General features: G+C 44.2%; 2 protein-coding genes across 2 annotated transcripts in view; both read right to left on the bottom strand.

Moving 5' to 3' along the window:
• The window catches only part of DMRT3 (doublesex and mab-3 related transcription factor 3), an 8,699-nt gene extending 1,552 nt beyond the window's left edge, over positions 1-7,147 (bottom strand). Inside the window, exons 1-2 of the mRNA XM_064735581.1 lie at positions 6,709-7,147; positions 1-120 (exon numbers count right to left, since the gene is read on the bottom strand). The exon at positions 1-120 is cut by the window's left edge and continues 1,552 nt beyond it. Of these exons, the coding sequence (XP_064591651.1) occupies positions 1-120; positions 6,709-7,147 (559 nt within the window). The remainder of the gene's footprint in view (positions 121-6,708) is intronic.
• Positions 7,148-11,648: 4,501 nt separating this feature from the next.
• Positions 11,649-70,432, bottom strand: DMRT1 (doublesex and mab-3 related transcription factor 1). Its single transcript, XM_064735583.1, has 5 exons — positions 70,052-70,432; positions 66,916-67,099; positions 46,766-47,049; positions 37,287-37,449; positions 11,649-12,444 (listed from the first exon to the last, which is right to left on the bottom strand). Exons 1-5 carry the CDS (start codon positions 70,334-70,336, stop codon positions 12,302-12,304), a joined length of 1,059 nt encoding a protein of 352 aa, XP_064591653.1. The 5' UTR covers positions 70,337-70,432; the 3' UTR covers positions 11,649-12,301.
• Positions 70,433-72,089: the final 1,657 nt, after the last annotated feature.

Raw genomic sequence — 72,089 nt, 5'->3', positions numbered from 1 at the left:
GGTTGAAACAACTTTTGGATTTGGTCATGTCTGGGGAACTCCTTTGGTCTGTGTCTTTGTCACTGTAGGTCTCAGCATTGTCTGCTCCACTTGCATCACCCAGCCGCTCCTCATTCACATCTGCAAAGAGAAGTCAGAAAAGTTAACAGAAAACTGAGGCCAAAAGCTTTTACAGAGATTTGAGGATGCTGTCTTCTTAAACTTAACAGACCAGTACTCTAAGGGGGGAAAAGTGCTTTTTTTCTCAGAAATCCTGCAAAAATTAAGGTATCTTTGCAACATGTCATGAGAATAAATCTGGAAAAGGATAATGTGATCGGATCTAGACATACTCTGTCTTATTCTCCCATGTGCAAGCAAAGAATGTGATCATTTTTCTGCTGCATCAAAAGTGCTACATCTATCCTTTCTCACTCGTTACAAGGCAGTAACACACCACCCAACTGCAAGATTTCTCAGAGGAACTTCAGCACTTTCACATCATAATCCTCACTAGCACCATCTCATTGTCTGTGAGCTGAAGAGGGCACTTAGGGAATTAAAATTCCTCTGCAGCTCCAACAGCATTGATGGAACCACTCCATTATGACTACAGCCTGAAGGTTTAAGAAGTCTTCAAATAAATAAATAAATGTACTCCGGTTCTGAAGAAACTGGTCTCTCCCACAGAAATCAGCTCCTCCCACAGCAAGAATCGCAACTTTTCCTTTAAACTGTTAAGGATGTCTGATGCCTTGTCCCATCAAAGCAGATATTCTAGAAAAGTCTGGTTTGGAGAAGACATCTGGAAGTCATTTGGTCCAACATCTTCTTCAAACTGGGAGCAGCCTTAGACAAAGAGCAGGTTGCTCATGTGGCTGCTTAGCTGAGTTTTAAACAATTCCAAGGAGGAGGAATTATTCCCCACAACCTCTCTTAGCAATTGTTCCAGGTACCTTGCTTTCTGTGTACTGAACTAAGAAGGATGAGAGCTGAGTATGGAGCTGAAAACAAGCCCATTGACCATGCTGTCTAGAGATGGACACTCAAAACTCTTTGGTAATGCCTGACCCGAGTATGGAACCCTTTGAAATAAGACTGCTTGTCAGCAAGCAGAAGGGAAGGATGCTTGCTTACGCAAAAGAGGATTAATGTATTTGCTTGCGATTGTACATTGTTATTTCCCAAGAACACAGTTCTGCTGGCTTTCCTCATTGAGCACAGTGCTTACATTCTTGGGAAGCATCAATACATGGGGAGAGGATTGTTGTCTAAGCTGTGGCTGACAGTCTACTTTAGCCACACAGGGTAGTGCTTTTGAATGCACAAATGAGAAGGACTATGCACAAAAAACAATACAGCTACTTTTCCAAGCCCCTGACAAATACCCCAACTAGATAAAGTTACTGTAAGAAGTAAGCAAAGTTTCCTAAAATGTTCTGATGATCCCACCTGCCCAACTGAGATGGAACCTGTTAGAGGTGTGCAAGCACCTGAGCCTCACTGCTCACCATCTCCAGCGTTCCTCTCACTGTAGGAACAGGCACGGCATCTTCTCATCAGTTAGTGGGCTAAGTTTAACATTTAACAGATCAGCATGAAAAAAAGACTATTAATGGAATTTATGCAATAGAGAGAAAGAAGTCAGGGTCTGAGCCAGCCTAAGCTGAGCAAGAAGCCACTATGCTCACCACAGTGGGAGTTATAAATAAAGAAGAGATCCTGGCAGAGCACAGCCTGACAGTGTCTGAGCATGGCAAAGGAAGATTCTCCTCATGAGGATGGCTGTGCCTGGCAGAAACAATGGGCCATCCTAAGAGATTTGGGATGCTGCTAATTTGGGCTGTGGAAGGTAAGTGTGTAGCTGAGGAGTACAGATGCTCTTACAAAAACCTCACTCCTTTCAGCAGGATAACCCATTTTGGGAACTGTTTTTTACACTGGTTATGCTGCCTGTTGAGTGCAAACAGGAAAGCAGTAACTCTGCACGTTCTATATTAGTGAGGAGGCCACGTACATTTCATCTTTCTCATACGTTCAGAACATCAATCAGCATTAGCAGCCAAAGCAGAATTTCTTGCCGATAGCAAACTGGCGTGTGCATCCTTTTGAGGAGGCGCTAAGATACTGGCATAGCTCACCCTTTATTGAGAAGACTCAAGCTACCTTTCCCTTCTAATCCCTTCACTATGCATTTATTACAAATCTTGGTGAATATTTACATGTCCAAGGCTTAGTGGGCAGTCTGAGGACATTAAAATACCTTGTCCCTATCTTGACAGAGTTAGAGAGGCTGTTTAAGGAAGATGATAGCCTTAATTTTCACATAAATAAATTGTACTGTGGTGATTATATTACCATATTACCAAACGGACTGAAAGCAAGGAGAAAGCATTTCAGAATTACCTCATGCTCACGTTTACAGTGTATCTTTACAGGATGAGAGCAAGTAATGCTGTGGAGAAAATATATGTTAATTTAAAAAACGAACCAACCAACAAACAAACACCCTCAGATTAGGTGAGGTATCTCAGATATATTCCCTGATGCTTACAAAATGTTATTTTCAGGATATTTCAGATTCATTTTCTGTATCCTTAAAAATATCCTTGTGAGGCTTGCCTAAAAAAATTTTCATCAGATTCTGAAAACTCATCCCACTGAATTTTGCCTCTTTACCATCAGCAGACCGCACAGATGCTGGCTCTGCGCTTTAGCACAGGGGCAGTCTCCTCATACAGCACGGGTCACAGCGGCGCGTCTCACTGGGCTGCCACACTCCCGGGGACAGACGCGGAAAACGAGATTTCGTTGATTTTAAAGTCGCACGGCAGCGGGCGGCTCACCTGGCCGGCCCTGGGGCTGCCCTCGCTGGGGGCTGCGCTTTAACTGCTTTGAACACCCCCTTCCCGCCACGCTGAAGGCTCGGGCACGATCAGCGTGCTCCGGGGACTGTCCCCAACCCTTCGTGGGAACCGCCGCCACCGGGATTTTCATTCGTTTAAAACTGGCCCAAAAATAGTCATCGTCAAATAAACAAAAATTTGTGAAGATGCAAAATAGTCATTGACAAATAAACAAAAAATTGTGAAGATACATTGTAAATGTCCCCATGTGGACACTGAATTTTAGGAATATTATATGCATGCATTAATTACAAATGCTTGTATTTTCAGGTATAAAAATAATTTTGTATTTGTAACACACAACCTACTGCTTCTCTACCAAAGCTTTTTTCCTTTTCATAATTCATAAGTTTTACATGAGGATATTCTCGGTTTCAAGAAAGAAATCTCGTCCTCAGATATTTTTTACGTTTTTGGGCCTTTGGTTGTTATATTTTTGTCCTGTGTGAGCTCTGAGGATTTTTGCTGTATTTCTGGTGGTGGCGGTGTTTGTTTGGTTTGCTTATTTTGGGGTTTGGGGGCGGCGGTGTTTGTTTTGTCTTTCTGTTGGTTTTTGGTTTTGGGAGGGCTGTTTCTTTGTGTGGCTCTGGGGTTGGATTTTTATGTTTTGTTTTTTTATGGGGGGGTTATTTTGTCGTGTGTGTGTGTCTGTGTGTGTCTGTGTGTGTGTGTGTGTCTGTGTTGAGGCTTTTTTTCCCCCAACACCTTCTATCTCAAATTGCCTGCATTTAAGTATCCAGCATTGTGATTCCTGGGAAAACTAAGGAAACTATTTTCCTACTGATATAAAAGATGGGGAGTATTCATCAAATAATACGCATGCAGGGAGAGATACCAGCCCAGATCAGAGATGCAGGGCAAATTCAGATACACATGAAACAGAACAGTGAGAGAACCGTACATGCATTTCCAGTAAAATACAATACGAATTCAGCACAATATTTACCACAATTCTTCTTGGCTATCTATACATTAATAATCATGGGACAAATGTTGTAAAGTGGCCAAATACAAGTAAAATAGATGAGAGGAAAAGCTGTTTAAGTTAATTACTTGTCTGGAAAACTTGTTCTAATATTTTGGAACCAAATTTCAATTTTGCTTCTTCGATATCCCACTGCTGAGTTCCTGTTAAAACAGCTTGTTCTTTGATTTTTAGGGCAGCTCTTTTCTGAACAGATTTTCTTGTATCTTGAAAGTACTTGCTCTTTTCCTTAGATGTATTATTAGGACAGGCTGATACAGAACTAGTATAACTGCACATAAAGCTAAGGCTATGCTTTTGGTGGGGGCTTTTTTGTTTTCTTTGGGTTTGATTTTTTTACTTTTGCTGTCTGTTTGGAAAGCGGGGTGTTTGTTAGCCAGATTTTGTTGTTAGGGCTTTGTTTAGGTTTTGGGTTTAATTACTTTCACTTCAGACTTTCTTCCCTATATTCGAAGATCTAAATACTCTGTAGGAGACTAATCACTGTTCTCAAATTAACACAGAGACAGATGCACTGCATTAAGAAGCTGGCACTGAAAATATCAGACAACGAATACGGCATTATATTTACAAATCTTGGTAACTACTACTAAGACAAATATAACACGCACTCCTGTGGGCAGGGAAAGTTCATGAGCACGATATCAGAAGGAGGAATCATTCCAGGTTAGCAGAGGCAGATGCAACAAGGGTAGTTTTAGAACTTCGCAACTGTCCCACTGAAATGGCCGATTGTAGCAGGAACAGAAGCAGACAGATCTGATTTTACCATACATCGGGAAATATCCCTTTGGCAGTGAAAAACTTTTCACGAGAATAACGGGGAGGAAGGGGTTGTGTGTGTGCTTTAGAAACTGGGTGGACAGGAGGTTTATCCTCTGTTTTTACGGCGATTTTAATACAGTTAATGGAAGAGAGGAAAGAGAAAAGCCTGCCGCTCAGAGCACGCAGGATAATTGGAAATAAGCAAGTCATGTGGTTAAACAGTGTCTGGTGAAGGTGGCAGCAGGAACCCCTAAGGAGACCATCTTCCACTTTGCTCTCATGCATTCTCATGTTCCTAAAAAGTGGGGGGAAAAAGCCGTCTGTGACAGTCAGGGGCGGGGGACACGCGGGTGAGGTCTGAGTGACCAGAAAGGCTCCCCGGTGGTGCCGGCGTGCCCCGGTCCCCCCAGCCCGGCCTCACCGCGGGCGGGGACGGGGGCAGGCACAACGCCGACGGCCTTGATTTATGGAGGTCTCCGTTATGTTCTGTAGTTTGTTTGTTTGTTTTTTCGCTCCGTAAAGCTATTATCAGAAAGTGCTGACTGGCTGGCAAGGAAGGATTTCTCATCAATACACTTTGATTGTATTTTGCAAAGAAAATGCCTGTTGCTTGGTAACATTTCACTTGAGCCTGACCTTCCCCAAAAGTTATTGCTATCAGATTCGATTTACACTCTCCTCCCGTGATTACTGTAATCTTTTAAACCGGGAAGTTCATACATCAGGGTGAAGGAAAGTTGAGCGTGCAAGTTAATATCGCTCCTATCCGGCAGATTTATATCGTGCTGGCGGATGGGAACTTTCATTTTCTCGAAGAAGCAAGGCGGTTTTTTCCCCTTCTCTCGCCACCACCTCGGGCTTATCCCCCGCTACCTCCGGGCAGGGAGGGGGCCCCGGCCAGGCGCCGCCGCCTGTGCGGAGAGCGTCTAGGACCAGTGGGGAATTTGGGGAGAGACCCCCATGCCCGGCCCTGGGCCGAGATGTGCGGGAGGGGGCTGCCGGAGGGTAGGCAGGTGGTACCAAGGGCCGGAAAATGGGAAGCGGGTCCCAAACCACCGGCATCCTCGCCAGAGCGTCGGACTCAGCCGTGTCGCCGGCTGGGGCCCGGTGTGTGTCCGCTGCGGTGCTGGAGGAGCAGAGCCCCACGCTGGCGCCCTGGCGGACGCCTCCGTGCCCGGACCGGCCCCACAGCGCACACGGGCCCCAGCACCGGGCTCGCCACTCTCGTCCCGGGGCACCGCGTAAAATTCTGTCACAACTCGTCAGCGGAGCGCCCTGGGCTGGCAGCGGCCTGCCTGGCGAACATCCCTATCGTGAAAAACTGTCAGCTCCCGCTCAGACAATGGACGGAACGCGACTGCGGCTCCGGAGCGCTAGTTTTGCCTCCGGCAAGGTGCATTACGGACAGGTCGCGCTCACAAGGTGCCCACTGCCGGCGGCAGTTTCGGCACCCCCGACCTCTCTCTCACAAGCTGCCCCGGACGCGATCCGCAGGGACAGGCCTGCGCAGTGGGGCTGGGTTGCCCCGCTCATCCCCTGCCAACACTCCCCTTTCCCCGGTCGTCATAGCTCCGCAGAAGCCTCCCTGCTCCTGGCGCCGCTTTTGGTCCGAGGCTCTCTGTGCAGGTCTTGTCCCGGACGAGGTCCCGCAGCCCGATGCCCGGGTGCGGGGAGCCGGACCGCGACTCCGGGAGAGAGACCAGGAGAAGCAGGAAGACACGCTGCTGTGATCCACGCGGGATGTGGCCCCTTCCCGGCCGACCTGAGGAACGGGCCCAGAAGCGGCACGTCGGGGAGCCGCTTGGCGGCCGCGACCTTTGCGGGTCCCCTCTACTCGTCTCGGTGGACGCGATTCTGGCTGGCGAGCGGGCCGGTCGCTTTGCGGCTCCATGCTTTTTAAGAGTGATAAAGTGTACCCGACGGAATTCCTCTCCATTCCCTTCCCACGGAGCCCGTCGGGTGAAAGGGAAAGCTTTTTCACTCGTTCCGGCCCCATCCCCCAGAACCGAGCGCCGGGATCCCAGCCCTCCCTTTCCCTCCTGCCCCGGTAGCGCGGTGCCGGCCCGGCCTCACCTGCCTTGGGGAGCGGCCCCGGGAGCGCGGGGGGCGGCTCGGCGGCCCAGCGAAGGGCGGCGGCGGCGGCCAGCTCGGCGGGGGTCCGCGGCGGCGCGGCGCAGGGCGACGGCCCCGGCGGCGGCGTGGGGGGCTCGGTGCTGCCCGGCGGCCCGGGGAGGGAGCGCAGGGAGTCCGGGAGGAGGCTCTCCAGGCTTTCGTTGGCCTGCTGCCGGCGGAGCGCCACCTGCGCGGCCATCACCCGCTGCCTCTCGATGATGAGGATGCACTTCTCGCAGGTGCAGTCCTTGAAGCGGCAATAGCGCTTGTGGCCCTTCAGCCAGGACAGCACGCCGTGGTTGCGGCACCGGGCGCACTTCGGCGTCCGCTGCAGCGGAGCCCGCGGCGGTTGCGACACCGGGCCGCCCATGTAGAGGTACGGGGAGCCATAGCCGTTCATGCCCGCGGGAGGAGCCCGGCCGGCTCCGGGGTGGAGAAGGCCTCAGCGAGGGCGGGCGGAGGCCGGGGCGATGGAGGCGGGCGGCTCTGCCCGCGGGCTCTGCGGGGGGCGCGGCTCAGGCCCAGGCCGGCGGGGAGAGGCACCGCCCGCCGCGGTGGCACGGGCGGGCAGAGTGCGGCCGCCGGCCGGAGCGACACTGCCACTGCCGCTGCCCGCGCCGCCCCGCTGAGCCCAGAGCCCCTCCGACCGCCCCCGCCCCCCGCCCGCCCCCCGGCGCCGACAGGGGAATGGAGGGAAAGAAAGATAGAGGGAGAGAGGGAGGGAGCAAGGGAGGGAAGGAAGGGGCGGCGGGGGTGTCTCTGCCCCGCCGTCGGGGCGGCGGCGATGCCCGTGCCGCGCAGAAGGTGTTCGTCTCTGAGCGGACCGGATCCCCGGCTGCTGCCACCCACGCCCTGCCCCCTCACGGCTCACGCCCCGAAGGCACCCGGGGCTGAGAGATAAGCGGGGTCTAGGAGGCTTCTCCGGGCTCCGCGCCGGCCCCGCCTCGAAAGCCCGCTGGGCTCGGCGGCACGGTGTTTGGCTGCTGCCGCCTGTGGCCCGGCGGCGCGAGGTAGTGGCGGAGGTCGAGATCAAAGTTTTGCCAAAGTTTTGCCGAAGTTTTGCAGCCGTAAAAAGATGCTCGGAGCAGGAGCTGTCCGGGACCAGGAGCTGCCCACAACAACTGGGCGGAATCGGGGTCGCGCCGCGGAGCTGGAGAGCCGCCGCAGGCACCTGCCCCGGTGGGCTCCGCTGCCTCTCCTGCATCCCGCGGCAAGACAGCTACCCAAACCAAGCGGGGGCTATAGAAAGGAATGTGAAATTCACGGCAAGTCAGGTTGCTTGAAACCTAAACGATAATGTCTGATGCGGCAGACTTGCAGTGTCCTGTATTTCCGTACGTGGAGGGGTTTCTCGCTGAAACACGGATATTTCCCGTGTGGCAGCGAGGACATTGAATCAAAATGTAATATATTGGTGGAAAAAACCCAAAAAAGTTATATGCGTTTTGGCTGGGAGGAAACAAATTATAAGCGTTCATCTGCCCGCGGCGTAGCGTCCGCGGGCGGGCAGGGGCTGCTGCTTGGACCCGGACGGACCCCTTTCGTTGCCTCAAGATCTCCCTTGCTCTTCCCAGGCATCTTTCCACCATAACCGCTACACGAAATAAAGGTTTTAGCGAGGCTACGTAATAACGAAATCAGATTTAAAACTCGGGAAGTATTTCCCCGGAGAGATTAAAAGGCGCAGTGTATGCTACGAAAGTATTTGCGTGGTATTTCATTACTAGGCTCTTTCCTCGTTACTTTTCTACTTCTAGAGGAAGAGTGATTGCGCGTGATCTTTCTCCCCCGGGCTGTGCGCGAGGTGTGAGGAGGATGAGCACTCCACCTGTAAATCGCACCAGGGTGGTGAATCGGATCAGATAAGGAGAACAGTGCATTTTCTGTCAGTGCTAGTAGAACATAATTTTTTTGCTGCCGGAGTGCATGCACTGAACCCTGCAGCTCGCAACTGGCCTCCCCCGTGGGGCCTCTTGCACACTCGGGAGTCCCCATCGAGGGGAGAAAAAGAAAGAAGCGAACCACCCATTCAACTATCACAAAATTACGTAAGATGATGCTCACCCACGCTTGGAAATCCGTTTCCTCTAAATGAAGAAACGGGATGCAGCTGCCTGCGGCGGTGGGGATCATGGTGAAAGCCCTGCTTCCCCTCTAGCTGGAGAGGGTCCTGCGGGGCGCTTAAGCCGGCAGGGCGCTACCAGATCCCGAGCCCCGGTGCCCAGCGCGGCGGTAGGCTGGCGGAGGACCGGGGCCCCTCTCTCGCTTGGCTGCACATTGGGAGTTTAGGCTGAAATACCCAGTTTGATATAATACTGTAATCCTTTTCTCATATTTGATAGGAATGGTTTCCATGTCCTAGTATTTGACAACATCTATCCGTAGGGCCAGATTCGTATTTGTGTTAGCAAAACGTCCCCTGCCTGAAAGTCCATTGTAACCCAACACCTGACAAGCCCGGTTCCCATTTCTGCTCGCCGAAAAGGTTTATTCAAGCACATAATGGGATCCCAGCAGAAAGCTTTTCAGACGAAGTGGCGATGGTAAACTGCGCCACATGAACTCGGTTTCCAGGGCTATTAAGCTTTTAATTGCAAAATAGCAGAGGAAATTTCAAGGTGACAATGAGGTGTTAGCAGTTAGAGCCCGGAATAATAGACCGAAAGAGAATGAATGTGCGAAACATACGCTGCAAATAACATTTAGCAGAAAAGACTGGCTCAGCCGAAGGGCCGAAGAACCCCTGCCGACCGGGCAGGACGGGAGACGGGCTGGAAACCGGCCCGAATCCGCTGGCATTTCGTGACTTTTCGATGTAGGGCCATCCCGAAGACTCGGCGCTGCTGCCCAGCTGCTGGAACCCGCCGTGAGCCGCATCCCTGCCGGGCGGGCCGGGCCGGCCGCGGGGCCTGCTGCTCCGGGATAAAAAGCTAAAAAAATAAGCTTTTGGGGAGGGGGCGTTCGCGGGATGCTGGCGGCCCCTTGAGCGAGTGTGAACGGCAGGGTTAGTTCGCCTCGCCCGAACTGCTTTAAGGCATTACCGGCGTTACAGGGAGAAGACAGGAATAAATTAGGCATGACTTCCCGCTCGGAGAGCGGCTCTGGGTGTCTCTGACCGTCTGTGCGGGCACACGGTAAGGAGGCAGAGGAGCAAAATGCCAGCTCTGCTGGGCTGCGTGATGGGACGCCACGCTAGAGCGGGGCGAAACTTTCATGGAAGACTTCGAGGGAAATGTGAATTCCGCACAGGCTCAAGCGAACTAGCAATCAAAGCTGCCTGGCGAGGGGCGAGGAACGCGCTTTTTGAGAGGAGTAGCATTAATAAAGGTCACTGCTTACCAACTAGCTAGAGATACTTGGGAAGAGGGCAACTTGCGGTGGAAAAGCAAAATAAAAACAACAAAAGAACAAACAAAACACCACCCCCAACCACAAAACCCCTAAACAAAAAACATAAACAAAACAGTAGCTACAAAGAAACCAACCACAGAAACAGACAAACCAAACAAAATCCAACCAAAGCCCAAACAGCCCCAAACTCCTAAAAGCCCGTGAAAAGTCTCCGTGCTCCATGCAACAGCCCCGTCAGTTCTGCTTGGGGGAGTCCCAGAGACCTCAAGGCAGAACGTCGCGGGCCGTGCAAACAGAGAGCACCCACGGACAGGCCAGGGAGAAGCGCCAGCGGCGTGCAGCCCCTCCCGGCACGGCCACGGCCTGCTCCCAGCGAGAGCACTGCCCAGGCTTTCCCGGGAGATCACCCCGCATCTTCCCACTCGCGGACGGGTGGGGCTGAGCTCCTTCATCGGTGATCTTTTCTACCTAAGTTCCCTCCGTGCTAATGTGAATTACTCTCCAAAACTTGGAGCTCCAGGCAGGATTGCCCGTCTTGTGAAGGAAGCTGCTTGTTCCCCCCGTAACTTACTCTCAACACCCTTGTCACCAACCAGGTCCCACACTGGTCTATACAAAGAACACAGTGTTTTTTTTCCCACTGGAGATTTCCCCCCTGTTTGCGACAGTGGGGCATATCCCGCTACGTTTGTCCCCAGAGCTGCTCCCTGCTCAGCCGGGCAACCAGAAACAGGCCCGGGCCACCAGCGGGTCCGCCGAGAGGGGCATGCAGGCGCAGCGCCGCCCGGGGCTGGCCATCCTGCCCGCCGCAGCCCTCGCTCCCGGAGGGCGCCGAGCACGGCACCGCCCCGGTCCCCGCCGAGAACGGGACGGCGGCATCGCCCGGGGCTGGCGGTCCCCGCCGCGGCGCTGCACCCCTCGGCATGCCGTGCGCCCGAGGAAGGGAGCCGTGAAACGTTCTCCAGGAACGAGGAAGCTGTATTTCAGCAAGGCCTGGGGACTGACAGGGCAGGGGGGAAGCGAGCACCCGCCTCCGTCCGGGTGCCGCCTGCCGTGCCCTCCGGCAGCCGCGCCGCCGACACGGCGGTGGCAGCGGCAGAAGGGCACGGAGCCGCGGGAGCGGGCTGACAAGTGTGATAAAATGATCTTCCTTAACTAAACTCGTAAAGCACTGGGCAATAAAACTCAATCTTCTGTAAAATCCAATTAAGTCATTATCTGACTGATTGTATCTTTAATTGAAAACAGAAGTGACAGTAAATTTCTGTGATATATCAGGATCAATCGATACCGCTATACGATTCAGCCTCAAGAAGTGATTTATAATGTCAAACCTATATAGGTAACTCCACATTATTCTCTCTAAAACCACTGGTGGATGAAATTAAGAGTAAGTGCATTTAATAAAAAACAAGATGGTCAGGTTATTGATTACAACAGATGGGGGTGAAATCAAATAGATGTTTTCAAAGCAGAGAGCGAAGAAAATACAAGTAATTTCTTTTTTTTTTTCTGTTTTAATACAGCTCACCAAATATACACACAAGAAAATTCAGTCATCAATAACATTTTTATTTCAGGTACAGCTGCAACTACAGAGAACAATGAATTTTTCTAGACTAGTATAATTTCAGATTGGCTTTGGTAACACGAGGAAAGAACACCATAGCCCATTTTTAACAAAATAACAAACGCCAAAACTCATGGCAACTCTTAAGGGACTTACTTACTTGCAGTTTAGACTGCAATCTAAGGCAAGGCACTCAACTGTAATATGCAAAGTATGTTAATTTGGCGACATGAGAAGAAAACTCCCAGACCAAGCAGCAGCGTTAGCCTGTAAGGAACCGTCAGGAAGACATAAACAGGATGATGTTTCCCGCAGATGAGTTATGGGCCCCTGCACGGGGAGGGGCCGGCACAGGGCTCCCGGTTATCTCGGCTCCCGCTGCCCGGAGCCCCTGCCCGCATTTCGGCGGCGCTCTCTCCGCCCCTGGCTCGGGCAGCACGATGCGCTGGCTCCGCGGCAGCACGATGCGCCAGCCGGCCCCGGCGGCCCCTGGGGAAGCTGGCGTCCCACCCCGCACCTGGGAAGAAGAAACCGAACACCCCCCGCCCGTCCCCGCAACCCCCAAAGAGAACAAGCAAACCGAGAACGCTGCTGCTGTACCGCCCTGCCCGGGCGAGGGCCGCCGCGCCGCCGCTACTCGCCGCCCTCCTGCACCGGGCTCATCGCGAAGTTGCCGGGCTGCGCGGGGGGCTCGCACTCCAGGTCCCCCTTGGTGCTCTCGCTGCTGCTCGACAGGCACCCCAGGCCGGAGTCCTGGCTGTTGGGCGGCGAAAACACTGCGAGTGAGGGGAAGAGAGAAAAAAAAACCACAGTGCCTGAGACATCCCCTGGCCCCGAGCAGAGGAGACTCACACAGATCTCCCCTCTCCGGGAAGAGGGGCGAGCTGTTCCCTCGTGCATGCTTAGGTGCTGGTCTCCCTCCCCCCGGCAAGGGGAACAGCGGGAGAAACGATGGGAGGAAAACAACTTCAGGTCTGGGGGCTGTATCCCTCCACCCAACAAGGAAGCTACCTGCCTACAGACCTAAGGCCCTGCCTCGGGCAGCACAAGGCTGAGGCCAAATATTATGAAATTTAAAAGTAATGCAGTGCTAGGAACAGTTGCAACGTTGCAATTTGCAGTAGATACAAAAACCAAGTAAAAGGGTCTCTGACCTTCCTAACCTTATACGAGTTGAGATCCACCCCCAACACTCCCTTCCTGCCTACCATGAATATAATTAAGGGGAAGCTGCAGTGGTAATTTCTCTCCTCATTAACTTCCTGATTGGTTTCAGGCTCAGGATTCCAGCAGCAGGCAGTTTGTCACCAATTCCAAATGGCCAATCGTTAATACTAATGTTTGTGTAGCTAACTGCCAGCATCTGCCACGGCTTCTTGTACAACAATAATAGTGAAAGGGTAACATTAGAGCTTCCCGTGTTAATTCAGATTCTGTTCATCAATAGGAAAATCTATGATGTAATTAGCAAAATGCATCAGTAGCTGAGGCAGTTGGAGGGAACTAAATCACAGAAGGAGCTCCATGAGCCCCTGACACCTTTATCATCAATACTATGTTCTGGATTTTACTGTTCAGTGGAAAGTATTACCAGCCTGTGGTCTTTTAAAAGAGAATATTGTTTACAGCCACTGCTTGTTTCTTAGAAGCCATGATGAATCTAGTACAACTGCACAAAAACAAGGAATATGGAGCTGAGGCTTAAACTCTGTCACTGAAATCACACCGCTGTGCCTAAGTGAGCTGCTCCTCCACACTTGAGCCCTGGGTGCTTTCAGACTGGGGAATTCTAGAAGTCCTGAAGTTCAATGAAAAAGATGAAGTCAGGCTTGACTTTGATAGCCAGTCAAGTTCAAGAGGATTCAAGGAAAGTAAACTGCACCACCTGGGTTTAGCCCACTTTTTCCTGAGAAAATTAGAAATACACTCTTACAAAACCACGAACATTCCATTTCTGTAGTATCCAGTGTTTCTGCAGTAACTTCCATTTACAGCTCAGCTTCCAAATTTGTCCTGTTTTTAAACACAACACTGGTTACAAAGAGATGGAAAAGACATGAAGTTGACATCACACACCATTTTCACCTACTTAACCCATGAGCAGACAAAATAGCCATTTCCATTACTTTCAGGGAGTTTTGACCATTTTTGATATTGCAGAACCTGACTCCTTGATTTAAGGCAAGTGTCTCCTTTGATGCATATAAGGGATGACTAAGGCTCTAACATCACTCTGCCAAAGCAGACCCTATTATTGTCTTTTAGAGCTCACATAAATTTTTTAACTCCAGGGAATGGGATATTAACCCTAGATTAGATTTTTTCCCAGCTAAAATGCAAAGAAAAGAACACAGTTCTTAGACATGAGGGAGTGACAAAGGTTTGAGTCAAGGTAACTTCGAATTGTTTTTATATATTCTGCAAATGCTAATTGTTTAATATCACAGAAAGAGGAATCTGGTCTGCAGCATCATGTACTCCTTTGCCATGTGGTCAAATGCACAGAACTGCCAAACAGGTCCCCAACTCCTCAGGAGGGAAACAACCAGTGCACTGATCTGCACTTAGAACAGGCTGGAACTGCACGTACATAACCTGCAGTTGGAAGGTTATGTACGTGCAGTTCCAGCCTGTTCTAAGTGGAACTTAGAACTGTTTAGATTTTTAATTTTTCTAGCTCACCAACCTTGATGCCAGTAAGTGCTTCAGAATCAGAAATGATCCTTATGGTTTCCAAGAATGTAACTCTCTTCTGCCATAAGAACACACCAGGAGATTCCTAATGGTGTGTTTCCTACCCTTCCTTTTTAGTGTTTAAGCAGGGTTGGTATCAGAGTCCAAGGAGAAATCGCATCTCTTCAGTGTCTGGATGAGGATACCACTTGTCTTTCCACTTCCTTCCTCTATTAAGTAATTTCATCATGGCCTAAGAGCTCCGAGGACTTGAAACAAGTCTAAACATGAAGATTACAGGAAGCAAGCAGAACAGAGAAACATTTCTTGTTCCTCTACAAGGGAAGCAACACAAACATCCTCACTGTATGGCCCAGTCTGCACCACACTCCTATGATCTCAAACACACATCATGCACTACTTCATGTGAGTATCTTGTTGGAGTGGCTCATGCTCTATTATGTAATGGCAGAGCAGAGATGCTCTGTAGGTCCACATGCCAATGTCTAATCACCTAACAGAAAATGCAGAATTATCACCTCTCCTACAGACCAGCTCCTCAATGGTAATTCACCGCTTTTAAGTTGTGCCTGCCAACAATTTCAGCTTTGGTAGGATATGGCACTAGGAATCATCTCCTTCTCCATAAAGTGCCTTGCATTATGTAGTACTGCAGCTGGCATCACCTCAACAGGGCTGCTGGCTCAAGGGCTCAGCTCTCCAGCTCTCAGAACATCATTCTGCTCTGATTTAGCAAAGCCCAAGGTGTGTGAAGGATTAGGACATGTTGTAAGGATTTTGCGTGTTCCTAGACTCCAGGACAAAAGTATGAGGGAAGTGACTGAGGTTAAAAGGGGATAACTTTTTGTTTAATCCCAAGTAGCCAATGGGCAAGAGGTTTATTTATTTCAAAGGATTTGTTAATACTTCTAAGCATGGATGTGCCTGAAGTGATGTAAAAGCCCGCTTTTAAATACTGACATCTATAAATCTCTGATCTCTGTAACCAAGTTTCAGAAAGTGTTGGGTTTTTTGGGGTTTTATTGGGTTGGTTTTTTAAAATTTATTTTCTAAACACAAAGAATCCAACAGATTCATCATGCTACAGTACAGATGTTAAAACCCTACCATAGCAAAACTGCCACTTTGTTTTTGTGGTATACTTTTTGAGCAACTCTATGTTAGTTTAGTATAGACCTGTGGAATGACACAGAGGACAACTTCTTTTGGTAGACAGACAACCAAATCTGTTTCTTAGCATCTCAAGTGGTGGCTCCTAAGTCTCCAAGTGAAGCTCCACCAATTTTTCCACTGACTTCCAAATTAATCAAAATTTTGCTTATTAGACAATTTGGGCTGTATACCCTGCTCTCTGAATATATGTAAGTGTATGTAATAAGAGCCACAAAGGTTTTAAAAACAACCTGGCACTACCAAGATTTACCTTGAGCAGGTAAGACTGCTACTTCTGCATCCAGACCTGGACTGCTTTATTGAACAGACCTCCACTGCAGTCAACAGCAACTGAAGCACTGCAGTCAACAGTAACTGAAGTCAAGCAAGGTGCAGTGAGTAGGTGCAATGCTGATAAAAAGTACAAGATACTCAGATTGGGACTTGTAGCTATAAAAAGGCAGCAAAAAGGAAATAAGCCATTCTGTTCCAGTGTTTTAATCATACAGCAATGAAATGTAGAAATTCCAAGTTCAAAGAAACAAAACCCATGTTCTTTTTGACTTAAGTATATGAGTTTCATCTGTTTGAGGCTTGTGGCTGATCCTCCCACAGTTGTTACAAAGCCCTTATCTGTGTAAATAACAGCACCAGAACTGGGTCTATGACAGTTTTTAAAGACCATTCCTTAATCTAATTAACTTTTACCCTTCGGAAAGCACCTGAATACTTTTGAGCCGTATGAATCTGAGAAAAATTCAGCTAATATCACACAGGAAAAGTAGTGAGAAGGGATCTCAACCACAGACACAAAACCTTATGTCTTCTGACACTGGTAACTACACTGTCTTTTTCCTTGAGTGATCCCCGAAATTCAGTGGACTGAAAAGATTAATACACTTTCAGTGATGTGAGAAATCAGAGTGACATTCATGCTTGGAAAGTATATATTTTCTTGAGTATACATTTAAAAAACAATCAAACTCTAAATAAGGAATAATTTGTAAGGATTTAAAACTGAGTGGTACAATTAATTTTTTTAATCTCTTTTACCTTTCTTAGGGAAAGTGAGTAATCACGTCAGGCCCACACACTGCTAAGCGTTATTCACTTCTTGTTGAATACTTGCACACAGCACAGCCACACATGTAAGATGGAGAACTAGATGCTACTGGCAGTTTGATGGCATGGGAATATCACTAAAGCATGCCTGAAGTTTTTGGCATTAGAGTTGAGAGGAACTGCTCTTCGTAGTACCTTCCCCTCCAAAACACTTTCCTTCTGCAAATACTACTGCTGCTGCAAGCAGCAACTTCCAGTCTAGGCTACAGAGATCCCACATAAAGGCTCCTGAAAACCAGACTGGCTGGGAAACACTGGAAGTCAAGGCAAGAAGCAAATCATGGTACCTGCAGACAGGGCAGAATAAGAGAAAATTGCCATCTCCTCAGGATGCCAATTCAAACCACTAGGAAACATAAAGGGTGGCTGGCCATGCTGGCTGACTTGGTGGCTTGGAAATAACCACAGGTCAAATTCAGTTTGAAAACACGGTGCTGTTTTCACCTAAGTCAACAGTACCCTATTACTCTCCTGCTCAGATTGTTGCCAAAAGGGCTGACTCTACCTCCCAGAATCAGGTCAAAAGCACCAAATCAACCAAACAAACCCCCAAAACAGTCAATGCTGCAAAATTAGCCACTAGGAACCAGAGAACTATCAGAATCCTCAGCTGCTGTCTCAGCAACGCAGAAGACGTACAAAAAAAAAGAGAATGGGAGAAAGCAAATTTTCCTGTTACGGAGAAAACATTAGAATGGCAGCAAGAGTGTCAAGGTCTGTCCTGATGTCACTGTAGATGATAAGATGGGCAAGATTAAATTCTCCTAACAGCTGCCTCTCACCTTTGGGAGTACTTAACCCTATGTTCTTGAACAAGGGCTCAACTCCTTAAGCAGAGTTAACTAACAAATGGTCAAAAAGAAAACCTACCTCTGTGATACCGCTCATGTGGTCCATTCCTGTGCTAATGCTCCATTTAAAAAGATGGAGGACTATTGACTTACACCAGGGTGCAAACTGCTCAAAAGCCAGCAGTGCAATGTGTTCAGTCTCACATCCTGGTACTTGGCCCCGTGCAGACCTAGACACCAACAGACAAGAGCCTGTGGGTCTGTGGGCTCCTATTACGCCCCAGAGAAGCTTCAAGAAGAGACAAACTTGAATCAGCTGTGTTTTCAAAATGTTCTTTGAACACAAAGATTCCAATTTTGTAAAGCCTCAGCAATGCCATGTTCCTGAAGGACATGTACACTTGGTGAATCCAAATATATATTATTTCTTTTGCTCGTACTTTGTATGAACTAAAGTAAAAAATCTCCAAATTGCTATCTTCTTCATAACATCTCTCTTGCTCAGGATGAAATGGTTCTTACTGAAAATTCCTGCCAACATCCACAAGTGCATAAATGCGCTATGCATTTCTGTGTTGACTGTCCTCCTCTGTCCTTTGGGCCTCACTACAGATCTGGACCAGGTGATAGCTTCCACAGGGATAAATCCTGGAAGCCCACTTGAAGCCAAGGGTTTCTGCTTGCTGCAGCTGGTCACCACAACACAGTGTGAGTGCAGACTTCTTCACAGCAGTATGATGTGCACCAGTGTGTAAGATGAGGAGGCTGATACTAAGCAATTTACAAGGGGAAAAAGAAAACTCAGCTTAAGAAAACCCTAATGGTTTTCTTAAAAATGAACTCCACATATTACTCTGATCAGCTGAAATGACTGTTCCTGCGACCAATCTGTAATGGACTCTTCTGTGCTGTCCACAATGCAAACTGACTTGCAAGAACACAGGAGTGATGATCCTTTCCTGCTTTGCAAACTATTACCACAACGGAAACTTGTCCAGTTCTAGAAATATATGTCTGTGGATATTTTCCTGCTAAAAAAAAAAGTTACAAGCGCAACAAACAGAGCTGCTTTTTGATGCAAAAATAAAAACAAGCCTAAGGATCTTGAAACAAACACACACTCCATCTGTGTCTCTTAACACAGGTGTAGTATTTCACTGCACTGTCCTTCTACCCCACTTAAACACCTACTCTTGTCACTAACATTAAGGCAATTAGGATTATCCTGGATGCCCACAGTAGGACACATTTATTGTGTATTTTCATTTAGCATTAATTTTTGGCATTAGGAACTGAGAATAAAAGGTAGAGATCTGAATAGAGATCTTTATTCAGTATGCTTTACTATGGATTATCGCAATTCTTTTCCAGTTCATGCTTGCAGTTTTAGCAACTAAGAAGGTAGGGCTATAACTGATGTAATTAGAAACCAGAAGCCAGAGAAAATATTATCCTGTTGACTCCCTCACCTCTGGTTTCAAATTCTTTTACAGTAATATGTGAAACAATCAAATAAGAATTTTCACTTCTCACCCTCTACCAGCTAGACAAACAGGTTGCTAAAATGGTACTTGAGAAGCTTAGGCTTTTTACTCAGACTTCAAAACATAGCCTGAAACTATACCAATCTTCTGTAAAGCAACTGCCCTTCCTGTTTGCATGCACGAACTGGAGCAGAGCAGTACTGATGGACCAGCATTCTGTGGCTAACTTGGTATCATTAAGCCAGTGCAGCAGGCTAGGAAAGGCATAGGATGAACAATCTCAGAAAACTTCAGGTGTGCTGAGATGAGTACCCTTGCTATGAGTGACTGAAAGGCGACACGCAGAATTCAGCTGATAGAAGCTCTCCTTGTTGGGCAGACATGAACTGTTACTTGCCTCTTGTGGATGTACTCACCCCAAGTGCTCACTCTAACGAGTCAGGTCCCAGCCAGGCACACCTCCACAGAAACCTCCCCAGTTTATATTCCACTGCCAGGAACCCTAATGGCTAGTCCTCTCAAAAAAGAAAGCATTCTTTTAATAATTTCAGAAAGATTTTGTGCTGGAAGACATGAAGCAAAATGTTCTCCAGCATCTCAACATAAAGCAGGCATCTCCCACTATTGGGTAACAAGGAAAAACAGGCATTTCTGTAGATCGTTTTTGAGTCATCTGTAAGTGAAAACATTCTGTACGATTACACATAAAGTATGACAACCTCAGCCACAGAAGAGCTGGGATGAAGTCACAGACTTGACCTATTTTCAACCTGGCAGTAAAACTACAAAAAAGGTGTCGTGATTTAATACAGAAAGTATCTCTCTTTTCCCTCCCTAGCATTCTCCAGTCCTTTATTTAATCCTTTGTGTTGTCCTGGGCACACAGTTGCACAGCAGTGCGGGGAATTATAATGAAGAATAGGTATTGTATTGCAGTACTGCAGAGATACACATGCTGCTCCTTCAGGCTGTAATTCTTGACTAGCAGACCTACTTTTGGAGATCCTTACTTCCCTCAGATATTCAGGGTCCACCAGAGAACCCAACAGTTTGCACTGCTGTACTCTGTTTTTGAAAAACAGAAACCAGGCCACCAACAAACCATTTAAAGATTCAAGATTAGAGAACAGCCACAGGAACATAGGAGTCAGCACTGATTTCCAGCAAAGGAAGATTTAAAAAGTGACTGTGAAGTATAGAGGGTATTTGGACATCTGACACAAACTGAGGAGCAGCAAAGAATCTCAGAGGAATGAAGTTATTTGCTTTATCATGTAACAAGACTGTGACAAAGCTGGGACCTTCCATCTCTCTCTTCCTGGAAGTCAGATACTGCTTCTCTGTTCCACACACAAGACTGGAGACTGATTCTCCATCAAAAAAGATGTTCCTGGTGTGTTATACTCAGAAGCCTGACAAAAGACAGGCAGCATTGAGAAAAAAATGATCTTCAAATCCACTCTTCAGATTGTTTTTCTTAGAGTAATCAAATTCTAACAAGATTAAAATGCAAACATATCAATAATTTCTCATGAGAAATATATAACTATCTTATCAGCTGCTGGTGCACAGGTCTAAGTTTCTATTTTGAGCACTTTATCCTGCCAGGACTGGTTTTGCATGAAATTGCTATGTTATGGGAGGGCCAGAGTTTTGGAAATCCCTAGAGTGTCCCACTACTGGGCACAGTAGCAAGGCAGGTCTTGGCACCCCACATGTCTCTCCTGTGTGGCAATTTTCTGAAGCCAGATCCATGAAGTGAATTGTTATTACAGAGGTTTGTTTGGTTTGGTTTTTTATTTTTCCATGAAAAGAGAACAAACCATTCCACAAATCAGAGTCACAAGAGGCCACAAAACCATGTGAATGGCCATCAAGCAATGGCCATCAATGGCTTTGAAAGCAAGGCAAGAACAGCAATGGACTGCCTACAACTTCAAATCTTAGACAGGAATCATAAAATAGTTTGGTTGGAGGGGATCTTTATGCTATCCAGTTCAACTCCCTTGCAGTGAGAAGAGACATCTCAAACAAGATCATGTAGCTCAGAGTTCATTCAACCTGACTTTGAAGGTTCCCGTGAATGTTCCCACTTGTGAACTTTCCGGACAACCCGTGCCAGTATTTTATCACCATCATAGTAAAAATTTTCTCCCAGTATCTAGTCTGAACTTACTCTCTAGTTTAAAGTCATCATTCCTTCTCCTATATACTAAAAAGCTAGTCATGCCCTTATCAGCCCCCTCCAACTACTGAAAGGCCCCAGTAATGTCTCCCTGGAGTCTCTTCTCCAGGCTCAAAATGGACTCACCATTCTTGTGAGACTGTTGAGGAAAGAAAGCCAGCTGACTCCTCTGTTTGTTCTGTTCTAAGTTTGCAGAAATACTTGATTTCAGCAAAAACAGTAAGTGGGTTAGATTTTTCCAAAGCAAAAGTTTCCATCAGAACAATTTCCAGCCAGCTCTAAAGAAGAGAACATGGTATTTTCTCTTGGCACCCTTGAGTTCCCTCAGGCACAATTACGTCACTTCATGCTAATTTTGTGGAGACTGATTACTGTCCATCTCCTCTGAGTTGTGCATCTTCTCCTGTGCTGATGACACAGGCTTTTCCATTCACCCCAAACACCACCTAACCAGCAAATAATGCCACACTGAGGTGACTGAACAGGCAAAAGGCCTTTTTGTGGGATGACTGCTGACACTGAGGGTGCAGATGGAGATAGGAACTGCTTCCTGTTTCAAGGGAAGACCTCACAGGCAACATTTATCTCCTGGACCAAACGGAGACAGCTAGGGAATCCCATCTCCTGGGGCATATGCTTCTGGGCGTCACTACAATATGGCTGCCTTTCTTTTTTAAGATATATGTATTTCAAACCTGTCCACACAGGAAGTTCCTTGTGAATAATTACCTTAGAAGCATCAATTGTCCTATCTAAAAATGCACTGCCATTTGCAACAGCTGAGGCAACAAAAAGTTTTTTAAAAAACTTTAATGGTTAATTTTAAAGGAAAGAGTACACTCGAGACTCAGGATAATGTTACCAAGTAGCAGAGTATGTGGAGACACAAAAGGCACATAGTTTCTCCCTTGTGTAGCTGCACTAAACCAAAGAAACAGGATTCCAAGAGCTTTAATAATCACATAAAACCTTTCAGTATTCAGCACAGCAATCCAAATACAACATTATTTTGGCCGAATGTCTCTCCACTCTTGGGTCAGAAAGGCTGTTAATCTTCACTAGTGTATCAGGAACAAAAGAAATAGTTTGCACCAAACCAAGACTAGCCATGTAAATGTAAATGTTAATTCTGGTCACTTCTCTTCATATATCATCATTGCTAATGACAATTTATAAAATAAGAATGAAATCCATGCCCGGGATCATCACTCCTAATGCTCAAAGTGTAATCACATAGTTAATAATCATATACTCAGCTCTTTCAGGTTTAACAATTTAATTTTAAAGAGCACTGTCTCAGTGCAACAGTGCTATATTATGCAGCTTACTTTTTTTTTTTTTTTTGACATAATTTGCAAGCTTTTGGAAGTCAAGAGGTTATTAAACTATCTGTCAAAAACACTAGGTCTAATGCAAGTGATCTGTTATGCTAAATACAATATATTTTCAACTTGCAAACAGTTTAATTTACTTTTAAAATTCTCTTATAAATAATTCAACTGTCTCTGCTGGAAAGGGAAAAGACAAAGATCTGCAACTTGTACCACACTTGCAAAAGGAGCAGGAGAGGTTCGTCATGGACTTCAGCATGAGCAACACTATATCACAGTCACCTTTGACTGTGCCCAAAATTGAGTAAGTGGAAAGAAAGAAAAAAACCTTATCACTTACATCTTACATTAAAATGAATCTGTAATTTAAAAAGCCCAGAAGGCTTTAAAGTGACCTAGTATTACCATGGCATTACCATTTTTAATATTAGCTTTCATCTGGATGCAAGTTCAGCAGATCTGCAATGAAGTGGTTCAACGAGTATTGATGAAATAAACAGCACAAGATGGGTATGTGCAGAGTAAAAATGTTGCTACTTGTTTTAAAGTGAGATTTATTCCCCCCAAAGTTTAGGAACCTTGCTGCATTAACTCACAATACTTGAGTAAATAGGGACAAAAACAGAACACAAAACATTTTTGAGGTAGTCAAGTAAGTTAAATGAAGTTTCACACAACATTAGGCTTAAGACAGATCCGTAGTGTTGTATTTATATTCATTTCCATGAACACAATACAAGTAATGCTGAGTTGCGTGCCATCAGCTGGAGGGCATGGGCCATGTCTAATGATGCCGCTGGTGCTGCCAGGTGCATCTCCACAGGTCCAATGATGTCCTACAGCTCACTTGGTGATGTCCACCTGGTGGGAACATCAACCCACCAGCAGCCAGCATTTTCTTCCGGATCATGATGGCAGCAGCCTTGCTAGGAATGATCAAAACTCCTCTGAGATCACACTGGCTACAGTCTACATGCTGCAGAGCCTGCCAGTAGGGCCCAAAAGCCTTGGCTGTGTTAGTTTCCTTCGAGGGTACTAGGCCTCTTGTGCCATCTTTCCATACTAACACTGGAATGGGAGCAAGTCTAGCCAACAAGTTTCAACACGCACTTCCCTGCCCTTGCCTGGCACTCTCTGAAGTCCAGATAGCGATAGTGGCAGGGAAGTTCAAAAACATTTAAATAGATAAACAGAAATTCAGCATTTTATTCTTGTCATCCAGTGTAAAGAAAACTTTAAGGCAGGTCTCTGGGCCCAATCCAGACCCTGGTGGCTGTATCAGACTGCCCACCTCCAAGGAAATCACTCCAACGCTCCATCTCAGTTGATTTCAATAGTGCTGAATGCAGCTCTGGTCAGTAAGAAGGTGGTTTGACACTCCAAGGGCAAACAGGATGAAGGTAAGTGAAAACTGGAGCTCATCCTCTCCTGCATCATACAGCCCTGCTGCAACCCACCATGGACATGCGGCAGTGAAGGGAGTCAAGAGCACAGGCTGCAAGGAGCTTGCACAACACAGTAACTCTGTACGTGGTGCTGTTCAGGGTCAAAGCAGGGGTTCTTCCCTCTCTTGAAAGACAGGGAAGGCAGTCCTACTCTACACACACACAGCAGTTGATGGCAGAAGGACAAGCAGATGAAATGGTCCAGGTTGGAAAGTTAAGAGTCACAGTTGCAGAGGTCAGCTCCACAGCTGAGAAGGGACAGTTTGTTTTCAAACTGCAGGCCAACCCTCTCCTTTGAGCCTTTTTAACTACAATTAGGCAGTTGCATATTCATTTCAGGTAGTCCCAGGGAACTAACGTACCCACCTGACAGGAACACACCACATGCCTCTTAACAAGCCAGTGTTATTTCACTCCAATGCAGACTCTGTTTGCACAAACCTGCATGCAGCGTTTATGCCTTTGGAAAACTTAGAGACTCAATTCACAAAATTAAAGATCCTGAAAGCACTTGGGATTCAGGGAAGGACTGAGGCAAGATGTGTTGATAGACACAGCTTTACAAATTACAAGTTCATATTTATCCAAGGGAGGAAACAGCACAATCTAACATGAGTGAAGTCTTGATTTAGAGTAATCAGAAAAATTTATACTACAGTTATGGATACAGCTATCTCAAATCTGCCTCAAAACTGAAATTTATCAAAATGTGCTTCATAAACCCAAAAGCCAATACAAAAAGTCACTAAAACAGTGTAAAAGCAGTTGTTCCAGGGTGGGAAAACGGAACCCTCCACGCAGTGACTGCAATTGCTCAGAGACGGAACTTGAAAAGCAAAATTATTTATAAACAAATGGGAGAGAGATGTCATTGATTTTTCTTTTCCTTTTATGTCCAGAAAGGAAACAAAACTACTGGCCAACTGGACTTGGAACATTCTTTTACTTTCAGCAGTCTAATACATGATTAATACTATGCTTGGAATAAATAAGCAACCTACACATAGCATAGTGGGTGTGATTTAGACCTCAGACAAATCTTCAACTTGAGAAATCTAATTGATTTAACAGGTACTGTGAGATAAACATCAGGCATAGAGCTTTGAAACTGGCACTGTAAAATTATGAAAAAGCAGGGAATAAATGCAAATATGTAAATGCCAATGTTAAAGAAGAAACTAAATTAAAATTGTTTGGTTTATTTCAATAAGAACTACAGTGAATACTCTATAACCTGGCTCCTATTTTTGCCTCATCACTTAATAAAATGAATCCCCAAAATTAGGTCTTCAATTCCCCACATAATTCAAAACCAATCTCAAGACTTGTCAGACTTTAAAGAAAAACTTATTTCAAAAATAAGCACTCCCCCCAGTCCCATCAAACATTTTTAAGGGAGCTGTAATCCACACACAGAGGCCTTCAGCTTTTCCTCCATCAGCCTGTGGGTACCAAGTGCAGAACCTTTAGTAGCAGAGGTGGGGGCACACTGTAGGGAAGGGTAGGAGCTGCTGGCATTTGCTGCACACACCACTGTGTGTGTGCTGTGACACAACAGGAATGTGCTCAGCAAAAGGCAATCAGTGAATAACCACCCTAGTGGAAACCACCAGGTCGCTTCGGTCTTCTCCTCAGAACACCAACAGCACTAAACAGGTAGAACATGGACACTCTCCTAATTACAGAGAGTAGAGCTGAGCCTCTCTCCTATTCTAATTATTCACAATCAGCATTAATATTTATATAAGGTCATAATTTACACGTGGAAGCAGCGAGGGAAAGCAAATACTTTTATGCACACAAAACAAGTTCACAGGCTTTGCAGCAGTATAGCATTACAAGTCTGGTACTTTTCCATTTTTCCGGTGCAGGAACATTTGTCTTGTTCTTTGTGTGTTCTCAGTACTGCAGACTACCAGATGTCACAAGCAGAAGCAGCTGTAACACTGGCATGTCTGATCTACTTCAACAAGTTTGGAAGAAATGAAATGTAATATATTATAGCCTATTTATGTCTGCAACAATTACCCTTCAAAACCCGAAGGAGAGCAATGTAATTGAAGGTACATGCCTTCTTCCCTGCAGAAACCTCAAACAGCCTCAGGCAAGAGCCAATACAGATGTAGTACAAGGCATTAAGAGTGTTGGATGCTGTAGCTAGCAATTATCCTGGTATTTAAACAAATCTATCGCTCATCAGGAAAGCGTTTAGTGCAGTAGTCAGAGCGAGACAGGCTGACAGGAGCACAGCTACTTAACTGTCCCCTCCAGCGATTACACTTTCTCAGACTGAGAGTCATGTCAAATTAAACAACTACACATTGACTTTTCACTTCTATAAACATTAAGGTATGATTGACAATTCTTGGATGCTATAAGGTAGTCATTATAACCACCAAGGGTACTGTTAGCTAATTTGTAGCGCAGGCTTTTTCCCTATTCTGAGCAATTTCTGCATCTTTACAGTGCCCTATAGATAACATCTGCTTTGGCTTTTTGCAGGGTCACCATAATAAAAGGTCATTGCCACCATGAGACCTTTGTGACAAAAGGTGACCTTTTGTCACTTTCATGTGACAAAATAATATACAATTAAGTGACTTGACCTAGTCTACAAAGTAGCATTTTTTTCTCTTAGTCCTGGCCCACACTTAACCATTTAACTCAAATTTGGAGATGTCTGGACAGCAGCAATTGGATGCTAACACTGCAGTAAATATTGTTAATGTGGCATCTGGAATATTTTTTCTAATTTCTACCCTAAGTCATGGAGATCTCTTTGGTCTACGTAAACAGACACTAAAAGAGGAAGGAATCACCGGGCAGAATGCGAAATTAAATTATAAGCTCTACAGAAGTGTTCTGAGTATGGTATTCATAAAGACCTCAAGCTTCCTGAGGCCATTACAACACCCCTATGACAGGGCACCACTTACTAATATCTGAAGGTTGCAGTGTAGTAAAGTTACTAGAAATTGAGCAGATACATAAAGCAGTCAAGGTTGTGAAGAAATACACACCCCTTTGATTTTATATGCAACACTGTGCTGCCTGGAACCACTATGATATAAATGACAGCTTTACTATCTATCCCACTAATTCAAGCCACAAAAGTAATGGTGTCCAAACTTTCCCCTCCCAAAATAAAAGGAGTAAAAAAACCCACATAAATAATACTTTACACTTTTACCACCACTGCTGTCACCTTCTGCCCATCCTCTACACTCCATCCTCCCTAAGAAACCTCACCAGATTTGTAAAACCCTCTGGTAAAGAAGTAGATGGGATCAATACTGTATCATTACGCTAATTATGAATATAAGCAAGACTAGAATGCTATTGGTAAACCTGGAAGCCTCTATACTTACATGATTAGTGAATCTGAAGCTTTACCTTTATTTTGGCTGCAGCAGACTAGAAGATCAATTTCACAGTGTTGGCTTTTTCAAATAAATTTAACAAATCAACCAAATAAAATTAGAACTAATAAACACATTTGTGAAAACTGTTCTGAGCTAGAAAAGTACAGTTTCACTGCAGTATTGGCACTTAAAACAAAAACAAATGTAGGAACTGAAAATAGGTGAGGAGGACAAATTAAGTGTAGCTATCTCTCCTGTCTGGTAGTAACAACTGCAATCTCACCCTTTTTCCACTTCTGAACTATATTTAATACCTGAGCACAGGTCTCAGAAACCTAAAATTAAATATAACAGTATTTCAAATATATCTCTCCCTCTGGTTGAAAAGTCAGGCAATAATAAAACCAAAAGACTTCAGTGAAGATTCCAGAAAATGACAGCTTTGTTTCAACCTCAGAAGATAAAGCAGTCACAGCACTGAAGATGGTGAAATATAACTTAATTCACAGGCTTTGCAGAACAGCACTGAAATAAAACAACAAAAAAATCACAGGAAGCATCTAAAAATTCACTGTCCGTCTCAAGTACTTTCGTTCCTTTTAACCCATTAACTACTACCAAAGTACCTAACTTTTACTGAAGCAAGTTATTCTTGTCTGTAAGGCCAACCAGCACAGGTGCATTCCACTTAATGCAGCTATTACTGCTTAACTCCAGAGGTGTTTCCCAGACCACCAGCTGCCCAAGACAGCACATTTATCTCCAAAGACTCAGTCTCAACTTACTGATACATAAAACGTCTTGGTTGCATTTTGCACTGACTTCCCACTTACATAATTAGACAAAGGCACCTACTATTTTATCCTACTCTTAAAGACCTTGTGTCCACACTGCAACTGAAAGAACTAACGCAAGCAAGGAGAATGTGACCAATCCCAGCACACGGCCAGGTGTACAGTAACTTCTGTAGTTTTCGTATTTTAAAGCTTCTGCCTAAGCTTTCTCCAAATCTTCTGCTCAAAGCTTCACCTTCCAAGCTCGAGGAGACATTCACAAATAAAAATTCCACAAAAACCCAAACCTCTTCAGCTCTGTTCAGTGGTTGCCAGCCAACTGCATCATCTCTACTGTAGACAGAAAACTCTTTGAAAAAGAGGTTTTTAAAAGAAATGGCTACTTCGCTGAAGAGGTAACACTAAAATGCAGCACTTTAACAAAATACTGAAACACTTAGTAAGAAACAGTATGAACATAAGACAGGGTCCTGTCAGAGAAATCTGTGAGTGTATCCAGTCTTTGTATACAGAATGTGCACTTAGCATATGTGTATCTATATATCCATGTATATTGATCTAGGCACCCACACACAGGTGCAGGTATGTGTAGATTATATATATTATATATATAAAGCTAACTTTCAGTCCTCAGAAAACAAAAGCTATCCCCATATAACAGCCAAATTCCTACATAACTCAATTTCGACATCTCATCTGGTGTGAACTGCACTCATTCCTAGTGTAAACCCCAGCGCGCTCTGCAATGATATACTGTAATGTCACATCGCAATCTGGATTTACTATAAAGGGCTGCTGACGAGTTTCAGAGCAGTAAACATTGCTGCGAGGTGTATTTCACACTGAGCTGGTTTTTATGAAGAACACTTCACCGCCCAGCCACGGCACCCAGATGATGAATGGTGAAAGATGCATGACAAGCTTCATCATTGTTTGTAAATCTTAACTGTTCCTGCTCACTAACTCTGCAGGCAATTTTCAAAGACAGCGGCCGACAGAAGGACAGCACAGCTTTCCTGAAGGTTATTCAACTTGTACTTGGCCTGAGCTATGCCTGCGAGGAACACTGGAAATAAACTCGTTGGCTACACTGAATCATAGAATTAAAAACGTCTGATGAGCAGGCACACTGACGGTTGCCAAATTAAGAAAGCCCGTTAAATAGCCTTGGTATCTGTCCCCGACCCTGCCCACAGGATTACATGCATCAAATGCAGGGAATGTACACCAGTATTATTTACACATGCAATATAAATATGTATATTTATAAACAGGCAGAATTAATTATAGGCTGTCTGGTCCTCCTCCCACATGACGATTCCCTGTTACCCTGTGCAGTTACACATAGCGCTGCAACATCCCCCAGCAACTTTGCCCACTGCTTGTAGGAAAGCTAAATCTCCTCTGTCAGAAGTGACAGGGGAAAGGAAAAGACAGAAAACTACTTGTAGCATGCCAGCATGGCAACAGGAACAGACGCAACCCTTCTTTGTTCCCCTGAGATCATTCAGGGATCAGCACTATGGATTGCAACAGCCACTTGCCAAGAGTCGCAGTTCATCTCCCTGCAAGAGGAAAGGCCAGTCTACACTACAGAGCCTTAGTAACTCCTTTTCTTTTCCCTTTTCCTTTAGAGCTCAGTAACAAACACTTCTTCTGCTAGAGGCTCTCACAATCTGCACAGGGATACTTTATAAGCAGAAGAAGCTGCAGAAGAACTAGCTTAGATGGAGACTCTCACCTCAGCTGCAAAACAGGCATCAACTGCAAAGTGGTCTAGAGAAGCTCTCCGAGACTGAAAAATTATAGCTAAATACAGAGTTCTCTCTTCTCTTAACGAGACAAGTTAAAAGGATGCAAATGCACATTAACGCAAAGCAAAGAGATGAGCGGTATCACTGTCACAATTACAGATCATGCCTAGATAATCACTGCTGTCCTGACAAGGTGTCTTCATTTGTTCTATCACTTTAAGGAAAAGTCTGATAGTTGATTTCTACAAATTTCTGTCGCTGTGGGAAAAATTCTGTATCAAGAGATAATAAATTTAGAGCATCAATGCCATACCAGCTCTAAAAGAGAGCAGCTCAAGTGACAGTGTTGACTTCAGTCCATTCAGTCCCAGACTTGGGTCCATTTCAATGAAGGACCCAACATCCTTTAAAGCATGAAAAAAAATCCCACACAGTCTCATCAGCTATAGTAATATCCACCATCTGATATAAAGAGCAGCTCATATATGCACAAATAAGTCCAAGAGTGCAGTGGGTATAAGCCACTCGTCTCCCAACATATGGCTCTAAAATGCTTGTAACTGCAGAAGGCACTAAGAAACCTTCCTCTGCTAAGAGAATGGGAAGCAGAAGAGGGAAGGTGTCCAAGGAAAGTTAACAGAGCCATTATGTATTCCAGGATAACACCCCGGCAGGCGCACAGAGAGAGGCTGATGTGCTGTGCCTCTGCTGCCTGCTCAGCAAGGCTTTCCTACTGGGATTGATGGGACACTGCAAACTTCTTTTCATAGAAGGAAACTGAAGAAGTAGAGATTTTGGCAGTACACATAAATGTATTGATTTGGATCTGGCACCTGCCTGGGCCAAGTGTACCACCCATTTAAGTTTCTTCAGAATAAAGGACTTTGTTCAAACCCTTGTTTTACCAACTCAAAGCCTGAAACTCCTAACAAGATGCAGGCTTCAATTTCAAAAACACTGCATCCTTTGATCCACACAACATAATAAACAATGGACAAATAAATCCAATGAAGAAAAACTCAGTTTCTCTGACAACTATGCATGCATGTGTGGTTTTGCAGGTGTGTGGGGACAGGGTACCACTGGCAACTGCTGAGGGTTCAAGCTGTCCCATTCTCTCTTGCTAAAATGAAAAAATGAAGGCATTCCCACACAGTTTCCATGAGAGCTTAGAATTCCTGCTAGGGGATGCTAAAGCCTCAGTCCAGAAATACCTATGTTTCCATAAAAACAGGTGAAAAGCCTTAAAAAATACAGTTTTTTCCTACTACTCTGGAGGCAGGACCAGTGGCTGCTCCCAGATCAAACAGTAAGGGTTTGTCAGTCGCCCTGACATAAATCAGAAAAAGTCACGAAACAAGCCTGTAATTCTGCAGCCATCCAATGCAAAGCTGCTCTGTGTACTTCTGAGCGAGCATAATATAAATGTTCCATTTAGAGAAGAAACTACTAAAATGAGCCTTTTAATCAGGACTGAACTAAAGAAGAATACAGGAAAAAAAAAGCTCATATTACTTTATTTCTAGGAATTCTCATCAGACATTATAAACTTATTTTAATATTGCTCAAATCTTCACTAATACAACTTCATTTATAATAGAGACCAGTAATTTATAAAAAGACTTCCATACACAGAAAAATGAGCTTACACTGAATATGTCTTACATTATCAAATATATTTTGATAGCTGCTGTTACAATTATTTAAATTATCAAGTGTGATTAATACCATCATCATGAATCAGGGTTGGCAACCCCATTAGTTTAAAAGATAAAAAAACGCCATGCTCAACAACTGTCTGTTCAGCTACACCCAAAGTTCCAATTTTTAATGAAAATTACATGTTAAAAAGTCATCTGCCTAAAGAGATCTATAAAACACTGCAATGTGCATGCAATGTAATTAAGGCATGCGGAAATACAATAGAAAATCTGCTCACTGTCACTGTAATCAGTGCCAAAGGGAAGCTGCAAGCAGCATAGCCATTGAGGACTGTAAGAAGCAGAAATAAGAATGCACAAAAAAATAAACAGCTGCCCCAAGTTCAAGTGACTAACTTGAACAAACTGTTGAAGATCTACAGATTAGATCCTTACCCCTTTTCTCTTCTTTGGTGTTATCTCAAAATCTATTGCTAAGAGTTTGATGTAAAATGATAGTGGAAACCAAAATGATAGTCTTGAGTTTTCAGCAAACACTGCTTGCTCCTTCATCATTAAGGACAGATATTCTTGAGTAGAGATCAATTTTTAAGCAAAAGATGGACAGATCTATAACAGACACACACACATAACAAACAAGCCAAATACTGATGAATTTCTGGGTGCAAAATTTTTTCCTCCCCACACACTCTGCTGCTGAAACCCTTCCAAACTCAAAATGAATTCTGGTGATGCTCTCCGAAGATGTGCACAGAAAAGGAGTAGAATAAGAATGTCTCACACGTGACAACACCTGGACCACTTGGGACTGAAAGAGCTACTCCTCAACTCACAGAGATTGCAGCTAGCTGACTGACAAAAGATAATTTGGGCTGTTTGGTATAGATGTTTCCCACTTCCTTTATTGGTACAGCTTTGTCAGTGCATCTTCCCAGCTGGCTGCAAATTAAGAGCAGACAGAGGCAAGGCTTTTTGCTGTTCTTTGGGGTAATTTCTCAGCCATATCAAACCAGCCTGCTTTGTTTGTAGTTCCATCCTTGTAACTTCAGTGCTTGCAGAAAGCAGCTCACATTCAGGGAAATGGTCTCAGTGACCTTTTGCTTACCAGGACTTCTTGACCTCCCTGAACCTACATCCAGGTGCCACCTGTGGCTGCGAAGTGTTACTTGTTTGTCATGGCATTCACTTCTAGGACACACTTTCATGCAAAATTAAGACATATAGGAAGCTGCAAAAAGTTTTGGTACACAAAAAACCAGCTGGGAAGAAAACATCCAATCTTTGCATCTCTCAAACATGTTTCTGGGGCACAGAGCATTCCTTGCATTCCAGCAATGCTTTTGACAAAGTGAAACTTTTTATCTTAAGCAGGGAGATTGCTTCCAACATGCCCTTTCTTGCAGAACTACAGGAAGAGGCTCTTTATAGAGCTGCTCCAGTTTGGCCCAGCTTCTCCCATGGCTCAGTACTGCTGTTGATACAGCATCCGAGCACAGAAGGAAGGTTAAGTCTCTAAATGCAGATTCTGGAAATGTCTATGTTGCTTTCATTTCCACGACCGTAAAACTGGGCATACCTGCTATCTGAATTCTAGAAAGGACTGTGAGAAGGTGTTTCAGTGCAGGAAGTAGTTATGCTGACACAGAAAACCTGTTACTAGAAATGTTCTTCTCCAGAAAATTATGTTTGCTTATTTACACAAAACTGCTGATGTTTTCTGCATCAAAACAGTCTTTTCTTACATGCCTTTAGGAGAACTTTCAGACTCCTGCTTAATGTTTAAGATGCAAACACAGCACTGCTCCAGGACTTCATTCCTTGTATTTCCAACACTCATGACACTTAGGACATGAAAATAAAAAATTCAAAACTGTCCAGCAGCTGGAACAAAAATTTAAATCCATAGATAATTACACATAATTACGGTGTAATTATCTCAACATTTCACACAATGATGACATAGAGGAGGTTTCATTCCATGCCAACTTTAAGACCAGGTAACTGCTTTAAAATCTGCAGTGTCTGCAGATACAAGGATGTTTATCCTTCGCATCTTTCTATTTGAATGTTAATTTTTTCTGCCACTTTCCCAAACCTGGTAAACACTTTCATACAGATAAGTAAATGCTGCACTTTCATGCAGTGTAAACAGGACCCAGAGTGAGGCACATGCCTTGCATGTGCTTCCAAGGTTTTGCACAGGTTATTTAATAGATGCTGGAGAGGCTTACTGAAAATCAGTGGAAGGAGTTAGACTATTCTGGGTAGTGTGCCAAACCTAAAGAGCCTTATGAAAAAAAAAAACAACCCCTCCCCCAAAAAAACCCAACCAAAACAAACAAACAAAAAGCATGCAGCTGTCCTACAGGAATCAATGGGAACAAAGTATTTGAGTTTTGGAGATTAAATATATTGTTGTGTCCCACTCCCCCACTTCTCAACTTGTCTTCCAAAACTATGCTTTTCTATGTACATGCACAACATTTGACAACCTTCTCATAAGTATTTTCCTCCCACTGCTTTTGTAGAAAAAAGAAGGAAGTATTTTGCAGTAATAAGTATGAAATCCCCCTCCCACCTAGAAATTACTGCCTAAAACTTAAAACTTGTTGACCTAAGGAAGCTCTCTAAAATCATCCTTTTGCTGTTTGGCACTGGTTTATCAACTACTTCTCCCCTTTTTTCCCAGTTTCTGCTGAAATGGCAGCAGCTGTGCTTAGCTGGAAGCAAAACATGTTACTTGGAAACACTTCAGACTGCAAGGAGGATGACTTGATGGTATTTTGCCACTCAGAAGACATCAGCCCATTACTATATGCGAGACACGGTAGCATGCCATGATGGTCCTGTATAAGTGCTAGAAGCTTCCAGAGATCTTCACTTCATTGAAAGAAAGAAAGAAAGCGTAGCTAGCTCATTTCTCATCTCTTTTACTGTAACTGGTCTAAGCAGGCAGTTAACTTACCAGAACAAAATGAGTTAATGGTCTCACTCAAATACCACAACACCACATGAACTGTCAAAGCCTCTATAATGCTGAAGGTGCAGCTGAAGTGCAGGTAACAGACTGCATGTGTGTGTAGTAAGACCACTGCAGATTTGTGCCTGCGAATTAACAACCATTTTTGCTAATGATGCACACTTCGGATGTTTTGAAAATGTGGCTAAATCCTCAGTTTTTTATTTTGACCTGCAGCTCTTCTAAGCACACTGTTACCTTCCTGCAAAATTTCTGGCTTCACATAAGTCTTCACAGAGGTCTTAAAAATATAATCACAGGTTTGCTGTAAGAGTTTAGGTGAAGTTCTACAGTCTACATTATATAACAAATTAAATTAGATGATCCTAATATTCCCTTCCGGATCTAAAATCCATCAATACATATTTTTAAAAAGAAAGGAAGACTCTGAGTGAGCATGATTACTACTTCAAACATATAAAAGAAATGAATGAAGTATGATTTGCTTTTTTAAAAACGCACTAGAGTTGTTTTCAGCAAGTACCAATCACTAACCCTGCAGAACCATGTCACTTGGGCTTCATAACAAAGGAGTCAGGTATTGAAAGGACAGGACAGAAAGCTCAGCCCAATGGTCAACAGAGAAATACTTAAGAATCCAGACTCTGCAACAGTGCAGGTCAATACTTCGGGGAAATGACCCATCCTCTTTAACACACACAATCCACCCAGCACTCATACAGGTGAAAATAAAGAGGCAACAAACCTCTAACCCTCTCAGGTCTGTGAAAAGCACCAGAAGAAAAATGTCATGGAAGAGTAAATCATGTATTTCCTATGGATATTCTTTTGTCTGTAGACAGAAAAAGTAAAAACATCTCCTCCAAGAACATGCCTAAGAAAAAAGATGCTTCTAAGAAGCCTGTTGGCTATGATCCTGCTCATGGGTTCAAATTTCTTCCAAAAACATTGGTGCCTCTTTCACCCACTAGCTCCCTGCTATGGAAAAACACTTCTTCAGAGTCTGGAAAATGCTGTTTGATCTCAGTAAATTACATCTCACTGCTTGTCGGTTTCTGATTGATGGTGTAACTTAGGGAACAATATCTGTGTGTGGAATAGTGTCTGGAGAAGCAGTCAGGGATTATTGAAAATACAGTATTTATGCAGTTTAAAAATCAGTGGAACATTACGTATAATTTTTTTCTAGAGTGATGAAAAATTACTGAAGTGCATTTGGGAACAAAGGGTATAAGGTCTTTTGTCTATTTTTAAAAACACTTGGCTGCTAAGACCTCTTAGTGAGTTAGTAGTGATGGATGCAAGAAAAAGTGTCAACCGCAGTTGAGCATAAAACCAACTGCTTCTCCAACCAATGGGCAGAAAGGAAGACGTCACTGTTCACTGGTGGTTAGAAAAGAGGGAATAAAATAAAGTTGAAGAAAAGAGAAGGAAAATGAACCAAGGATCACTGATTTCTCTAAGCCATTTAAAACCGCTGGAGAAGGAGGAAAAGTCTAAGGTTTCATCACACTGTATGTTGTTTCTTCATCTATCTAACATGCCACAGTTAGTTGGAAGACTTTGAGAAACAGCCACTATGAAAGAACAGCCGCCTCCTCAACAGAAATTATTCTGCTGTTAGTTAATACAAGGGCTCAGTGCTGACTTACACAAGCCACAAGTATGACTTTGTACATACTTCACCTTCCAAAACATCACTTGGATCCCTAAGGTCCTCTCATGACACAACCACATGACACAACTGAAAGAGACACCAGGACTTCAGCCACAGAAAGATCATGACTGAGGACAATGATGGAACCTACACAACATACATCCTTCCAGATGTACCAGACAGAAAGAGAAGACTAATTTCATTGTAGAAGGAAAGAGAAGGAAAAGAGGATGGATGCTGTTATCAGTGCTGTGACTCAATGAAAGAAAAAAAAAGAACAAAAAAAAACTTGGCAGGTGTAAAGTGAATCAAAAAAAATACTTTGCACAGAGCATATAACATGGAACTGCCAAGTTGACTGATTAGTACAGAGAAACAAAATGCGTGAAAAGCTTTTTGTCCTGGCTTGGGATACCTTTGAATGCTGGAGAGTGTCAAGATTTTGTTCTCTGTTTCTCTTATTTCTCCAGCATCAGTAACTGACCTGATTCAGTGATGGAGAGGCAGCTCAGTGGAACTGGATTACTCCAGCAGAGCCATGTTAAGACCTGTGCTAGCACAGTCTGCTATGGGAGTAAGGGAACAAGGAAGTGCAAGAAACACTGTCAAAACCACAGGGTAAATTCACCAGTGCTGGAAATTACTGCGGATTACAGTAATCCTTAGGAGAGCCTGAAACACAATATGGAAAGAAAGACTTATCTGCAGTAGTTTTAAATTAAGTAACATGGTATGATGAGTTTGAAAAAAAAAACAGAAGCAAGTCTACAAGGGGCTTCATTATATGGTTGGGACGCAGTAGTTCCCACATGTGGTTCAGAAAGGATGGCAAAGGCTCAGTGGGAGGACAGTGAAAAAAATGACAGCATTTCTGAGAAGAAAGGTAATTCTGAGGTTGGAGCACAAATTGTTATTTACTTCTGTGAGGGAGCTAGGTGGTAAGCACCAAAGACAGCACCTCAAGTGCTGTACAACTTTAAGAGACATACCTAAATGCAGAGGTACAACTGATTTGACTCCTGAATCATGAAGCCTCTAAAGTGCAAGACTACGTGAGTGTACACCATCACTACAAGCCTTCCAGAAACCAGCCACTACCCTTAAGACAGCTGCTTGATCATGCTTAGCTTCCTTGCCAGCAGCAACCCACGCCTCCTGGGTGTAGGTCCAAGGCAAGGTGGTGACATGCCCAGTGGGTGCACTTACCTCTGGCTTTTGACTCTGAGGAGGAGGGGATGTCCTCAGAGGTCAGGATTTGGGGGAGGCACATGGGAGCGCCAACCCCCTGTCCCAGGTAGGAAGCAGGTGGGTAGTAGGAACACATGCGGTACTGGGAGCTGACGGTGTGGTGTCTCTCCATGCCCTTCACCTGTCAGGAGAGAGAAATGCAACAGTAGCCTGTGAAAGCGAAGCCCCAGTGCCATGGGGGCTCCCTGCTATCCCCTCACCCCCACCCCTCCATGACTTTGAAGGAGATCACAGTGGGTGCATGGGAAGTAACATTCTGACATGCTAGCCTTGGGGTTTTGATTTGATAGCTTCACAGTCTGCCCACACTGACCAGCTACAGGGGGCGTAGTGTGAGATGTGACCCAGCAGCAGCAGCAGCAGCAGCAGCAGACCTATGGCTGTTTTACCTTACTGCAGATGGAGATGCATCTGGCACACAAGCACGTACCCTTCACTGCAAGCAGCTTCCTGCCAAGTCCCCAGCTTATGGCACATTCAAGTGTGTACACCTGGCCAGAGTGAGAGGTGAGGTGTCCATCCAGCTTCTACTCATCCCTAAAGACTAACCCATCTCAGACTGCTGCAACTGCTCTGCCAGGGACCTACTGGTTGGCATAGGAGGACGGTCCTATGGACCGACTCTCACAGGATCTGCTCCATGGCGTTGAGCAGTGACACACCCAAACACAAGCACACTGTTTTTCTTACAATACCCATCTTACAGTAAGATGGGAAAAATATTTTCTTGAGTTACTGAAAAAAAGTAAGTTGAGTTTAGACTATACAAGAAGCTCGTTGTGAAGCCACAACTGGCAGGTTGCCACAGAGCAGGTCTGCCATGTCAGCACAGCATCAATCAGACATCCCTTTTCCCTTCCACAGATTGCAGCAAAGTGGCAACACTCAGAAATCAAAGTTTTTTCTACTCCAGTGCCCTGATACCATCCAAACTGATCTCCTCAGAGGAGTGGTAATGCTTTCTTAAATTTGTGTTTTATGAAAGAAATAACCACTTCCTATTATTTGTTACAAAGCCTTACAATGCAACATGGCCTCCGTGCTCCAAAAATGCAGCCAAAACAAGATTAACATTCTCAACAGGAAAGATAAGACTAGCTGGTTTCTCTAAGTATGCTGGGAAGTGAATGATTGAAAGATGGAAAGCTTCTGGGCAGAGACAAACTGTCAAGAGTTTTGTACTGGTTATGACAGCAGCAGTGCCAACAATAATGCACATCCAGCTATGCCATTACACAGTGTCTGCTAGCAGACATGCCAGGCAGCCTTTTCAGCCAGGCCCCACCTCAGGTCTGCCTGCTCCACTGCAGCCCCTGGAGCGCTGCCCCTCAGCCCTTCCCAGGCTGTGAAGCTCCGAGCCAGGGAGCAGGGGAGGCTGGGCATGCACCTCCTGTCCCACACTGCTGCCCCATGCCAGGACACCTGCAGGGTCTGCTCCTGGCAGCAGGAGCCACAGCACCTCTCAGAACCACTCCACAATGCAGCCACCCCTCATTTTCCAAGGGGAATTCCCTGTAAGAATTCCATATTCATTTTCATGCACCTAGCTGCAAATAATGTGGCCCAAGCACATAAAATCCTGTTGGTTCTATCTGAGGAATGTTTTCAGTGAGAGAGGTGCACAGAGAGAGAATGGTGGCTGTTTACAGGAAGCAAGTGCACTTCTGTCTGATTTCTGACAGCAGCATCTTTGCATATACTTGCACATGTAGTGAGGGACTTGCTTTTAGCCTGTGAAAAGTTAAGAGTTTTTCTCCTATAAATTAAAGCAATACTTAAAATTTTTGTTTTTCTACTTCCACATGCAGAAAAAGCTCAACACACACTGAAGTTTCATCCAGAGTAGACAGTAAATTGCTTTTCAAAAATTTAATGAGTCATCCTGAGGAAGTCTGAACTCAGCTACTGACATCGCTTCTCCTCTTCTGCCAAAGGGCACTCTCCCTTTTGGAAACAAGACTCCCTCAACAAAACATCGCCCAAAAGCACAGTCCAAAGGGCATTTTGAATCTGCACATCTGCAAAGCTCAACAGCTCTGGAAGTACCAGGGGAAAAAAAGTTAGCCAGCTGTTCTCTGTCTGTGTGTTGCGTGTTGCTTTCCTTCCCTTGGTGGGGCAGGGCAGCAACTCCAGACCTCACATCTCCATTTCTGCCTTGTGCAAGGCCACACGTACAACCAAGAAAAGGCTGCCTGCAGGAGACAGATTATTTCAGCTGTATCAAAATGGAGGGATCACTCCCTGGCACGAACCAGATCATGCACACATCTCCCCCACCCTAAAGTGGGTGCAGTGATCCACCTCCTTTCAATGCTTTTTTTAGGGGTTTTCTCCATTTCTTAAAAAAACAACTCAGCTAAAATCCCTAGATGCAATGAATTATTACTACTATTATTATTAGTGTGTGGTAGCTGGCTAGCAAGAGACATGTTTTATAATCTTATTACCCTCACCAAGTCTACGAACCACAGTTCGACCGACACCCAGAGGCTTAGCTCTGCAAAGAATATGCCGTGTATTAACCACTGAAGAAAATCCAAGAGCTTTTGGTTTTCTTTTATTAAACTATTTAGAATCTACACCACAGTAAATCTGAACCATAAGGTTTCCTTTTTATAGTGCTTAGCAATCCTATTTTACAGTAACAATAAAAAAACCAACCAACTGTAAAAATTCTTGACCTTAGTGCTGCATTAAAAAGGGGACTTGGGAGACCACTACCTCATGAGAAGTGACATTTGGTCAGCATTAACTCCTGCAGCTCTGTGGAATCCCTGCAGGTTTATGACTGCCAAAAAGGGAGATCAATACAGCCTTGGGAAAGCTCGAATATTCAGATTATTTTCAGCCTGGGGCAGTTCAGCTTTCCAAACGCTACAGTAAGGTATCAGGTTTGGGACTCTGTGCTAGGTCTGTCTAGAGGGAATGCTGGGGTCATGCAGAGACCACAGGAGGAGAATGCCTGGCCTTCTGGTGTCTCCTGCCTCCCTCGCCCCTTCCACCCCTACAACAAAGCTGAGACAGGCATGAGCTGGGACAGTCCCACAAACCACTCTAGTTTGTATCACTGCAGGCTACATGCCAAAAGAACAAGACATATACTAGGCGAGCAAGAGCTGTGGAAGGGAAAGGCATGCATTAGTCTTTGCAGAGGGCATCCTGAATTCCTAAGTTGCTTCCCTTCCAGCCACACAGTGCTTGTGCCCTGCTCCAGCTGCAGGATTCACCAAGTACAGACTTTAGTGGGAGACACATATCATCAGAGCAGCAGCTGGCCTATGCAACATTTACAGGTTCCCCTAAATTGTACAACACAGCATACACTCAGTAATGTTTTAAAAGATGTACTGCAAGCAATGGTGAGACACTTAAAATTCATGAACAAATAAATATGGCCTGATTGGAAGGCCATGAGTGCATAGGAAATTCTTTCCCTGCGCCTTGAAAAGCCATTGTGAGGAACTGAGAGGCAGCTACAGTTTGCCCTTGCACAGATAAGCTGGAAACAGGACTTGTTAATCACTGAGCAAAATCGTCAGTGCAGCCCTCCAGCTATGTCCAAGTGACAGGATACATAGCAAAATCCAGGGAACACATGAGGAAAATGTTTTTGCATCAGACCATTCCTGTAAAAAGCCTTTCTTAACAGCTGGCGGAAGAGCACATAAAGCCTAGCACCCCCTCCCGAGCTGGCAGCATAACCTCTACATATCTTCATGGAAAAAGAGCCGAGGAGAGAAAGTGGCCAAACCAGAAACAGGAAGGTGTCAAAGCAGGCACCAAGTGGTGACTCACCTCTCTAGCCTCAGAGATTAGAAAATGATCCTGTCCTTCCCAGATATTTGTTTAGCCAAAACATCACCTGTGTACTTCTTTTATTTGCAGAAGCTGCCAGGCCCAATCCCTTTGTGAGCCTGCCAGGGTTATCTTCACACTTCCCAGCTGATCCCAACTATGGGGCTTGTTTCCAAGAAACACAAACAGGAGGAGGTCATGAATGCTATTCCTGGGTGACAAGGGCTGCAAAAATTTATAAGCAACAAAGGAGATCAAAGTGCAATCCTTCAGCTCTGCCAATGGTGTGCCATATGATCTTGGCCAAGTCACTCTACCCAGGATTTCCATACTTTTATTTTCACCCATGACTCAGCAACAAACAAAACTCAGTAATTATGGAAACACCAGAGAAACTTGAAAGTTTAACATAGCCTCCTGCTTCTGCCTTGTTTTTAAAGTCAATTTTAGTGGGCATAAAACTGCATTTGTGTCATTGCTTGCAAACAACAGAATTCACAGGTTGGTTTTTGGCATGGGCAAGAAGGCAGCCACTGGGCAATTAAATGGAAATTCAGGCATCAGTAACCTCCCCTCTGTCATTTGTGAGCTGTGTGACTGTGACAAGTTATTTGACACTTCCCTGCCTCAGCTTCTGCGGTTATAAACCAGGTTTGCCGCTTCTCTCCCATCTTGCAATGTTACTGCTCTTATGCTGACCACTCACAAACTTCTCTTGCACTCATACTGCCCAAGGTGCTTCACTCCTAAAACCAGCTAAGCATGTTTTTCAGAAAAAAGAAAAAATGAGTCTATGATACCCTGCCTTGACTTACTTTGATTCTAGCACAGAAAATACAAGACACATCTATATCTGTCCCTCCTTGATAGACAAACTTAATTAACCTTTGCTATTCTGTTCCAACCTATTCTTTTAGACAAAGGCAGTGACCCATAAACAATATGTTACCATCAGAATCTCAACTGCAGTGACACCTAGAGATATAGCCCTATCAGCAGTATTGGAAAATAAACCACTTAGATTAGCTCCTCCAAGAAATATGGATTGCATTCATGTCACACATGAGCTGTCAGAAACATTAGGATACTTTTAGCATAAATCTGTAGTGTGAAGGGTATGTTATGAATACAGTATATAATTCACTGCTTACACATAAAATTGGGACTGTCTTGGGTGACTTGCACAATGTGTATATATTTGCACACACATGCACACATCCTACACTGACTTCTGGAGAGTAAGACTGCAATTTCTATGAGAGAGACAGGCTTTTTGGAGGAAAAACTGTGCCAGAAAGCAGAAGCAGGTGGAAAAAGTTGAAAAGAGATTTTTTTTATTAGCAAGTAGCTTTTCTTCAACCTCCTAGCTGTCCTGTCACAGCCACACTCTTCTGGATTTAGTAAGAGAATTTTCCCAGGTTTAGTACTTCTAAGAAATCTTTGGTACTTCTAAGAAATCCTTAAAAAGCAGTTTACTACAGCAGCAATACTAAATAGTTTAGAGATGGTAAACGTAAATCCCACACTAGAAAGCAAGTCAAAATTTCTCACAAGTTATTTTTGCTCTAAACCGGTGTAAAGAAAGAACAAAAAAGATAAGGTTCTCAAAGTGAGAACACTGGTTTGCCAAGAATGGGAAGTTCCAGGAAGGGGAAGGGAAGAGGAAAAGGAAAGCTGAAGTTCTGAAATGTGTCTAAAACATCCACACCAGCCTTAACCTTTCCCAGGAGCAGGATACCTGGAGTTACCAGAATACCAAAGAAAAAGCAGCCACTGGTCCCGAGGTGTGGGGGCACATTCTGCATGCTTGCCAATTTTTAATGGTTTAGCTGCGTGTACCAGAAGTTTTAACATTTCTGGGGCATGATGCTGACTCACAATGAGTCCAGATCAGACTTGTGCTGTGGATCATGCACCAGCAGTTTGTCAGCTTTGAAAATTAAGTCTGATTAGATTCAGATGTGTCCAACAAGGCTTTACTTTTGCTGTGATAGAAAAGGCTGCAAACACCCCATATTCTCCCACTGCAGTGTGACCAGTTTCAGAAGCACCAACTTTCAAGTACACCAACCCACTCTGACATGCAGTACTTATGTTGGCAAACTGATTTTACTGTTAACTGGATGGAAGTGGATGGAATACACACAAATTCCCATTGTAATGAGCAATTACAAGAGCTTCAAGGGAAACTCTAGATGCCCACACAGGACAGGGAAAGGAGAGGTACAGTAACCACCAAATCTGCTACATTTCCTGCCAACCTAGGCTTGTCTCTTCCTCAGGTGCAACAACAGACATAGGTGATTATCTGCCTTAGAGCTGGAAGGAGCAGCAGAATATAAATGACCAAAGGAGCCTCAACCAAAACAATAATGCTCACTACACTTATCAAATCATGATAGATACAACTTCTGGTGTGACTGTATATAGATGAGGAAAACCTACAGAGAAATACATAAAATATTTGCACCTTTATGAATCCACTCGAGCATGCCAGCCCCTGCAAAGAACAAAGACTAATGAAATCTGACATTAATCTACATTAAAGATTCAGTGATTCAGTTTATTTGCCAATGCTCAATGATGCATTAATCCTCATCTCATCCCACACACACTCACATGTTTCCTCCCCGGCTATTCTCTCTTGCTCCCTAAATTCTGAAACAGCAGACAGCTGGGCTGCTCAAGGCCTTGTCTGCATCCAGAAGTTAAATACGTAATTCTCCCTGTGATTGAAGTTAATCTAGGATCTATGAGCCTTCACCAACTGGGCCTGAAAAAGCCAGGTGTCTTGTCTACCCAGCTTAAACTGGAATATCTTCCAGTGAGCACAGTGATGGCTTCTACCATAAAATAATACCTCCTGCAGGCTCACACCTTAGCAAGCTGCCCTAATTTGGTTACAGCAGGCACTGTCCAGCTATGATTCTGACAAAGGAACAAAGACTGATCAAAAAGTTAACAGCAATACATGTTAGAAAAGAAAATGCACTTCTATTGGAGACTGGTTTAATAAAGCCTGTACATGTAAAAAATAAATTCAGTCAGTAAAAGCTACCCAGCAGAAGTCCCAGTGTAGGTAACAGCTACGTGTTTCCTCTGAGGAGGATAACCATGCACAGGTTTGCCAGCAAAACCTCCTGAGTGTAAGCAAGGTCTGACTCCTCTCTGAGGATCATGCTTTGAATGAAACTTTAATTCCTTACTGTGCTTGACAGAAAGGCTCATTAGTTATTCATTCTCCATTTATTGTTATTTCTGTGATCTTCCCTTGCTGGTAACCCGCATGTGCAGAATTGATGTAAAACCACATGCAGCAACTGAGACTTTGTTCCCCTTACAATAAACCATCTTCAGTGCCACACAGGGTTTTACAACCTCAGCATCACTGTACCCACTGCCATCAAATGTTTTCTAGCCTCTCACTAAAACTTTTTATCATTATTTGTGCAATCTTATGCTGTTAGAGTATGCAAACCCTATGACTCAGAACTCTTCCACTAAAAACTATCCTCCATGTAGATCAGTCTGAGAAACAGTTTGTAAAGTTCAAAACACTGACCCTGAACTACACCCTGCCCTGTGTCAGAGGAGAAGTTGATCCTGGTTTCATGACATTTAGAAGCTGGGGAGACATCAATTCTGCAGGCCAAAAGCAGCACCTTTATCTCTCTGCTTGGACATCCAAAACATCAGAACAGCACTGAGGAATCCCAAAAGGTCTGCTCTGGAGAAATTAACATCTTAGATGTGGTAGACAAATTAATATAAAGGTGAATGGAATAATGTGGTATATCTCACAAGAGACATCCACAGCTTTGAGCCTTCTGGGGTAAAGAAAACTGTCCTTTTTGACAACACCCATGTAGTTTTTTTCCTTACTTACCCCTTCAAGATCTCACTAATTTGAATGGCACTTAAGCAGAAGTTAGTTTCTGCAGGGCCTGAAGAGAAGAATTATGGAAATCAAAGAGCTGTTTTCACTTTTTTAAGGGGTGTCAAAGGTTCCACAGCAACTGGCGATCTCACAAGTGAGACACAGACTCTCTAAGCCAAGACTTTCCATATACATTACAGTACATGACAACAGAACTGTGAGTGAGGGCACCACATCTTCATTCCAAGGTTTAACATATTCACACAACTCTTCCTCAAACACTGTGTGCTAGGTGAAATGTGGGACTAGCAGCCTGCAAGAACATTATTTTCTCAAGGCAAATGTTGCCACTGTTTGTTTGTCTTTTGATGGTGTCTCCAGGCATCAGCAAGCTAAGTGCTGCAGATGCTTGAGAAGTAACCTCCTATCTGAAACATTCTGCTGCACCAAACTAACACAATCAACCAAAATAAAAAAGTTGAAAAAGCACTTGGCACCTCACACCATTATCATGCACAAAATCTTGTAACTCGCCTTGACTAATTTTCCCCTTGGCCTGGTGATTGAATTCATCAGCTGGAGAGGACACCATCAATTGGAAAGGTGTACCTTCACGTGTCAACACACTGAGAGAAGAAAGCTCTCATGGCATGGGCTTGCACCACAGACGGAAGAGAGATAGCTCCCTATCCCATACAGCTGTACTCACAGCAGAAAAAGGGATGTGGAATAGTGATAAGTGCTACAGTGATTGCAATCACTCTGGCATTACTTTCAGCTCCTTGGTATCAAAAATTAAAATGCCCTTTCAGAGCTGGTCCCTCTGCCAGAGAAACCTGGCTAGAGAAACTCTCTGTCAGCAAACAGGATGACCTCTGTTCACTTACACAAGGAGGTTTTGGTGGACATTTCACTGTTGAGTGGTTTCACAACACAGCCTTTGCAGAAGCAGCCTGCCCTGTCCTGATGCTCTACAGAAGAGGTCTGCCCTCTCCTGTCCTTACACAAGGGACACAGGCACATGCAGACTCAGAGGGTACAGCTGTACCAGTTCAGTCTCAAACAGGAAAAGCATCTCTGCAGTCCAAAATCAAATAGTCCCAGAGTTACTGAAATGTTTCCACTTTGCCAAGAATCCCCCATATTGGCAGATTTTCCCTTTTTCCAGTTTCTGACTGAGTTGGATGCTACAATTATCATGTCCTAGAGTGCGAAGGCTTGATTTGCTTTATATCCTAACAAAGTACATAGAGCTTTGGTTTGAAACTCTCAGGTACTGCCTGCAACCTGAACTACATGAGTAAAAATCATGAGCTCTGGAGTTACCAATTACCAGAACACACAACTTAACAATATGCCACATCACATTCAACTGACTGCAACCAAACTGCTGCACAACAGCATGGTCTCCTGGGTCACCTCAGCACACTGGATGTGAAACATGGAAAAAGCCTATGCTTCTAAAGAGCAAAGCCTCCCAGAAATTACACCTTAGGCTCTCAGGATGTTATACTGGACTCTTTTTTTCTGGAAAACAATTAATAATCTACTGTCACATAATACAGAAGATAAAATCAAGTTAGTGCCCTTTGCGCTTGTGGCAATTTATGCATACCATTATCACTGTCCAACTATGTAATTACTTTTGTTATGCTGCATTGCAACCACACATTTTGTCTAACTTTCACAAAATGGGTCCTAATGCCACCCTGGAATATGATTCTGGTTTTGCGCTGCCACGAAACCAGCAAAGAGGAGATCATACCTGCCACTGTTTTCCTGACTGGCTCGGCATGTATGTTGCTGGGAGACTTCGAAGGCTGTTCTTCATGGCCGACCCTACAATTGTGCCCCCTGTCTCACTGGAGGAAGGCTCACTGGCCACTGCCATCTGGTACTGGGAGTAGTTGTACAGGTTGTTATAACAAGGATACAGAGATGGCTGGTAAAAACTGCTGTAGTAGGCGGAGTCCACAACCAACTCAGATGTGCTCTCCAAGTGCCCTCTGCTGGGGATGGAAGGGATGTCCTGAATGAGCATCCGTCCCTCTGGAAAAGAAAAAAAAGACCATTATCTTCCACCTTCTAATGAGCTACTACTCCTCCCAAAGGCTGGACAGACAGTGGTAAATAAGAAGTAGGAGCTGAAAGCTAAACATGGCTCAGTGTTTGGTGGAAACTCAAGTGGACCAAGAATTACTCACAGTCCAAGACTGCCACCTACACACACCACAGTCTGCAAAACAGCAGACAAAACCAAATGCAGGTTAAAACAATGCTCTGAATCCTCAATCAGTATCAACTGATGGGGACAATGATTTACATCGCCTAACTCTGCAGTCCCCTACTACTTTTTAATCTGTAACAGTGTGCCAAGTCTCTTGTAACTCTCTAGAAGCAGAAAGGATCTAGCTACAGAATGACTCCTCCCAGCCAGCGTCCAGAAGGTGAGAGGACACCTTCTGAACATGCCTCTACGAGGGGCAAACAGCCACAAGGCAAGAGAAGCTGCAGTGGGCAAAATACCACAGGAACAGCCAAGGTGTCCCAGAAACCCACACGCTACCTGTGAGCAGTACGGTCCTCAATCCTTGCCAAGAATTCAATCCCAAATTTAGCTCCTGTACCTAGAAAATCACCAAGCAAAACAAGATCCCACACCACTAGCAAAAGAGAATGAGGAGAAAGGTACTGCTTGTGACTTGCTGCATCCACTCTGGACTGCCTCCAGATCAGGGGTTAGCTGGCTGCGTTCCCCTCAGGCAAGGTCTGCCTCCCTGTCATTCCCTAAGATGGGGATGCTTCTCAGACAATGAGAGGCCATGATCTCCCCACTCTACTGTCAACCAGGGTCCTGCAATATTTGCAAGCATGAAAAACAGAAGGTGCTTGTTGGTACTGTTGCACACCCAAGCTCTCTCTCCTACATGCCATCAGTTACACTGCCAAGCCAGACACAACAAAAAACTACCACAATCTTATATACACATTTACGGGGGAAAAAAAAAATCCAACATCTAGATCCCTCCACATCTGTAGTTCTGGCTCTAGTTTGCATGTCTGTGACCTTGCCTTGTACCAGTTCTCTGTAAGGAGCTCCTCTTCTCCCCCTGATGTTGTCCAATTGTTTTGCAGAGAAGAAAACAATGCGGTTTAAAACATATGGATGAGCTCCCAAGAGCTATTGGTATGGACATGAAGCAGCATGGGCAACAGGCACATAGGAAATAACAGCCCTAAGAGAAGACATTTCAGCCAGGTCTAGTTTGTTCTGGATCTTTCTCTTGGTGTACCTGTATCTTGGTTACTTACCTGTGGAAGGAATATAGTGGCATACCAGCCCCTCAGAGTCATGATAACAACATCTACAGTCCTGTGTATTAGCTGCATATTAGATCAAATAATCAGTTTTACCTATTTTTGCTATTTACAATGCAATCTTGTTTCACTTCTTCAGCTATAATGAAAGCTTTCTGCAATCATGGATCATCTACTTCCAGGTCACTAAATTACACAGTGCCCCCATCCAGTTCTTGCTGCCGTTCTGTTGACATCAATGAATTGTTTATTAGCAAAGACTGTTTTATGCTTCCCGCACCTGATTTTTCTGCAGAACCATGTCAGCTGGCCTTGTTTATGTGAAGTATTTCTCAATTTTGCACGCAAAACAGAAGTGCCTGCAAAGCCACAGAAGACTTTTCAGGGTTTCTGCACTTTCATTTTTGTTATTTTTAAAATTATTATCCTGCTTTTAGGCAAGACTCTTAGATGCTTTTGCCTGCATCTGATAAAATCAGAACTTAGATCACAGACACAGCACAAGCTTGACTCCCCTCCCTAAATTTACCTCTCAAATAAAGCTGCATTCCAGTTGCTCTGCTTCAAATGTTGCAAAATAGAAGCCAAAAGCAAAATCCTCCAACACATTCCTTGCTGGGATACAGATTTCACATGACAGAAACAGGCAAGGCAGTCACCTGCTGAACAAGTCTGCATTATTGCACTAATGTGTGATTTCTTCTAAAAGCTCTGCAGTGTCTTTCAATTTACAATGCATCATCAGAAGGGCTACTACTCCCCATTAAAAATACTAGCACCAGGAAGATAAGGTCTTTTTACACCTGCATGATCTGGATGAGGGGATCAAGATTATCCTCAGTCAGTCCACAGACAACATTAAGTCAGGCAGGAGAGCTGATCTGCTGGAGGGCAGGAAGGCTCTGCAGTGGGATCTGGACAGGCTGGATCATGGCTGAGCCCAGTGGTGTGAGGTTCAACAAGGCCTAGTGCTGGGTCCTGCCCTTGGGTCACATCAAGGCCAGGCAGTGCCACAGGCTGGGGCAGAGTGGCTAGAAAGCTGCCCCAGGAAAAGGCCCTGGGGGTGCTGGTGACAGCAGCTGAGCATGAGCCAGCAGTGCCCAGGTGGCCAAGAAGGCCAATGGCATCCTGGCCTGTGCCAGCAATGGTGTGGCAGCAGGAGCAGGGCAGGAATTGTTCCCTTTACTCAGCACTGGTGAGGCCACACCTTGAGTGCTGCATTCAGCTGGGCCCCTCACTCCAATAAAGACATTGAGGTACTGCAGCATGTCCAGAGATGGGCAATGGAGTGGGAAGGTTCTGGAACACTTGTCCTAGAAGGAGTGACTGGGGTTGTTTAGGCTGGAGTAAAGGCGGCTTCCTTATCACTCTCCACAACCACCTGAAAGTAGGTTGTACCCAGGTGGGGTCTGGACTCTTTTCCCAGGTACAAAGTGGCGGAATGACAGGAGACAGCCGCAAGCTGTGCCAATGAAGGTTCAGGTTGGACCTCAGAAAGAACTTTACAGAAAGGGTTGTTAAGCAATGGAATGGGCTGCCTAGGGAGGGGGTAGAATCAACATTCCTGGAGGGTATCAAGGAATGCCTGGATGTGACACTAGGTGCTATAGTCAAGTTGACAAGGTGGTGATGGGTCAAAGGCTGGACTCAATGATCTTAGTAAGTCTTTCCAAATGGTTCTGTGATTCTGATTCTCTAATACACAGGAGAGATCAGTCACTGTGGGTGCCAGCAGCTAAAAGAGAGGGGGAGAAAGTAACAGCTTTTGTTGCAACTTTTGGAAAGCTCTTACTCAGTACACTTCCTAACATGGGACAAGATGGGCTAGGCTAGAACAGAAACCTACCCATAGCTATCTACCAAATCACACAACCATTCCTGATATTCCTGACGCTTCTGTGACATTCCAGTGGCTGTTACAGGGAGCTGTGCTACAGCTCCCTCCTGAAGAGCAGCAGTGGCAGTATTCTGCTGCATTAAGGAGGAGGAAAAAGAAAAAGCTTTTTGATGCTTCTTTTCTCTTTTTATCTTCTATCTGTGGTTTGGGCTACCATCATTTGGCACCAGCAGCGCAAAAGGTTTGACTTGTTCCACATTTTCTTTTAGGTAGCTGCAGAACACCCACCAGTGGCTCAGAGTTCAGGGCTGTTAAAACCCACCGGAAGTGTTCTCTGCTTTCTTCAGCCATCACTCCATGCTCCAAGTCTTTACACTACTATCAGCTGCTATCTCCAAAGCTGCTCTGCAGAGATGGCTCATTCAGCCACTCAGGCACCCATATGCATAAATCCCCAAGCATCAGCAGCCTGGGGCATTTTTCCCTTATAAACACAGAGTTATGAAATCCCTGGTCCTTGTAGCATCTCCAGCACACAACCATTCTGAGCCGCAGGGCCTCACCACAGAGATGTGCCCCAGGAGATTAACAACAAAAAATATGAGCAAAGGGAAAGGCAAAAGTTCAAATGAAGGGAAAGACACATCCAGCTCCTTGAAGAACTAGGACTCCTGTGACATCACAGGAAATATCGCCAGAAGAGTTAGTTTTCCCTAAATCCCACAAGACACCATGCTTCTAAATGTGGAAAGGACACATATGTAGGAATCAACATCTGTAACTATCTAGCTGGGGTTCCTCTGGTTGGTCCTTGGCCCACACCTCTAAGGGTAGACACCTACTGGCTGAACCTTCCTACAGCCATGCCTCCAGCCACCCAACAAAGTGTTCTTCTCAAGAGAGGCTGTCAGCCTGTCACTGTGACTGTTTTCTGCCAGCAAGTAGAGAACACCAAGGCTAAGGAAGCAGCTTTCAGCTGATTTCTTTCCTTCTTCCAAACTCAACACAGCTGAATGGCTCTCCTGGCAAGAAGAGGGCCCTCCTCTGCCTTAGAGCTTGCAGCATTACATCACCTGCATATAAGGGTGAAATTTTTGAGAGAAATTAAGGTCTCAATAAGGTAACCCCTACTGCACTGTCAAGCTTCCACTCTGTCCCTCCACCTCCACTTAAAAATATGAGATCTGTTGCAGGAGCTGGGCTTATGACCTGGCTGTCTTCACTCCCTAGATGGAAAAAGTAGGAAGGGCACCCGGGCCTTTCCCTTGCTATTACACACAAATTTAATATTCTGGAAGTTGCAAATACAACATGATCAAAAACGGGGCTGAGCCTGTACAAGGAGGTACAGAAAATAGAGCAACAGTAACAAAAAAATAAAGCAGTTTAAATTCTCACTCAGATTTTGGAATGCCAAGTCTACTAAGTAGGGCCACCACAGGCTCTTCATCCCTGAGCAACACTTTTACAGCAAAGACAACAGTACCTCTTCATGCAGCTGTGCCCTTGGATCTCTTAAGTTCTTTTCTATGTCTTTACTAAGTCCGGTAGGGAACTGATGCTACTTTTTTTGCACTATGTACACAGTGTGAAATATGGCCCACTCTTTCACAGAAGATCAATATGATGCACAATAAATACTGGTATTGATCTTTCAGTGTTGTAGACGACTCTCCGACTCTATGGCATATTAATAGTAGTTAACCAGTAATTCATTTCAGGATGGCTGGTATTTTCTTTTAAAGAAGGTGAGTACTAGGGGTCAGTTACACATATACGTCTTTTACATTCAGTAACCTATGATGGGCTCCTGCCTTTGCTTAGCAGAGCACAGTGAAAAACACTGGTCCAGTCCTTTGGTAATGTAAACCAGTCTCAGATCATTTACTTCAATAAAGCTATGGTGATTTACACAAATTACGGATATGCATGGCAAAATCAACGCAGAAGCCAGTATATAGATCATTTGGGAGAAGAAAGGAGAAAGGCCAGGTAATTTACAGGAATTTCCATCATCATCTCTTTCTTACACCTCCTTCAGCGTTTATACTGAAAAGTAGAAACACTGAAATTTGAAGGCTGCATGAAAGCATGGAGTATTTTCTATTCCTACTGGTACTGTTAAGGGCCAGTTTTACATCTTATTATGTGCTGGCAACGGTAATTTAAGTATGTGTGGGTAAGCTTCTGATATGAGATCAAATGACACAAAGTCCATACTATTACACTTTCTTAGCATGTAAAACAGGGTGGTAGCACCAAAGTGCCTACTGGGAATGGTTGCTGAACCACACAGAAATCTGGGGGAGATTATCAGTCATCTTACTTGTGACAGATGCACACCAGTGACTGTTTTATAAATCAGGATAGCAGAGCCACATTTCCATGTCTGGGAGCATGCCATAGCATGGCTCAATGTAGTCATGTGGCGTTAGACTGGATTAGTCTCCAAATGACTGAGCATTCCAGAAAAGGGACTGGTATATGCATTGTGGCAATTATTCTGAATTCAGAATTTCACTGCTCCCATTTACTGGCATGTGTTCTTATATAAACCAATGATTCAGTTTTGATTTTTTTCTTTGCCTAGAGAGACTCTGCACATAGACAGCTTTGCTGTTGAAAATACAGACCTGTGACGACTCAAGTAACACAGTGACTCAACAAGCAGGTAAGCACTGCCCAGTAAGTAAGCTCAACCACTGGTAAGTCTACATTTCCTGCAGTTTTCAATTTAAAGTGACAGTTTTCACCAGTTTTAATACTTCCAGCAACCCAGCTTCTGCACAGGGACAGCTACACCATTAAAACACACACACAAAAAATTATTCAGTCAGGGAACACCTGCCTTCATACCTCAAAATAACCTTGTATCTGACCATTTCTCCCTGCTCAGTACATAAAGCATTGACACACTCCTATTAGCTGGTTTAGCAATATTAAGTCTTGCAATGCCTTAGTTTAGTTCAATTCGTATCTGGCTTTGAGGCTGGACAGTAGCCTTGAACAAGGCCAGTGTGAAATCACTCCCTAACATCATAATCAGAAACTCTGGTACAATGTGTTTCTCCCACCAGACAATCATGACAGAGCTATTTCAGATGTCAAAGAAAGCTGGCACTATTACTTTCTGCTGAGAAACGCTGTCTCCCAGAGAACAAAACCTACATGCGTGCTCGTCTTTGAGAGGAGTATTTCTACTCTCTTCCTATTAGAAGTTGTGGATTATCTTTGGTTCCAACACTGAACTTTTAACTTGATATAAAGTTAATGTGCTAGACAATGTTCATTTCAGGCAAGGCTGTGGGGTTGTGTAATTTTCTGCCACCCCCAAAAAAGGCCATTATCTGTAATTACCCATTACCATGCATAATTATTTCTTCTATTCTGGTCTATGGCCCCCAGGACTTCATGATGTTACAGCTCACTGCATTATCTTATCAAATTTGTTAAGGAAGCTTTTTTGACCTTTTGAGCACTTGTCACAGCATATACAAAAGCCGGCAGTAAATTGTTGAAGCATGTACTGTGTGATTTATTATTTGTACCTTGCATAGTGATACCGTACAAAATATTACACATAAACATCTTCCCTATTCCCACTCCCTGCTTTAGATCAAGTAAGAAAAGGAAAGGAAACCCCTCCAGTAACAGAAGGAAGGGAACAGGAAAAGGCTGGAGTCTCTCAATGGGAATTTAAGAAGCATGACAGCAACAAGCAGCTAAACCAGAACATCAAACTCTGAAGACAACCCTACAGCTACTCTCTTCTCCAGTGCCACCTTTTTTCTTTCTCCTCTTTCTCCACAGAGTCTACTTCATCTTGTTTTCACAGCTGTGTAACCTGCTGATCCCTACTCTTTCACACAACGTCCATTTACTGCTCCTTCACTATGCAGAATGCACACCATCCCCCATTCACAGCTTTGGTTAATGCAGTATAGGTTCTTGACAGACAAATTTGGTCCAGTATGACATTCACAGGGATTGTCCCTTATGTATACGGATGTGAATGTGCAATAACCAGGATTTTGTCTTCACTACTCTCAAAGCTCCCAGAAAAGGACCAGGCAGTGATCAACATCCCAGCACTACTTGCTTTGGCTAAGAGCTTCACTGCACTGTAAGTCCATGTACTACGCCCCTGTTCTTTCTAAGGGCACTAGAACTGAAGGTGACAGAGAAGCAGAGCACTCAAGAAAACAGGAGAGACAATGTCCTGTTATCCTAACTTTTGTTTTCCCCTTAGTCCTCTATTTATCAATATTCTCTAGAGTGCTTTATCTTAAAACCTCTTGTTTAGGTGCTTGTATGCATGAAACTCTCAACTCACATCCCTAACTGCAACGACATACTGATGAAATTATGACTTAGGAAACTGTAGTACAAAAAAGAGGTTTTGGTGCTTTTGAACTGCATTGTTAAATAAAAAAACTTCCCAGGAATCAGAAAATCTGAGGCACTTTTCTATCACGACAAATAGAAGGAAACATCAAAGATTAGGTATTAATTTTGGACTAAAAGTGAACACTATGAATTGCTGTAGCACAAGGTATGCAGAATCATGCCTTTCAAATCTGTCAGTGAAAGCCTTCTCCCTTTAAAAGGAGATTGAACCAGGAGACCCTGGATTCCTGAAAGTATCCCTGAATTCAAATGCTAAGAGGTAGCTACTCAAGCCACTGCTGTGAAGATAAAACCCTTCTCTCTGTTTCTCTGTAGTTTTCAGATCTCTGGCCCTTCACTCTGTGCTGCCTCTCAGGCAGTGGGGAGGTGGAAACCACTCTGCAACCAAGATGAGCCAGCAAACACAAGCAACAAGCAGGGTCCACAGAGCAGAAGAGGAGATGGTGCTTGTACCCCTGTCTTGGAGCCTGATTTCTGAGATGTATGGGCTCTTTTGCTCTCATTCTCCTATTGGAAGCCAGATATGCAGCATTCCCAAATATTTTGACCGGAAAGCTTTTCAGAAAACTGTGTCTCTTCCTCCCTCCATCAATTGCCAAAGTTATGGCAATTGTTATGGCTATGTTGAGCTCAAACATGAAATCTGGTGGTTCTTCTTCCTTTCTGTTCAGATTACCTTCCCAGACAGCCCTGGGTATGCAGCTGTGCTGTAACACCTGTTAGAGACAGAAAAATATCAAGTACCAGCCATATCAGACATGAGGGCTAACAGCAGCTATGTGTCCAGGTTAGGGATAGCCAAAACACCTTACTGACACCACAGTACCTCTCCAACCCAAACTAAAAATACACATAATTCTTCTCAAAACAGGAATACACATTTAAAACAAACAAACAAACAAACCCCAAAGTGTGTGGTGTAACAATTCTGAACTTCTTGTAGGCCTCTGACCTCTTCCCTGAAACTGAAGTGCACAAGGACCAATCTATTCCACCTCTTTATCGCAGCTATGCCTTATCACCTGCCAACTCCTACCATTTGCTTTTCACCTCCTCCCACCACAACAAGACAAAACAACCAGTCATTGCAGCTTTCCTGCAGTGGGTCTGAAAACTAGGGTGGGATGGGTGTCATGAAAATTCCTCGCTAGGTGTGGCTGCTGAGGTGGACTGTTGAGTTCAGCCAGCATTACCAGTGAGGAGCTAGCATAATGGCAGCAATGCCTGTGGGTACAAGGCATGCTTCTCAAAGGTTACTTGACTGGAAGAATTCAATTTCACCTGGAAGGAATCAGTATTATTTTTTACTCCCCTCTAGGAATAACTCCAGAGTGGTCTTTGAGCAAAATGGCATTTACTTAGTTCTACTTCTGAAGGGCTAAACCAGTTCTAAGTGGGACAACAGATTTTAACAAGAACAAAACTTGCCAGAAAGAAACACTCTAGGATAAACGTTATGCAAAGGGGACAACACATTTCAGGGAAAGTTGGGAGACCTCAGAACTAAGGTTATTTCCCATAGGCCTTCTTGAGCCTTACAGTGAATTCACAGGATTTTGCTGCTGTTGTTCACAATATCAAACTTACCCCATGAAATAACACAGAAAACTAACTGGAGCTAGCATAATCTGGCAAAGGCATAAGCAATCAGAAAAATCATACTGGAGATCAAATAAAGGTTAGCTAAGGAGATCACCAAAGTGTGAAATAAACTGACTTTCTCTCCAGTACTGTTCTCTGGTCTTTTAATAATTTGTCTCCTGCCTGAGCTCTTCCAACTTAACAGTCCAGGTGTGTGGGTCCAGACCATTGCTACATCCCCACCACTACCTACAAAGAGAAACCTAGGGAACAGTATGAACAGGGAAACAGATCTACTTCCCTTGTCCCCTCTCCTAACCTTACACTGGTTTTGGTTCAGTGACACCCTTCCTTCCAATTTTCATTTTGAGCCCACTTTCTGGGGCATGTACCATGCTCCCAGGGCAAGAGTCACACTAGCATTAGTTCCATGACCACCCCACCAGCTTCCCAAACCACATAACTGCCTAGAAGGACTGTGCCAGCTCATCCTCTTTCACCAGGAACCACTAACATTCAGCACAGTATCCCCGAGGATAACCAGCTGTGCAGCAAGTGTTTGTTTGGGATGGACTTCTTAATTTTTCACTTCTTGTATGGGTTAAAACAGCTTTTGCTTTCGTGTGACCATCATCTAACCAGGCCTCTCTGCAGTGCACTTTTGTCTTCTGCAGGGCTTGCTGGTACAGGTGCCTTTCCATCACGTACCAGCACAACCTGTCATACTGCCAGATTTCTTTCCAAGATACCTATGGGATGATTACAGCAAAGAGCACGTCCCTGTGAGATGCCTCCAGAAACACTACTGTGTTAAAATTCCCCACTCAGACCTACAAACTAATAGGATCATTTTCCTTAAAACTAGGTAACACATACAGTACCGACTTGCTGTCAGTTCAGGTTCCTAATCAAGATGTCAGGGGATACAAAAATCAAATGCCTTGCAGGATTTGCATGCCTTGAAGTATGGTACTTCACCAAAAAATTTTCTAACAATATAAATTACCAACTTGACAGAATTTTTACCCATAAACTTGTTAATTCATGCTATGTGAACATCATTCGACAGCTGCATTTCTCCCCTCTTGCATATTTTATTTTGCTGTGGATTGTTCCACTATTTTCAAAAAAGTGATGTCAAGCTAACAGATTTGCAGCCATGTACCCTACCACACTCACTTTTCTCGAAACACTGGCATGACATCATCTTTCTTTCAAGATTTAGGAACTTCTTCAGTGTTGAAAGACCTACTGGAAATCACAGAGTGGGTCAGGTTGAAAGGGATGGCAGGTGGTCATCTGGCCCATCCACCCTGCTCAAGCAGGGTCATCCTACAAGACATTGTACAGCACTGTGTCCAGGCAGTTCTGGAATATTTACAGGAAGGGAGACTTCCCATATTCTCAGGAAAGTTGTTCTTTTTTCTTCCTAATATTGCATATGAGTCATCCGGTCCTGCTGATTTTGGTTCCTGTTGGAACTGGAATGTCACCATCTCCATATACAGGTATAATACTACATATATTTTTGTAAAGCAAGGACCAGAAAAAAATTACTGAGCGTTAATTCCCATCTTCCATTGGACAGTTGTTATTCCATAACAGGTGAAATTACTGCTAACTCTGTATGCGTGTTTCCAACACAATTCAAAAACCCCTTCAATTTCAAGATTTTTGGTTAATTTAAATTTTCACACTAATCTGTATTTTTTAAAAGAAAAGGTGATTTATGCAAAGAAAAAACCAAAACAACAAGGAGAGAGCAATTTCATCCAGAAGACTGCAGACCTGGCATAGTAAATTTCTCAGTCCACAGAGAGCCCCAGTCCAGATGCAGCTAACAGAAGCTGAAATATGCCTGATTTCAGAAGAACTGGAGAGGGAACATTTTGTTCACATTTAGTGTACACTTAATAAAAATGATCTGCTGCAAACATTTAGCATGCAACTTAACAATCCTCCTAATACAGCAGTAGAAATAAAACCTACGGAAAATAATATTTTATTTCCACAATTAATTTAAGCTCTGGGTCTTCAATAAGATATCTGTGGCAGCAAATTCAACTTTCAGTGTCTCTGTCACTCACTATAGCGGAGTAATCGATCTTTTTATGTGAGCTGAGGGGTAATGCTTGGTCTTTCTTTTCTTGCACTTTTGGTCATTATAACACAGCTATAGTGATCATATTCAAATCTCAAGTGGAAAAAATATGAATGGCTTTGGTAAAGAAAACACATTCAAAATCTTTGAATATGGCTTCGACTCTGTGAAGGTGGTAGGCATTATTTTAATGCTCCAGCATATGTTTGTCCACACTGAACTGAAACAACAGCATTATTTACACATCTGAAGTTATTAGCATGTGTGACAGCTAGTGGGATCAGGACCAATAAAATCAGTGCTTCAGAAAATTAAGGGCATGAGAAACAAGGACCATTTTCAATCCTCAGTATAAAAGCTGGGAGTATGACTACTGCATGTGCATATCTATGTACACAGGTTATTATTCACCCTGAGATATCCAATTTGAGAAGAAAATTTACAAACAGTTAACTCTTTGTGTTCATGCTACCAAATTCAACATGCTACTGAAATGAGCAATGGAGACAAAAGTAAAGCCACAATTAAAAACAAAAACAGAGAAAGAAATAAAAAATTTTAGGAAGTTAGGGAAGAAAAACAGATTTATGGACAATGATGGAAAACAGCCCAGACACCTGCAGGGGCAAAGAAGCAAATTCAGAGGAGAAAGAAACTTGGTGTGGATTAAATCTAAAGGGATTTAAGTCATTAATGAGAGATCAAAGAAAACATTAGAAGGGAGGGAAAGCTTCACAAGTGTCTGAGATAGAAGACCTTGGAGGAAATATGACTAGGTTAAAATCACTATGCCTCACACTAAAAATAATAAAGGGAGTAGGACGATGGTTGGAATTAGCTGGAGCCCATGCTTGGTTATAAGCTATTATCATGACAGAAACCCAAAAGTTTCTACAACAGACCAACTGGAAATAATAGGAGGGCTTTTTAACTCTATGTAATATGTGATGCAAAAGCTAAAAGTGGGAGTAGTGAAAAAACACTGCAGACATCCAGCAGTCCTGACCAAGAGAACAAGAATCACACAGATGTGCGTAACTTTTGTGCATGACTGCCAGTGTTGCATGGGTGCAACAACGTTTGCACTCACAAAATTGGCTTCAATGCAAATGCAAACTGATCACTAATGAATGGTGTTCATGCATAAGTGACAGAAATGCACAGTAACAGGAAGTACAGTGGTTTACCATCCGCTGAGGTGCAGTTGTGTTCATTACTACAGACATCCAAATAACCAAATAGTGGCTTATCCTGTACGCAATAAAATAGTACAAATAAAGACTGGAGACAGGAATTAAAAAACAAAACATCAGACATCTAAGCTCACTGCAAAGGAAGTCAGACTCAGTACTTAACTAACTGCAAGCTCTTCAAGGAAACATAGGACAGATGTGCATGAACACTGTTATTTAAGTAAAGGAGCTGTTCACAATCCTGATTAATACTAGCAGGTACTCAAATTCAGAAGAAAGTTTAGTAAAGTTCAATAAAACAGAGGAATGAGAAGAAGCATATGAAAAAGCATTCCTACAAAAGAAACCTTCAAAACTGCATTATGCTTCTCATGTTATTAAGTGACAAATCTACTGTAAATGGAAAATGGTTGAACAGGCTGAAATAGGAAGTTATTTGATAAATTAAGCAAATGAAAGCAGTCTTCAAGGTACAAGAAAGCATGTGAAACAAAAGGAGAAGCAAGAAATCAAATCAGTGCTCAGTTAGGGAAGCGTGCAGTACTCCTTCACTCCTCACTTATATCTTTTCTTTAAAACAAAGAACCCCACACATTCAGAGAAGATATAATAACTGTTTCAAGGACACAGAAAGGAACAAGAGGTTAGCTGCAGATAGTGAATAATGTGCCCATGGATAGTAAATTGTTAGAAATTCCTAGTACATTTTCTGCTTCTGCTCCATTCCTTATCTCAGTGTTCATAATAACAAATGGAAAGCACAATCTAGCACAGATAACTCTCTAAATCTGAATGCACATATGCAAATGCCAGTGTTACAGAGGAAGAGCTTCCAAGGCAAAAAGAACAATGGGATGTGCTGACCAGCCCTGTTACCTTAGGTGGGAAGAAAATCTGGTGCTAGGACACTGTACACGGCAAAATCTGTCCAGTACACAGCAAACACTGCTCAGCAGCTATCTTGCCCTAACCATAGACATATGTCTTTAATCATCATGAGGTAAGAAAAAACTTGGACAGCAGGATGCTGAAAACACAGAAAGCCCTATGGTGAAGTATTTTTGAAAATGAAAAAAAACCCCCAAACCTAAAAACCAGAAAGGTTTGAAAATCCTTCAGGGGAAAAAATCTCTTCTGAAATGTGAAGGGATAGAAGTAACTGCTGAGCTTCCTGTGCTTTGCCTCCATCTCAGGGCTGAGCAGCCTTTCTCTCTCAAAGTAAGGGAGTAGGGGAGGTCATGACTGCTCCCTGGCACTCTTGCTTCCCTGGCACATGCCGAAACCTCTCCCCAGCCCCTGCCTCTGGTGAAGACAGCCCTAGGCAACGTTCAGAATACCACTTGCACAGAAAAAGAAAAGCAATCTTCTGTGAGGATTTTCCAAATATGTTTATAATTCTATTTGTTTTTACACTTCCAGTGAAGCATCACACAGGACTGAAAGTCTGAAAGGAAAATAAAAACTTCTTAATTCAGACACTTTGAGAACTGCTGCTAGTTCTACCTTGTTCCACCGATACAACAGAAATACCAGCCTTTTGACAAGAGTCAGTGCCTCACTGAATGGATATGTACAGCACTTCAAACGTTAGCTCAGTTAAAACAGAGGCACCTCCACGCATGCGCGCATGCAAAGCTGCAGTAACGAATACTGCTTGAAAAGAGGAGCAGGAAAACTGCAAGCTTTGCAAGAGAACTGGAGAATTGACTGGAAACATCTAATCAGGGATGCAGAACCCTGTAACATTATGATTTATTTAACACAGTCAAGGAATGGCTAGAGGCAATGAATCATATAAGAGATGACAAAGCTGTAGGAGATTTCCGTCATCTACTTTAACCTGCGCATTGATCAGAGTTTACCCCCATATTCATCACCAGAGATCATAATCTAACACACTCTTAAACACCTCTCCTGATTACGCTTCACTTACCCCCTTGTCCTTATGCAGGTCACTCCGTTGCTAATTGCACTACTCGTTAGGGAAAAAAGTGTCTAGTGTCTAATTTAATTTTGCCTTTTTTAGTTTCAAGCCGTTGCTCCTTGTTATGCTGTCTCAAGCACTGTAAATAATCCCTCCCCCTCCTCCATATTATTACCTCTCAAATATTTATAGACTGTTTATATCCACCCTTAGTCTCCTTTTCTACAAGCAATACATCATTTTTGTCACCCTTCCCTCCATCCTTTCAGATTTATCTATGTCCTTTTATAATGAGATGCTCAGAACTCCTCTACCGTTTCCCCAAGTACAGTGAACCCAAAGCTGAGAAGCTGAAATGCTCACCCCTTCTTGTTTCACAACCAACTCCTTCTTACATAACTCTGAGCGAAACATATTATTTTGATAGGAATTGAAAATTACAAAGCCATGGCCACCCCACTGTGGAAGGCATTGTTCAATGCATACTTGTATCAGTCCAGGATTTAAAAAGCCTATTCGGGATAAATTTCATCCTAAATCAAGGGAAGATTGTTAAAAGCTCCTGTAATATTTACAAAGTCCAGCTTGAAAGAGATTTAGTAACTAAGCAAACTACTATACAGGCAGACCACTTTCAGCAACTACTTCCCAAGACAACATCTAACTTGTGCTGTGGAAATCACGTCAATCCAAAAAGGCTAAGAAGTTCACAAAGTCTTACAAGAGACACATGCAAATGTAATTCTTTTTCTCTCATCTTAACTGCAATGAACTGGAGAAAACCAGATGATGATGATCATGATGGATTAGTTATTCACAGGTGAAGGACACAAAACTTCTTTGTTGGCTGTTACAATCCATTAAAGACAGGTCATGTTTAACTGTACTCCTTGCTTTTTAAGAGAGATTTGTTGACTGTGGGAGAAGCCAGGGGAAAGCACCAGGAAGCAATGGAAGGGGGTTGGCAGGACCAGCAGGCAGCCAGTCCTGCTGCTTTACCAAAACTAGTAAAGAAGCAGCCATGGCTGCAGCGGGAGAAAATCATCCTCAGAAAGTAGTGAGGAAACCAAGGGAAAAGGGAAGAGCAGAAGGATGGACAGATAACCACCGCAGACCCACCAAGATCTCTGAGGGCATGCAGCCACTATGTTAGTCCTGGCACAGGCAGGCAAAGCAGCTAATGCTGCCTTCTTACTGCCAGCCTTGTTGAGGCTGCTGCCACCTGAACTATCAATCCCCTCCACCATTTGTCAATCCCTACAATTCTAACTCTTTGTTTAAAAAAATCCACCATTGAGTATTACTAGGTCAAAAGAGTTACGATTTCTTTCACAGGCTCGCAAGCGCTTGTGAGTATTGAGGCTGACTGAACTTCAAATTTAAGTATGCTGACTTAATGTCAGGGCAAGCAAGTAGAAATTTCAGAGCTTCACAGAACAGTCTAGTTTGGAAAGGATCTTTGGAGACCAGCTGGCTCAAACTATTCAAACCAGAACCAGCCTGCTAGCTGGATCATGTTGCTTATACACCATCCAGCCAAGCTCTGAGCCTCCCCAAACACGGAGACTCCAGAACCTCACTGGATAACCTGTTTCAATCAAGCACTCTCACAGTGAAAAGAAGCTTCCACATGATCAGTTGACTAAAATAAGGCTTCTTTAATGAAACTGACATTTTTACAGCACATAACACTATACTATAAATACTGTAAAAGAGCTTTCTTTCTAAAAGAAAATTTCTCACTTTTTTAAACCCAGCTATGATATTTTTCCATTATAACAACTAGGTTTTTTTTTAAACTCATCTTGCACAACAGCTGCAAGATCTGGCACCAATTTCTGAAATCACAATACAGTGAGCAAGAAAGGAAAGGAAGAGTAAAGAAGGCATGGTAGGGTTTTTGCAGACAGTTAGGCCACTGCAAGTTCAAAGGGATCTCAGTACCACCAAACATCAGGCATGCTATTACTGCTGATCCCACTATTGTATGTATTTATGAGTAGATAAAACCCCTTCTATTTGTCAAAGAGTTTCAAATTGAAGACAGCAGCTACTTAGAGAAAAAAAAGAATACTATTTTGTTTCTGTCAAACATAATAAATGTAACAAAGGGAAATAACAAATACAAGCTTACTATTCACAATTGTTCAAAATTATGTTTGTCAACCAGTGATAATAGGGAGGCACCTGAACACTACTGACACTGCAAATACAACAGGGAAATGATCACACAGAGCATAGGACCAGGAGCTGGTATTCTGCATCACAGAGTAGTCCCATCTATACTGGAAGTTTCTAAACTGGGCCAACTAGAGTGCAGAGCAGCAGAAAGAAGGGGTGCTTTCCAGCACCTTCCAGTCATCTGGGGGTGTATCTTGCAGCCACTCCAATGGCCAAATGCCAAACATGACCCTTAGTCTGTGGCAAGGGTAAAATATAATGAAGCAAAGGTGAAATGCATTCTCCTTCATTCAGTATGAGCAGCTTTCTTTTTTTCAGTAAGCTCTATGGTGTTTAGTTAGTGACCTCATCTGCCTCCCCTCTCTGACCCCCATGACTGCTAAATATCAAAATGGCAGAGGCTCTAAATTGACACAAACCAGTGAAGAGCACAGGTGTTATAAAATGAGAATGTCTGAAAAGCACATTCTACATGCTTCACCATAATCTTTCCTATATTTTGCAGATCTGTTGCAGATCCTAACAAGATATACCTATCCTACAGATGGGAGGACAATTACATCAAATGCCCTGGGAAAATTACTTTTGTTGCTCTGTACAATTAAATGGCCTTTTCTTATAGCAATCTACAACTTTTTAAGGGGAAATGCACAGGAACAACAAATTCATGAGACTATGGTCTGTTCCCTTTCAACTACCCTGCAAATTCCCAGTTTGCTTTTGAGTGGGAGCATACAGTTCATCCAAACTAAACATGCCTGACACGGTTAATGTTCGAACACCTATGTTATGATCATGATAATTCATTTTTTCCCCTCTTCAAAAACAGCATGTCACAATGGCATCTGAAAAACTGCCTCTGGTATCCAGGCGTCATACTATTTCTGATCTGCTAATAAAATGGATACAGCAAGCAATGACTCTTTTTCTGGCACTATGTCTGATTTGTGTGACTTCTTCACACATCACTCCTCTGCTGGAAAACAATGCTCCATGTGATGGGAGTCCAAAAGAAGAACTGCCCTCATAAGCCAAAAAGCTTAGAGGAGGAAGAGAATTACCACTTGTCAAAATCACCTCTTGCCCAATCTAATGTGAATCACACAGGACACACGGTACTCCCAGAAGCCACTGCTTCCCCTGGGGCTTGCAGGGAACTAACTGCTGGCTCCCCCTGCCATGAAGGGTTTCACTTTCCCTGCTTCCTTTAATAATTACTGTAAGTTCTTGAAAAACCAGCGCCTCAGCCTACCAACCTGAGACAATGACACTTGCTCCAGTGGGGTCTCTCATTTTGCTTGCAGTTTAGGGTAGTAATAAAATCATAAAACAGCAATACAAGAATCCATCAAGAACCTGGTCCTGAAAGAACCCAACATCTAAAGCCAGAACTTATTCCACAAGGCAATTTTTCATCTGAAAAAAAGATCGATATATGCTAAAAAGAAAAACATGGGGATATTTAGGCTATGATCCTCACCAAAGCCTGAACTCAGGCTCCTGACAAAGCTACCCTACAGACCTGGATAAATGCACAGCACCTTCTCCAGCTTCAGAGCCAGCACATAGTCACTGGTATAAAGTCAAATCCCATGACTACTTACACTGCTTTCAGCAGATGAATGTACCAAAACTATTAAGGACGTAACTTCATTCATACAGTGTGGTCACCTCTGAACTAAGTACAATGTCTGTTGCTACTTAGGCGCCCAAAAGCAAAACTATGGATCTGATTTCATTTGCAGATGCTTCCATTTCTGGTGAACAAAGGTTGACGCTGTCTTGATTCCTGACTTTTTTCTGGAGATGAGGCTGTGTATTTCAAATGTTGTCACTCACAAACAGTTATTTATTTGGACACAAATAATAACAGTTAGTTATTTAGTAAAATGCTTGAGAAACAATGTATTTAAATTGCTCAAATTCAGAAAGATGTAAGAAAGATGACTGCTCTAACTAAGAGCAGTAAAACAATTCAAAATACTTTAAAATTAGGCATTTTTATGTTTTCAAGTACTTTTTCAAGCATGTGAATTGCCTTAAGCCTGTTTGGTCAACGCTTTCCATTAAAAGACCACAATTTAATTCAATTAACTAGCAATTATTAAAATGGGATTAATAAACTAAATACTGTCATTTGAAAAACATTAAGATCAAAGCTTAAGCCAGTTTTGTCAACAGTAAAATGATTACATTCTTCAGCCTTCCTGTACAAGCAAGGATCTTCTTGTTCTACTGAGTTACACACAATCTCTATATATCACTGAATATACTACTTTAATCTTTAGCCAGCTTTTTCTACGTCTATAGACAAAGCATGCAGTAATGCAAATATGAAAGGAGTAACTGCATCAATTCAAAGGTGACACTAACATAATGAAAACAAAAAAAGCTAATAAAAAGCTATTTATTGCTTTATTAAGCAGTTCTTTTAAAAGCTTCCCAACAAAATTCCACTACAATGGTCTGAAACTGCCTGTCTGCACTAGATCCAACAAATCCATCTGACATACTTTTAATGGCCTGCAAAACAGAATAGCGTCACTTGACAGACTCACACATGCACTGTCCTTTTATTAACTAGTGCAAAGCACCGCCCACTTTAGAATCACCTTTCTATCTGGCAAGTATATTCACCTGTATTACTGGCATATGCATAGATTATTAAAAATGAATGAAACTTGCTTTTCCTTTTATGTGTATTTGTTTGCTTTTTTTCTGTCTATACACAAGAAGTCAATTACACCAGCTCCATTCTTCTTTCTTCTGTATGTTCAATCACTGTATCCGTCAGGCACAGTTAGAAAGTGGAAAAAGCAATTTGCATAGGAAAAAACATTTTGCCTAGAGTCTTCACTTGCCTAGCATATTCAAGTCCCATCTTTGCTCAGCTATGCTTTCACTGAATATACAGACAAATACTGTTTCTTATTGTTGGGGTTTTTTTGGGTTTTGTTTTACAAGTGTGAAATGCAATACAATTTTACTACAATTTAAATTGTTGTAAAAGAGAAGGACTACATCACTCTTTCATAGTTCATCACAGCATGCCACACAGAACCAATGTGCCACCACAAAGAGTTTTGTAAGGCTGGAAGATCTTCCCATAATTCTCTACTTGCAATCACACACCCTATCGAATTTTATTACAGTACCAGTCTGTGTAAAAGAAATTTTGATTTTCAAGTAAAAATAACCAAATAAAACATTAAAGACTGATAGTGGATCCTTCCCTCCCACTAGCTGTACCAGAAGTACAATGTTGTACTGTACTGTAACCCTGTCACTGCAAAGAGGGACAGGCGTGAACCGTGAGCACCAGCAGTGTTGGCCAAGGCCCTCAGACGTGAGCACCAGTCTCCCAGCACCTTACCTGGTGGTGTACTAGCTGCTGTCATGGCTGTACTTGTCGAGTGCATTGGGCTGCTGCTTTCCAGCGAGAGGCAAGAATTGCCACCACTGTTCTTCTTAACAAACGTCTCAGGGACACTGGGCAGGGGCACCGGGTGGCTGATTCCCAGCTCCTCTTCCTGAGCTTGCTGTCTTCTTAGGGCAACCTAGGAACAAAAGAGAAGACATAGGGTGTGCTCTGTGATTTTGACCACAATTTATACTGGCAGCAATGATCGACTCAGATTCAAAGATGGTTTTTCACTATTCGTACCGTAGAGTAGTGCTGATCGTAGAATCACTAGGGCTGGAAAAGACGTCCAAGACCCACTGAGTCCAGTTTTCAACCAAATACCACGTCAACTAAACTACAGCACTAAATGCCAGGTCCAGTTGTTTCTTGAACTCCTCCACGGATGGTTCCTGGTTTCAGTACTTGACAATTTTTTCTGTTCTTCCTGACATCAACCTGAACCTCCCCTGGCCCAGCTTGAGCCCATTTCCTCTCATCCTGTCAGCACTAGCTGCATGGAAGAAGACGCCAACCCACAACCTCCTTTCAGGCAGCTGCAGAAGGTTCCTCCTGAGCCCCCTTTCCTTCAGGCTAGACAAAGGCAGCTCTCTCAGCCACTGCTCACTTGGCTTACTCTCTAGGCCCTTCACACAATACAGCCAATGGGCAGAGAAGTATTAAAGCAAAACCAACCCCATTTTGTGTACAAGCACAAAGGAACAAACCTGTGAAATGCTGGTGACATACACATCTTCCTCCACTGAGGCCAGATTAACACTTGTTGCAGCTGACGAAACTCCCGCAACACAGCTGCTCTTGGGACAAGCACTCTGGAAAGTGTACTCACTACCCTCCTCTCTTCTGATACACAGCTGCTGGGGTTAAGAGGTTAGTCTGCTTGCAGGGTTCTGCTGTGTCTCTTATCAATATAAAGCAGCTTTTCATGAGGGCTTGCACCTGTAATCTGCTGCTCTATCCAGGCCTGCTAGGCTCCCATCTGGCTCTTTGCTGGAAGTGTTGCCCTTCAAGGAAATTTCAGCATACAGTACACTGTACAGAGAGAACCCTTATGGAAGAAGGGCAGCAAATGTAGGGTACCATCCTGCAGGCATCTCAGACAGCATCACATACACTGAAGAGTGCTGGGCAAGTCTGGAGAAGCTGGAGCTTCCCATTTCTTTCCTAATACTGACAAAGTTCCAAAGCCTAACTGGCACTGGCCAAGCCTATAGGCACTACACAGTCTGGACATGCGTGCAGATAAACCATATTCACTGCTTGCAGACAGTCCCTTCTGTTTCATCCAAACTAGCAGATCAATTTAACACCCATGCCAGATCTCTCTGGGAAGTATATATGACACTGCTACAGCTACATACGCTGCTACTTGTGAGGTAACTGATTTGCATCTTTACTTGAATCTCAGAAATTTGTTCCAGTTTACAGACTGGGATCATGGGCGTTTCTTGCTGGAAATTCTCCTGGGTATCTGGGACAGGCCTTCCCTATATTTTCATGATCAACAGCCATGCTTTTTTCTAATACAGATTCATAATTCTGTTAGTTAGTATTAGCCCTTACAATAAGAAACATCCCGTACAGAAGGTGCAGACTTGCAAACACCACTGTAACTTCAACTTCACAAGCCAGTAACCTTGACCTGTAAAATTCCACCAGCATCAAGGGGCTTACTGCAGAAATATATCTAAAGGGGGAAAGACAGACTTTCAATGTGTAACTCCTACACAGATAAGGTTTAGCTAGGGAGGCTTTCAAAGCTAACTTTCAAATACTAGGCAGGGAAGAGAATACCCCCAGGAGAACCATCACCGGAGCTTGCCTGTCAGAAGCAGCTGAGCAGCCAAGATTCTGTGCCGAGGGGCACACTCTGCACGGGGACACTTCGTGCTCCCTTCCCCGAGGCAGACAGCAAAGCCATTCACATTTATTTCTCCAAGGTTCACACCAGGCAGAGAAAGTGCATGTAACTTGGGCATAAAAATAATTTCTGGACTGCCATACTACCAATAAGAAGGAATTGTTTAAATGAACTCCCATTGAGTTCTGAGGACGTTTTATGCACTGAATAACAAAATTAAAAAAAAAAAAAAAGCGAAGATTTAATCTAGAGCTGCTTAGGTTTTTAAAACCTGTCAGCCCGACACACATTTTATCCGGGATCATGAAGCTCTGAGCAGACAGCAATTGCAAACTGATGGGTGGGTGTGGTATCACCACCACGTACCTTCACTCGCAATTATGTGCTGGCAGGCGATCGTTTGCTCTAAGGAGGGCGTAAAATGCCCCTCAACAGCCGCTCCAATACACGCCCAGGAACCCCCTTAGTAAAGTTTGCAAGATAAAGATCACACGGGTTAATAGACCACTATACTTACACCGCCAGAATGGTGACTCCGAAGCGAGACGACCCAACGAAAGCGTTATTCCCACCCTGAACTGGATACCGTTTGTCTTCTTAGCCCTCAGAATACTGAGCCCTCGTTGAGATAAAAGATGACCCACCGACACAGTTATGTGAAGAACTGCTACACACCAAATTTCGAGAAACGCCGTTAAAAAATCCCCAAAAAGTTAGAAATGCGCTCAACTGAAGCCACCAGCATCAGGAAACGCAGTTTACACCGCCAGCACAAAATATTCTCGATAAGCAATTTGTTGGCTAGATTATTCATTTTCTAGTTAAAAGCAAGCGGGAAAACGGCTACTGACGGTAACTTAGGTCCTGCTCCGTGCAGGTTCTACAGCCCCTCGGGGGCTGTCCATAGGGCCGGACTGTACCCGGCCCGGAGCAGCGACCCTCGGCCGTGCCCGTGCAGCTGACCGCTCACCGCTGCCACTCGCCCCGGCTGCAATCCTCCGCGCCTCTGGGGCATCTCCCATTTCTTATGCAAAAACGAAATTTAAATAACTTGCGAGAAATACAGCAAAAAGTTTCACTAACAGCGGTGTAACTCCTGCCCCCCGTCCGGGGCGAGGCTACCCGCGGCTGCGGTCTCGCAGCGCACCGCATCCCGGCGCGGCCGCTCGGCCCCGACGGGCCCGACCACCACGGGCGCGGAGCACACCGCGCTCGGACACAGCTCACCTGCGCTGCCATGACGCGCTGCCGCTCGGCGATTAGGCTGCACTTGTTGCACTGGCAGTCCCGCCACATGCAGAAGCGTTTGTGCCCCTTCAGCGGCGAGGAGTAGCCGTGGTTGCGGCAGCGGGCACACTTGGGCAGTCGCGGCCGCTTCTTCCCCGCTGCAGCGGCTCCCCTGTCCGCCGGGGCGGCCGCCATGGGGGCCGCCGCCTTCCCGAAGCTATTCGCCTTGTCCCCCGGGCCCGCGACGTCCGGGGGCTTGCTGAAGGCCGGGGTGTCACTGGGCATCGCGGCAGGCGGGGGGCAGCTGGGAGAGCAGTCTGCGCGCTTCTGCCCCGTCCCGTCCCGCCACCCCGCGCGTTTTGGCGGGCAGCACCAGGCAGGCGTCGCCCCTCCTGCTGCGCCTCCCCCACTCCTGCTCCGGGGGGTCCGTGGCCGCTAAATCACCGCTACCCCGAGAGAGCGGCCACTCTTCCCTTCGCGCTCCTCCCTCCCCCACCGGGCCGGCCTGCGGCGGGAAAGGCGGGCCCCGTCCAGGCCGGTCCCCGTCGGATGCGGGGCGCGGGCCCGGGGCGGCCTGACGGCCGGAGGTTCTGCGGGGCTCGGCTCACTCGCCCTGCCCGCAGGTCCCGCACGACAGGATGCCCAGGCCCGCGGTCGGGGGCTGCTCCGCGGCTGTCCTGCGGCCTCTGCCCGCTCTCCATGCCCCGCAGCGGCCAGCGCAGGCCGTGTCCATGCTGGTGATGCTGGACGAGGTCTGCGACAGCAAGGCGGAATCGATCCGGAGAGGCCATGTTTAAGCCCAATGGTCCCCTGGGATGGGCAGGTCAGGTTTGGGCAGGCGATCAACATGGCCTGGTCCAGGAGAGGTGTGACGCCCGAATAAAACACCCCAGTTGCCGCAGCTCAGCTGCTCTGTCGTGGGGCTGCTGGCGTCTTGCTGGACTTCAGCCTCCCTTACCGCGTTACCTCGCACTCGTATCGTGCAGTGTGTGTAAAGACACACTAAAGACATCTGTGTGGGCAGGTGATACCGGCAGGTGTAAGGGCGAGTGAGAGCACGGTGATAACTCGGTAGCCATCACCTCGAGCTGGTGTGGGTGACAGGGGGGCTGAACTCTGCAGGGGAAGACAAGCAAAGATGTTTTTTTCTTCTTTACATAGGCCTCCCTTCCAACTTGGCACTATGTGATTTATAAGCACATGCAGCTCTACAGATATTATTTACAGTATTAATATTTCCTCTGTTACACCTTTAAATCTTTCTGGGCTCAACTTTAGATGACGCTATCTTCATGCTGAAATGAAACTATTAAATTACATCTCAATCTAAGATGAATGACAACTGTCAAATGAGTGACTCAACAGAGATGAAGCAGAAAGCACCTGAGATTATGTGAGGCTGATTTATAAAGATTGCATAAAGATTTCTATAACCCCAGCTTCATGACTCAGCATATCAGATGGCAGTAAGTTACAGTAGGTAGAAATTTATTTCTGCTAGAAGAAGCCAAGAAAGGCATCTCTCTCTCTGTGATCAGCTAACTCCAAGCTAATTCTGCTCAGACTGAGCTTCCATGCTGGAAACAGTGAGTGCCTGTCTTAACCTGAAGAATGCCCCAGATCCTTGCTGCTTGATGCTTTGCATTAGCTTTTAATAAATTACATTTAAAGAACTTGTTTGTTCATGGCACAACATTGGAGACATTTATGATACTTTTCATCCTCCAGAGAGAAACCTCATTCGAACACTCCTGTTCAGCCCCAGTCGCAGCCAGTCAGATGGTCCACAAGTGAAGGCTGAGCTCATGCTGTGTGGGCTTGGTGTGACCATCATTCAGCTCACAGAAGCTGAAATTTTTTTCCCTTGCATCACTTTTCTGGGATTGACATTTCTGATGTCAGTATCTGCACATTTTCCTACAAGACAGGAGAAGATGAACATGATCTTTAGAGAAACAAAATTAGGATTTGCCTTTACATGTAGTGCTACATATCACTAATATTTAAGGAGGTGAAAAATGTAAGCATACTTAGCTTT

This window comes from Zonotrichia leucophrys, chromosome Z (assembly GCF_028769735.1).
Source record: "Zonotrichia leucophrys gambelii isolate GWCS_2022_RI chromosome Z, RI_Zleu_2.0, whole genome shotgun sequence".
Lineage (NCBI taxonomy): Eukaryota > Metazoa > Chordata > Aves > Passeriformes > Passerellidae > Zonotrichia > Zonotrichia leucophrys.
Note: the sequence above shows the minus strand (reverse complement) of the source record. Positions and strands in the feature narration are given on the sequence as shown.

Bases quoted from the DNA above. Each gene is read 5' to 3' on its own strand.
- DMRT1 (XM_064735583.1), bottom strand. From the start codon at position 70,336: ATGCCCAGTGACACCCCGGCCTTCAGCAAGCCCCCGGACGTCGCGGGC. The intron at 67,100-70,051 runs GTGAGCTGTGTC...TTTTGTTCCTAG, and splicing joins AGCGCGTCATGGCAGCGCAG to GTTGCCCTAAGAAGACAGCA. The intron at 47,050-66,915 runs GTAAGGTGCTGG...TTTCTTTTCCAG, and splicing joins AGCAGCTAGTACACCACCAG to AGGGACGGATGCTCATTCAG.